Raw genomic sequence first — 72,089 nt, forward strand, 5'->3', positions numbered from 1 at the left:
CTTGTGTGCTCAGAGGTCTCCAAACACATGTTGCCCTTCACACTGAGCTGATACACTGCCCTCTGCTGTCTCATTACCATCATCACTGACCTGCTCTTCACTGCTTCATCACTTACCAGCACCCGACCTGATTAAAATCAACACAGAGCCAGCAAAGTGTATGATTTTGTTGTTGGATGCTCATACTTATTCTCATTTTAAAGAACTCCCCAGACAACAAACTACCCAGGTTTAACTTTAAAATGTTAACAGAGTATTTTAGTAAATGGCAAGATGGTCTGAACATCATATCGATTGTTGTGTTATATAAAACTCTATCTTCTCACCTAAATCTCAAACAAATCTGCCCTTGACACAAAAACTGAAGTTTTTCTAACACAAAACTTTTAATGACTCATTAAGAAATTGAAATTTGGAAAAAAGGAGCTCTTGATTGCTCCAGCTGTTAGTAGTGAAGACCTTAGAATAGGTCTTGTCAGTTTCTGACTGTAACCATGGCAACATGATCACAGTTGATTATAACATGAAACCACATGAAGAACATTAAAGTTGACAATGAAAAACTATTGAGTGCAAGGAAATCTGAATGAACCCAAGGTGAAACCACAATCTTTCTAGTCACTTAACAGGCAGTACCATAGATCACATTTATTTATTCACACCGTCAGACGTTTTAATTTGACATTAACCATGTGTGCACCCCACAACAGACGATGGTTAAAGACCACTTGCCGCACCTTGAAGCCACGAAGAATTTATTGATGACATCCGTGATTATAGGAAGCCCACGAGAGAATGATAGAAGACCCTCATAATGTATCCACACTCTCCATCTTTTCCACATTTTCTATAGAGATGATATGGCTAAAAAAGCAGTGTGTCCTGTCACCTCCCTGACTGCATGCAAACAAACAACAAACCCCACACACTTACAATACTGGTCATAAAATAAAGAGAAAAGTAACATTCAAGTACACAAACATTTTATGGTTTCAGGCATCAATTTCTAATGTTAGTGGGATCCTGCATGGATTCTGACAGAATTGTCTAGGAAAATGTAGGAGAAGGAGAATGACATGACAAAAGCACTGGAAAGACAATTTGTATTTTAAATATTTATTATGCAAAGCACTGAAATGAATCTGAACTATACTGCATATGAAATATATATTAAATGTGTGTGTATAAAATGCTCTGTAAATTTTGACTTTGGAAAAAATTTTGTCTTAGGTTAAATTTCGATGATGTCGAAGGGTTTCTAAGAGTATAGAGTCCTGTATTATGTTAACAGTGGATGAATTTTGGAAAATGTTACACAACCTTCTGAAAGTTTAGTCATCATCCACTATTAACAGTTAACTGCAGTGAGTTAAGCGCCTGTGCAAGAAATCTTATATCATAAGGTTGCTCAATTAAAACTATTGAGATATTTATGGACACAATCAGTAAGATATATTAGATATTAATTAATTCTTATACGCTGAAATTATAAATGCAACCCTTTTGTTTTTTCATGAGCTGAACTCAAAGATCTAAGACTTTTTCTATGTACACAAAAGGCCTATTTCTCTCAAATAGTGTTCACAAATCTGTCTAAATCTGTGTTAGTGAGCACTTCTCCTTTGCCGAGATAATCCATCCATCTCACTGGTGTGGCATATAAAGATGCTGATTAGACAGCATGATTATTGCACAGGTGTGTCTTAGGCTGGCCACAATCAAAGGCCACTCTAAAACGTGCATTTTTACTGTATTCGGGGGTCCAGGGGGGGTCTGAAAACCAGTCAGTATCTTGTGTGACCACCACTTGCCATCGAATGTGAGCATTTGCCCACTCAAGTTGGTTATGACGATGAACTGCAGTCAGGTCAAGACCCCGTTGAAGACAACAAGCATGCAGATGAGCTTCCCTGAGACTGTTTTTGATAGTTTGTGCAGAAATTATTTGGTTATGCAAACAATTGTTGCAGCAGCTGTCCGAGTGGCTGGTCTCAGAAGATCTTGGAGGTGAAAATGTCTGACTCCTAACCCTAAGGTTGTGGGTTCGAGTCTCGACTGAGGTGTCTTTGAGCACCCCCCAACTGCTCCCCGGGTGCTGCAGCATAAATGGCTACCCACTGCTCTCTCTCTGTGTGTGTGTGTGTGTACTTTGGATGGGTTAAATGCACAGAACGGATTCTGAGTATGGGTCACCATACTTAGCCGTATTTCACGTCACTACATAGAAAAAGTATTAGATCTTTGAATTCAGCTCATGAAAAATGGGGGCAAAAACAAGTGTTGCATTTATAATTTTATTCAGTACACATTAATAAAAAATATTTAAATATACGTTTCATATTTCAAATGACATGTAGTTTGCGTCAAAAATTAGAATAACATCAAAATATAGCACAAACAAAACTAGCACGGAAAACAATTCTATTCTGATGCAACACTACCACCTAGTGGCGATCCTTCATCATTTCACTTCATTTATGTACGCCCAGAAGGTAAACACTGTTCAGGGTGCAGGGCAGGAAAATTCACCAGGAACAACATCCACACACTCATTCACACCTTAGCATAACAAATCCATTACTGCATGACAAACACAGTGAGATCTTGGGAAACACTGCACAGAGTGTAATCTAAGCGTAAGGTCCAAGTTTTAAGTTTTTATATAAAATTTATACAAGATATGTATTTTACAAAACAGAATAATTTTATGTACAGTTCTAAGAAAAACAAAGTTAGTTACTTCAAATGCTTACATTTTTTTTTATCTTTATTTATACACCAAAGAATATCCTTCAAGTGCTTACATTATTGACCTTTAAATAACACACCACAGAAACACAACTGCATACTGACACATGAAAACTGAAATCGGCAGACACGCTTTCCTTAATCTCCAGAATATATAGTGGAGTCGTTATTTACTTACAGTACATGTTCGTGTTTGGTCTTCAACTATGCATATGATGTAATGTCTTATGGAAGTCGAACAAGGCAGAGGACATTTAGAGAAAAAGAAGAAGCAGCTTTCTTTTTTCCACATACACATTACAGTGCAGTGAAATTCTTCATCGCATATACCAACTTTGAAGGTTGGAGACATAGAACAGGGTCAGCCATGAATCAGCTTCACTGGAGCAGAGAGGGCCCAACAGTGGCAAATTGACAGTGGGCTCAATGGCCCAACTGTGGCAGCTTGGCAGTGCTTGGGCTTGAACCCCATTCCACCAATCAACAACCCAGAGCCTTAAGAGATGCTGCAGCAGGAACACAAGATCTCATACACGCAAAGCATGCACACCACCACTGTGCCCACCTCCCCACATTGCATAGAAATGGCATATTGCAATTCACAAGTTTGTTAAGATTTACAGTTAATTACTAGTGAGGCATTTAAAATGATTCTTGAAATAAAAAAGTGCATTTTGGTCGCTCGAGTTGGTATACCGGAACTTAGAATAGGCCTTGTCAGTTTCTGTTTGTCCCCATGGCAACATTGCTTTGATCTTTGATGCATGGTTGATTACAACATCATTACAGGAACCCACGTGAAGCACACCGAGGCCATCAACAAAAAATTCTAAAGTTGGAGAACATAAAGTCAAACTTTTCAAGTCACTTAATCAACAGCATTACACGAGATATTGTAGTTAATAATTAATTTTATATGAAACAATGCTTACCAAGGTGTGCAACCCGTGCTAGACGAGGGTCAAAGCCTACTTGTCGGACCTTATCGGTCCGTGCCATGAAGAAGTTAATAACAGCATCCGTGACCACACAATTAGGAAAGCCTTTGAGCACATGATAGGAGCCCCTTCTCATGTGTAAACAGTCTCCATTTTCTCCACCTTTTTCTGTTGAGATGATATGGCAGTAGGTGGCAGTGTATCCTGTCACCTCCCTGACTGCCCCACCTACCTGGGTGCATGCAAACAAACACACAAAATTACACTACAGTGCATGAAATACAGTGAAGGGTCCCATTCAAGCAGACAAACATTTTGTTCTAACCTCTTGCTGTAGATTTACGGCATTTGGCAGACAACCTTACTCAGAGAGACGTACAAAGGTGCTTTGAAATCTCTATCAATAGGAAACAAGTCATGCAGATGCATTTTGACAAATTGCGTTCATATGTAGACCTGCCAGCTGTGAGTTGCAGTAATCCAGTCTTGAAATGACAAAAGACTGAACAAGTACCTGAGCAGCTTGTGTGGATAAAAATGGCTGAATCCTTCTGATGTTGTAGCAAATCCTACATGAGTGTGTAACATGAGCAACATGTTCTATTTAATTCAATTCAAATTTATTTGTATAGCACTTTTAACAATGGATATTGTCTCAAAACAAAAAATATAATATTATATGAAGATTAATATTAGAACTATATTAAAATGTGTTTGGATTTATCCCCAATGAACATGCCTGTGGTGACTAAGGCAACTGTGGCAAGGAAAAACTCTCTTGGATGGAAGAGGAAGAAACCTTGAGAGGAACCAGACTCAAAAGAGAACCTCATCCTCATTTGGGTGACACTGGGGGGTGTGATTATAAATATACAATCCAACAAGTATTTTTGAGGTTGTTGTCCTGAAAGACCACAGAGTTGGTTTTGAATGTCTGAATACTTCATGAAATAGAGTCCAACTAGAGCTGGTACATTACTAGATGCCTCAGAATCCTCACAGGGTTGGCCTCAACTCTCACATTTTCCTCACATGTAAGGAAAAGGACAGTTAATTGTCCATGGTTACCCCAAGGTTGCGAGCAGCGACCAAAGGGGAGACCAGATTGTTGTGTAGGGATATTTTAAGACCCTGACCTGGGGATGAATCACTCGAGATGACCCGCATTTGCTGGGATTGAGTTTTGACTGATGAGCCGTCAACATGATGATATGTCTGCCAGACATGCTGAGATCCGGACAGAAATGCAATTTGAGGAAGGGAAGGATAAGAGTCTAGCCGACAATGACAACAGCAGCAGCTGTATGTAATAATACTTCAAAACTTTGACAAGTTGCATTCAGTCACAAATGCACTTCATTGATGCTTTTTAAAGTCAGAAGCAAAATCTTGCAGCATTACAGGATATAAAGATCTCTGTCAAACAAAGCACTGATACAAGTATGTACTGTACTGCGTGGGTGTGTATGCAGCATGGAAACTTCTTTTTGACATTGGACATGTGTACAGGTGAAGAGAAAAAGATTTTATTTTTACTTTACAAGCACTACAACCAGCAACAAAACCTGCAGCATTTATCAACCATTCTCATCAGTTGGAAAAAAGCAGCACGGTTACAGGGTATAGCACTACACAGATGTGTGACAAACAAGCAGCAGTTGAAAGAAAGAAAAGAAAAGCAAGAAAGAGTGAAAAGCTGAGGTTAAAGGTAAAAACTAATTTGCTTAAGTAGAATGTAAGCAAATTGTAAAGAATGTTTGGTTTCGTGAGATTAAGCTGACTTGGTTTATCAGCTTAGCAAAGAGCAAAGCAAAATTCAATGTGCTCCTCTTACCAGGTCTAAAGTGGTGCTCTCCAAAACATCCACCATTTTTTCCAGCCTTGTTTTGGAGGTGAAGATGAAATCATCGTCCACCCACAGCACATATTTAGTCGTCACCTGAGAGATAGCGAGATTACGTCCAGCAAACCAGCCCTGTGGAAAAGTTTAAAAGGTTAGTTATGAGGCAGATTTCTTGAGCTACAGTAGGTTTTGTTACTCAAAGGTAACTAAGATGCTTAAAGTTTAGCTTTTTTTAGAAACCTGAAGACTAGATTTGAATGTACATCACTACAAACCTTTTCATAGACAGTGGGTTCTGACAAGTCACAGACTTTTACTATTGATTTTGTCTTGATAGTAAGAATTTGTGAGTCTTCAGGGTCCTATCTGACATCATGTGTGTGGGTGGGTGGGTAGGTACTGTAGGTAGATTTTTTTCCTGTAAAACTCTGCAAGGTCTCTTAAGCTGTCCTGAAAGGCGATAAGAAAAGGGTTCTTCTTTCCTTTGCGATTACAATATTAAATGCCCCAAAGAATTAATTGGGGCTATGAATTGGCTATTAAAATCTCCCAGAAATATAAAGGGAGATGGGAGCCAAGTAATAAGATGGTCTGGGTCTAAGCGTGTCAGATTTAGATGGCGAGGAATGCAGATAGACCATTAGAACATGTATGGTGTTTTGTATTGTCAGTCATACTGCTGTAGGTTGCTGCTAATATTGATTTAACTAAGAAACAAGTCATTTCTTATAAGGATGGCTGTACCAATAGACGCTGGCTTGTTATTAGGTCCGAAGTTGTTCAAAATGGTAAAATGACAATTCCAACAGATGATGTGTTTTGCCATTATTTATGGTAGGGAATAGATAGGGACAGATGTCCTAGTTCTGCCTTTAGGAGATGGGCTTCTATTATGCTGCTTACTCTCTTTCATCTCCACATCTTAAGTTTGTCTTTCCTTTGAAGTTTTCTTTTTTGCTTGTGAGAAGCTTGCTTTACTGACTGGGGTTCCATTTTAATTCCTCCTTGCTAGAAGCTTACTATAGTTTGCTGTTTGAGTTTTGGCTTTGTGCATCTACATGATGCCTGTCTGGCAATGTTCTCACAGATCTTTTGAGCAAATTGTACAATGAGACATAGTCCCATGTTCAAATAAAGGAAGCCACAACTAACCACATTTAACAGGAAACTCTTCCTCCACTGTCAACTCACAACAAATGTGTCATATATCAGGTCAGTATTTTGCAGCATATTGTACGTGATGCATTGCATGCACGTGGCAGTGTGTTTGTAGTCTGTGAGAATACAAGCATGGTTATTGACTTTTGACTAAAGTGTGTATGTGTATGTGTGTGTGTTTGACAAATACTTCTATATTTGTCAAGACATATCACGGTGCTTAGAATTTGAGTCTGAATTATGAATGTGCTTTTATTAGGACTTTGTAATGTGACACTATTCAAACACAGTTTTTTCACATCAGTTGTCTGTAATATATTTACTCTGTTTTCTCCCCTCCTGACCACCACCCGCACCTGACCACCACCCGCACCTGACCACCACCTGCACGCTCACACAAACACACAGAGGTTTACATTTGGTTTAAGAGACACTATAAAATTAAAAATATTAGCTAGATATTAAACCCACTGCTAATCCACATTTATTTTCTAAAAATCCTTTAATTTTTTACATTTTTTAATTAGAATCTTATACTATAGAACAGTGAAACTCTTTACCTTTTTGAAAGGCATGGTGTAGTACTCTATATAAGGGCCAGTCACAGGCTTAGGATGCTCGTTGTCATCAGCTATAATGATCGTGACCGTTGGATAGAACTGTCGAATGCTGTCAATCAAATTCTGAAGCTTGTCATAACGCAGAAAAGTTTTTGTAGCAATAGAGACAAGCCTGGATATGTCATATTCTAAAAGAAGAGGAAGAAAGAAAAACTAATGAAGTAAATATATTTTCCAAAATTCCATTTTGAAAAGGTTTTACTGTGTGTGTCATTACATTTTGGGACCTGTGTGAATTACCTCCTTTAGGTCCAGCAGGTCCAGGATCATAGAGTTTAGGAATGAGTTCATGTCGGATATTAATGGTGAAGGATGCTTGGTATCCGTCAGTCCCAAATTGCACTGGTTTATAAAGTAATTAGATTATTGAGACAACCTTTCAAAGCCACAGAAAAGTACATTGTTTCATGTACTAAGATGGCATTAATTAATTGAATACATAATTAAAAAAATAACATTACATGCCTTTAAAAACTAAACATAAATAATTTCAATTAAAAAAACAAAAACAATTCACCAATAAATTAGGAATAATCCAATCTCTTGCTAAATACATTTCTACCATTTCTTGAGAACTGACAGGTGAGACAGTCACCTTGAAAACAGCTTCTTTTTTTTTTTTAAGTTAATTTCAGCTTCATGCCATGTTCACACACTTGAAGTGACAAAGTTGAGCAGACACCATTTATTTTCCATTAACATGAGCAATAACAACTTCTGGTGACCAGATGCGTGTGTCCTAGAAACTTTTAACTTTATGCAAATGTGGAGGAACTTTGTGCATAAAGGACTAAAGAAAGTAGAGGAAACAGGATCCATGGCAATGGAAACACACATATATACGACATATACACACACACTGATGAATTTTAAATACAATCATAAAATCTAAATTCAGAGATTTTAATTTAAATGGCAAGAAAATATATGGAATATCAGCTGTAAAAATCACTGTGTTGTCCCGCCCACTTTTATTACTATGGAAACCAGTAGTAGGAACGCCTACTGGTGACCACATAGTGATAAATCCAGTGCATGTGTGAAGGTAGCATCAGTCAAGCATGGCAGCTTACCTATGTCTGCAGTATTTGGATGAAAAATTGTATTTGTATAATTGATGAACTGCAGTTGTCTATTAAGCGCAGATAAAAGTGGACTGGAGAGAATCATCTGCATTTTTCCATCCCCGCTTACATTGACATCATCCACCAAGGCTGCTACGTCAAACGTGCCCATGCTGGCAGTTAAATTAACCTGCAACAAACAGGGAAGTCAACATTACTGCAGAAAACGTCAATAAATATGACCAACACAAGAAAATGTTTTGCCAGAACACTGATTAAATCTTGTGCATAAAATGTTTTTATCATAATGAGTTCCTGATTTTTAATCTTGTTTAAAGACAACAAGCCCAAATACATATATACCAAACACCAAAATTTACAGTATGTGCACAGAAAGAAAAATAATTAGAAAACTTACTCTATAAAAACTCTGTGACTTCATTTTCAGAGCCAAGCCTTAGAACAAGAAAAACAAAATGAACAAAACAGGCTTCAACACTTCAACAGCTATAAAAAATACAATGAGAAGCTGATCGCACAATTTCACACCACTGATTTACTCTCAACAAGAAATCAAGTATTAACCCCTAAAACACTTTTGCTTGCAGAATGAACAAACATTTTGCAGGGATCTCAAGTTTTGAAGACAGGCAAGCGTGACATCTCCAACCCCCCCAAACCCCCCATCCCCCCCAAACAAACAAAAAAAGAAAAAGAAAAAAAACAATAATGGGGTAGGAGTTGTTTTTGGTAAGGATCACTGACTGTTTGGTTAATTTACATTTATTAACTTGTGTATTTGTGTGTGCGTGTGTGTGTGAGTGAGAAAGAGAGAGAGAGAGAAAGTGAGAGAGAGAGAGAAAGAGAGAGAGAGAGAGAGAGAGAGAGAGAGAGAGAGAGAGAGAGAGAGAGAGAGAGAGATTATGACTGGTGATGTTTATTGTAAGTGTTTGTTGCCTTTTTGGACTCCTTTATCATTTGTAATGTTGCTCCCATGTAAAACAGTTCGGCTCAAGCCCAGACATTTTTAGGGTCATGATTGAGGACAATGTCCCGTACAGAGACAAGCTGTTTCGTGTTGAGGTTTTGTTCAAACCGACCATAGAAAATATCCTCGCTAATGAATGTGATTGGTTGTTCCTTTAAATCTTACCCAGACAGTGCTATTTTCTGATTGGCTATTGTGTAGCCTCTTTTTTTTTGATTGGCTGATAAATGTCAGGCTCGACTAAGAACTGAGATGCGCTTGATTCCTGCCCGGTTCCATAGAGACAGCGGTGCGGACAGATACATTTTGGGTGCTGCGGCTTATTAAATATATGATAAATAGTCAAAAAGTTTTTCTGTGTGAGAAATACGATGTGTGGCAGGAGAGCATGACAAAAGACCAAAAAGTGTGACTATCACTCTCAATGCGTGACACGACAGCCATGTTTTTGTCTTGCCATCAGTTCAGTATATAGTGGCACAGGATAGAGACAGATCTCCATCTGCTCATGTTTTTTGCAATGTAATAGGAATGAAAACGCAATAATTAACAACAGTTTGGTGTAAAGCGACGAGACACAAATTGGAGTTATTCTTAGTTAATCTTACCAGCCAAAAATTTTACATTTTTAAAAATATGCAAAAAATGTAATTTATTTTTAATTTGTCCATGTACAACGTGTCACATTTGGTAACTATTTACAGGACAGATGACAGCTTTAAGACATGGGAAGCATGAGCTAAACTGCAATAATGAAATGTACAGAGTTTATATTATGCTAATATATCATTCACTTCCTTATTGAAAATCTACACTGACGCTCATAGAAGCGCTACTGCTAGATCTGCTATGACCCACGTTACTCTATTATTAATGGGAGGAAATATTAACACACATTTGACAGCAGCTGTTTTACTTGGGTTGCACTGGTTCTCAGGCAGTTAATCAGTTTTTAGGCAGGTTTGTTTTAAAACAACAACAAAAAAGGTTTATTTGACTCTGTCCACCATATTATGATCGGTTTTACTTATTTGTTTCTTATAAAGGGGGGCTGACCAACAAAAACACGAGCTAGTTTTTTCCATTACCGCATGCATCCTAGCAGCACACAGCTTTTGTTTCAAAAATAGATTGTCACCTTAATGAGAAACAGTAGGGTCTGATCGTCTGTTCTGAAAGCTTCACCATATTAATGATATCTTTTCTTCTCTATTTTGTAAAATAGTATTTTGGTTATTCAATTATTCACTTTAGTTTATGTGGACCATCTGCATCATGAGTCTGTGTATTAACAGTAATGATTTAAACTCAGTGCATTAACATAAACCTATGATTGAATTTATGGCCAGTAAACATTTATCAATATTTATCAACACTTGGCTATGAAAAGCAATAAATAATATCATGGTGATCTTTGAATATTATGCAAAATTAAAGAGCATACACATTTAACATAGTCTTAGAGATACGTTTATAGACAATCAACCTTAATGATCTATTCAGAGATACTGTATGTTGTTTTAATAGAGGCTTTTACCAGGAATTAAAGTAGACTTTTTAGGTTGGACATCTACCCCCTGGGTGGGGTATTGAAGAGGGGTGTTTGCCTCAGCAATGATGAGAAGATTTGCTGCTGTGTGTGATCTGTAAGTCCAAAAAGCCAGAAGAGTTCTTGTAAGTGAAATACTGTATAAGAGCACACTTTTCATTGTATGAAAACACATTCATCATCTAACCATCCAGCCATGCATACACACATCCATCCATCCATCCCTCACTCCATCCATCCATGTCACTGCTTTATTCTCATCAGGGTGGTTATTAAGCCTATCCTGGAAACACTGGGCAGAAAGGAGGGACAAAGTAGACCTGTCCTAGATCATGGCTACATGCAAAACCTTTCGTCTGGTAAACAAATGACCGCACAAGGTTTGCGGCACCATCTGCAACAATCTAGTGGTCTCCGAGTACTTCCTCATAGTATAAACCTCACTTGTGGTTCCTCAGTAATTATTCAGGAAGTACCTGGTTTTAGTAAGACATTTTGAAATGTGGTAAAAAAAGATGCAGTATGTAAAGGAGGAAGTAGTTACCAGGAATTTCTGCAACAAATTAATGGCAACTGAGCAAGAAAACAATTCTGTACAACTATGTGCATGTTTTATTCGAGTTGTTTAGAGTTATAGAACAAACTGATCGCCTACAATAAGCCAAGTGAAGACAGGCACATCAGTACAGCAAATTGCAAAGGTTTTTGTGCGGTATTGTGGTACTTAATATGTTGTCTACAAAGATCATATTAAGAAGATGAGGAACCAGTTGAGGAAACATCTGTATGTTATCTAGATTAGATATAAAAATAGAAGACATAGTTTTCATGGTCAGTTTATAAATTGCTTAGTATAAAAAGTATATAATAGTATAAAATAAAATTCATGTTCAATCAATAAATTTGCTTGCTTTTAGAGAGTATTTTAATGGAATTGTAAAAACTAAAAAGTAATAAAAAATGAAATTGAAAGGTTAAGATGCAAAAAAATAGAAATATCTTTCAATTCTTGAAAGCAGCTGCATATAATACAAAAGGTCACCAAGCACAAGCCTTTTCACCCAGTCGATAAAACATTCCTGTGTGCATCCATGAGTCACTTGGTACAGTAAGGGTGGGGAAAAAACATAGCAAACTTTTTTTTAGACCAAACACCTCACCTTAACAAGAAGTTGTTGTACTCATGCCTTCTGCGCTTTTTTATTTCCTCAAGCTCTTTAGCACTAAATGAAGTCTGCAGCTCCTCAGCACCAACCCGAGGGAAAAAAAGATCACCAAAGGGCACATTAAGATGCCATGCGTCTCCTTTGCAAACACATCCATTTCTGCAGTGTAACATGAAATATATTTTTTAAATTAGCTGGTAAGAGACAAAGACAAATTAAGCTTTATCAATAGTTAATTACTTGATTGCACTTTCTGTGCTTTTTTAAAACACAAATCACAAAGATTGCTTTGCAACATCATACTGAATGTCTACAATCCTGCATTGTGTAATCAGATTGGGACAAAGTGCAGATTAAACTAACAAAACTGATTAACTGAGGCACTGATCCAAAACGTTTACTCAGCACCAGGATGAATGAAGGCTTATTAATAAATAATTATATACTGACAGCTTATGTTTCTTTCTTTTTGAGTTACACCACAAAAGTGAAGGCCTTAAGTGCTGTTTATAATGATTGGAATAATTAAATGTGTTAAAGAATGGTGAAAATCAATAGGTCAGATATAGGACATAGAAACAAATAAGTGACTAAGAAGATCTGTGAATCTTCTCACCAAATCTTCTCACCTTTCATGAAACTAGTCAAAGCGAGAAATATCACGCTTAAATGTGTATCAAAGTCTTTCTCACTTGTGAAGTCAGACCAGAGTCTGACTGTAGTTCACAGTGCTGTGTTTTCATTACAATTCAGTTCAATCTTATTTTTCTATATTTAAAGTTTTAAATTAACATTTATATTTATCCCTAATGAGCATGCCAGAGTAGTGAAAAAAAGTATTCCCTGAGATGAAACGAGGAAGAAAATCTTTAGAGGAACTAGGCTCAAAAGGGAAGTCATCCTCATCTGGGTAAAACAAAACAGTGTGACTAAAATTTCCAGTGAAATTTGCTCACTAACAGTAGTTATCTGCCAAAAAGGTTTTTACAATAATAACCATGACTTGACTGCAAATAAAAAGTGGCTTCAAGGTGATCAAGAAATAGGGTCACTGCCTCAGTGATGGTTGTCAGAATGATAATGATAAATAATCCAATCATAGGTTAAAAATTCAAATTTACACATTACATTAATGATCATGATTTATCAGGAGACTGAAATTGAATAAAAGAAAATATTATCTGTTATATAATACCAAATTGTACTGGGTCAGTTGCTATTAGTTTATTTTCTTCTTTTTTTGGTATATAATAAATTCTAATAGGTTTGCAGGTTGGCATATTTTGGTCATTAAATGTAGCTGCAAAAATGCTCTGGCACAAGAAGAGGCCACTTGACAAACCTGTTTTAGAGGGCGTGTGGGAGGGAGGGAGGGAGAGAGAGAGAGACATGCTTTTTAGTGTTCAATGTTGAAGATGAGGAGACGGATCTCACAGCTTTCCTCAAAAGAAAGAAAGAAAGAAAGAAGAAATACAGACAGAGACATGGATGGATGGATGGATGGATAGATAGATAGATAGATAGATAGATAGATAGATAGATAGATAGATAGATAGATAGATAGATAGATAGATAGATGGATAGATAGATGGATAGATAGATAGATGGATAGATAGATGGATAGATAGATAGATAGATAGATAGATAGATAGATAGATAGATAGATAGATAGATAGATAGATAGATAGATTATTTGTCATGCTAGCCATGTGATAGCATTTCAAAAATAGCGTCCAACAAGGCCTCGGTGCAAAATTACATTTAATGCAAAATTTGAGACACACAAAGTGGAATCACTAGCAGCATACCTTCGCTTAGTATAACCACAAAGATAAACAGATAGGCAATATGCATTTAGAAGCGTGTCAACCTTTAGAGTTTTATCTTCACTGCTAACCAAATTCAGAGATACTGTTTGTTTAAAAACAACCCATTATTTTATTACTCATCTCAGATAAGAACGGTGGGAAAATTGTTAGGGGCAGCTAAAATGCTATTATTGCTAATTCCTTGGGTGTCAGTTTACTACCATTTACAGGTAGTGTTTAGGAATCCATATTTAGGAGTATTTAGATAATTAAATATTAAGCATTTGAACCATTTTTTTGTGAAGTCGGAAGATTCATTTTGCTACGTTATTATTCACACGAAATCAACTAAGAACCTAATATCTGTAAACGCTGGAAACACAGATTATATGACAGTATTTAATGTTGTTCACAGGAAGGTAAGATGCACATAGGTATAAGTCATCTACAGTCATTTTTTTTTGTCTCATGTCTGTTTTTTGTCCCCAAAAAACAAATCATGAGATTTTTAATGATTATGTTTCATGCAAGTAAAAGAAATAAATCTTTGATTAAGATGCGTTATTCCTGTGAAGAACAGAATCACACTGTGGGTTAATAGGTAAGTAGAACAATATAAGATTTGCTGTTTTTATGACAATTAGATTCATAGACACAGCATGAATATTTATATTGCATGAAAATTACCAATTGTCTGTACTATATATAAACATTTCTGGTACACGGATAAGCACAAAATCCCTCATCACCATCTACTCTAAGTGTGGCCTCGCACACACTACAGCTGTAAAACACATCAGTTTTTTTTATTATTATTTTAGTCTATCAATCCATCCATCCATCTATCCATCTTACTGTCAAAAAAATCAAGGCATCATAAATATTATTGTTTATGGCTTAGTAAAGTTTGTAAATAGTTTTAAGGATAATATCTCTCGTTGACTGAATTACATTCATTATGTGCTATAATAGAGTCCACACTCTTGCCAGGAAGAATAAAAATGGGCTTGTCACAGTAATGCCATAGGGGAACAAAAAATAGTTCTTCAATGTAACTTTCATTAAATAATTCTCTATAGTATGGCTCTCTTAGTGCCATGAATAACATTTTTATAGTCTGAAGAATCTCTTTTCACTACAAAGAAGATTTTGTGTAATAGAAATGTTCCCTGCATATTAAAAGGTTATTCATAGAACCACACACGATGATAAAGAACCATTTAAAAACCTTTATTTTTAAGTGTACTCACCGTGCTGTAATTTCTTTGAGTTGGTAAGGAACGGCGGTCTCGCCTTTCTTCAACTGTTCATTACGACTAAGAAGCTTTGTTATGGTGGAGTTTAGTCTTCTTTGATCATCCACCACAGTTGGTGCATTTGGGCTCCAGTGATGAATGAGAAAAATAACTAACAGTCCTAATATCACAAAACCCATCAAAACCTTCACCCTCTGCACACGCATGATGACCTGTAGATAACAAATTGTGTATTGCATGGATACAAATAGAATTTTTTGATCATAGATTCAGCAAACATATTCCTTTTACGCTGTCTGCTAAGCATTAGTGTTTGGTTATCCACAACAGTGCTGCAGATCTTCAATGATTTAAGATATTTTAATATATGCAACATAGCTTCAAGCCAGCTTGTTAGATTACAGATGATATATTATAGCCTGTTATTTGTAGGAGGCCACATTTACACATGAATTTGTTTCATATATGTCTCATCAGGTGTTTATGATCCTTGTAGATAAGGAACAGAGACTGTTCATTGTGATTGTAACATTTCAAACATTGCTTCTGGTTTGGTAATTTTTTCCAAACAGGAAACTTTTGGCTCTCTATAAGGAATAAAGATAAAAGTCCAGTTTCTGTTATTCTTCAGAAGAACTGTTCTTCTTCAGAAGAACAGAAGAGGAGACATAAGTGGATAAAAAATTTCCCACAGGGAAAAATACAAAACCCAGTTTTACAACAGTTTTTTCAGGAAAGTATATTGATAATGTGGGTGACTCGGAAACTCACATAGCAAATATGATGCAACATGCACTATAACTGAATGGAATTTCAATGATGTGAAAAGGTTTAAAGGAAAAACATCAAAATAAAATTAAGGAAAGATATATTTAGATTAAAAAACGTATAAAGGAAAACGTATTCGTATCTATATTTACTTGTGTTGTTCATACTGCTCAAATAAAAAAAATCCTCTTTTTTTACGTTAAAAAAGTTTTTTTTTTTTTTTTAAATATGTTTGTTTTTTAACGCAGTAAAGGTAATATTACGTTTGTGCGTAAAAGAAAGGAAACTTCTTGTCATGACGTGGAACAACGCAGGGGAAAAAAACAAACATAAATGTAAAATGTTTGTCACAAAACCTGATAATAGAAGATGGGAAACAGAAACGTGCTGTTACTTGTTACTCTTGTGTTAGTTGGTTAACACAATGAAAGTTCACCTTTACTTTTGCGTCATATGCGAAATTCAGAGCTAAACAAATGGCGCATAAACAACTAATATAAATAAACAGGCTATTACTAACGCAAAAAATAAAAAATTTACCTTCATTTTTACGACCGATAATTCCGACTTTTATTCCCTGGCAAGACCCCCGGCATCAGCCTTTAATCCTGCATTAACATTAGTACCCACGGCTCCTGTCAGGGTTGCCATATCCGCGTTCACACAATTTCATTGAATGCCTGCGTATTTTGTCCACACTTGCCTACACAGAAGTTGCCAAGTCTGCAAGGCAGGTTTCTTTCACTGTCATTTTAATTTAAGAAAATGTTTTCCTTTTTTTTCTGAAAGCGGTTTGGTGGTTTGCATTTTTTTTGCATTAAAGTCGAATACGATGGACAAAAGAAACAGTAAACGTGAGCTGTTCCACTCGCATGTTCTTGGGTTTGATAAATGTAAGTTTTCTTGGCACAGTATTTCTAGCTTAACCCACTGGCTGATGTTAAATTGTTGATAAAATGTTAAGCTTATAACAAAAATATACATTAACAATTAATTGTATGCACACGTTATGTAGTTGGACCTCTTTTGCAAAGCAAAATGAAAGTAGATAAACCTGATTCATAACAAGATAATACGATTAAGGAAACAAGGTTAAGAAAACCGGTAAGACCAATTGCAGGATTTCAGTGTTAATTAAAGGTGGGGCGTACAATGTTTGAGAAATGCTTCAGAAAGCTGAGTCGGGCTGACAAACAAAACAAACGTGTAGCCAATGAGCAGAAAATGGTGTGTCTCTTTCCCACCCTCAGATACCACAACTTCTGATCGGATCTCAGCATGTCTGGTAGTGATGGGAAGTTCGGTTCTTTTCCATGAACCGGTTCTTTTGGGCAGTTCGTTTTAATGAACCAGTTCAATAATCCAGTTCACCAGTTCTTTTATATCCTGACGTATTTATGTCATTCACAATGACGCCAATTCCTTCATCCCGCCGCTGCTGGCAGATATTAATACAATCAATTTAACACATTTGAAAAGTTCTTTGTAATCATAACTTTAGTTGAATACGTTTCTTACATTTAACTTTTGCAACTAAAACACCCAGTACAGGCATTGATGTGCAAACGTGGGTGTTTTACGTGTCTGAAAGATATAAGGTTAATAAACTAATCTTCATCAACTTACAAAAACTTACGAAAAAAGCATAATTTTGAAATGTTTCTTTCGCTCCATCAGTTGTTTCAAAAACTAATGCAACTTAGTTAAACACTCATACGTCGATAAGACATTAAATCATAACCATTTCCATTTGTTGCTGTATCAGTTCAGTTATTCAAGCATGCGCAGTATCAACAGCTCGAGCTCACAGTTCTCTCAGCGCAACATGTCTCAGTTAAGTGTACAGGAGTTAGGAGTATTTAGATGAATAACTTTAGTAACTTGTGGATCAGCGCTGACTAAAGACGCGAACTGTTTAGAACGAATCAGTGAAAAATTTGGTGAAAAAGAACGTTCATGAACCGGCCATCACTAATGTCTGGCAGAAATTTCATCATGGATGACTGCTCATCAGTTAAAGCTCAATCCTGGCAAAACTGAACTGCTGTTCATCCCAGGTGATTCATCCCCAGGTCACGATTTTGCTATATCCTTCCACAACGATCTGATCTCCCCTTCAGCCACAGCCACACACACACACACAGCTCGCAACCTTGGGGTAACCATGGACAATCAACTGTCCTTTTCCTCTCATGTTGCTAATAAGACTCGCTCATGTCGGTTTCTTCTATACAACATTAGAAGGATCTGTCTCCCCGTGACCCCCCCCCTCCATTTCCCCGAAAACAAGTCTGCCTTTTACCGAAAATCAAGTCTGACCTTTTGTTTTTTTCTGTTGCAGTACTTCTGCCATATTATTAAAAGACATGCTGCGTTGTCAAAACTGTTGTTAAAATGTGCTCCAGAGAACTTCCCTGTCACGTATCACACAGAAGACATGTCTCGTGGACCAATCTCCCAATCTCACTTTATACAATTACAATGAGTGAGTTTTTCTCTATGTTTTTCTATGTTTTGTCTGTATATGATTTCCACTGATCATACGCCTATATACGCATACACATACATACACATGAATACGACAACCGTGACATACACAAAAACCTATGTATGAGATATCCACCTATATTAATACCTACATTAATCACATCTCTACATATAAAATGATCAGTGATGATACTCTATCACCTACAATCACCTATGGTATAGGAGTTCTGATTTAGGATATGATTATGACATACGACATTTTATGATCATATTTTAGGATATGAGTTTCTTGATTACAGTAACATCAGGTTCAAAATCAACTGGATTATATATTAGCGGTATTCGACTTACGATTAGGTTTTTTATCTTATTAGTAGAAGTACTGCATTATTACTTAAGCTAAGCTTTTGCATTTTATAATGTTGTTTTGCATATATGTGGAGATCTGTTTATGCTGACTCCTTAAGTTTGCTAGGGCCTGCACATGCATTTTTATTTTTAAACCTTAGTTCCTCTGTTCTCTCCTAAAGGACAGGTTCCCTTTTTTCTTGTTTTTCTCAAATTCTCAGAGTTCTGAGTACTGAGTTTTATAACTTCAATAAACCACCTTATCTCTGTTAACACTTGTCTCAAGGTATCTAACACTATATATATATATATATATATATATATATATACATACATACATACATACATACATACACACACACACACACACACACACACACACACACACATATATATATATATATATATATATATATATATATATATATATATATATATATATATATACACACACACATATACACATATATTATAATCATATAACTCATATAGCTCAACACTATTACAATATCTGGCCTACACCCATATGTCCTACAACATCAATTGTAATAGTTCATATAATAGCACATATCAAGATTTTTTCCAACATCAGTCTCTTGTCATTTCTAGACTGGATTTCTAGTTCTCGCATACCACCCCGCTGCTGCAATCCCTCCACTGGCTTCTGGTAGCTGCACCCATCAGATTCAAAACATTGATGCTGGCCTACAAAGCCAAAAATGGACCAGCTCCCTCTTACCTAAAAGCCCTCATCACTCCTCGCACTGCACCCCGCACCCTCCAATCTACCAGCACTGCTCCATTGGTTCCACCATCTCTCAGGGTAAGTATACTACAAGACTCTTCTCTGTTCTGGCACCAAGGTGGTGGAATGAACTTCCCCTAGAGGATGACAGCTGAGTCACTCGGTATTTTCAAGCAGCGGTTGAAGACCTACTTATTCAGGAAACACTTCAACTAGCTCTTCTTTCCCTATCTTTTGCATTTAAAAAAAAACAACCTTTGACACTTTTTAGTAGTAGTAGTAGTAGTAGTAGTAGTAGTAGTAGTAGTAGTAGTAGTAGTAGTAGCCTTTATTGTCACTGGTCACAGGTACCGTGAAATTAGCCATCAACCTGTCCATACATAAAATACATACAATATGACGGGGGTGGGGTGGGGGGGCAGGACAGGAAGACAGGGAATTGAAAAGAAATACAGCATAACATGAGGGAAGGGAGGAGAAAAAAAACAACCCCCAGACTATGCTCCGATGGGGAGTACAGTGTTGGAACAGGAAAAACACCTCAGCAACATAAGCACATACATGTAAACAGTACGCCATAAACACACGACTTGCAACAGGGGAGGGGAGGGGGGTGGAGGTAATCCAGCACAGACAAGCAGCCATCAGGTCCTGCAGCCTATATCTTCGGCGCTGGTCACAGACCCGCTTGTCAGACTGGCGGTACAAAGCAGCAAAGTCGTGGGATGGGGGTGTGTGTGTGAGTGCATTGTCTTTTAAAAATCATATCGCTCATACTACCAAAACAGCGTTCTTCCACCTTAGAAATATTGCCAAGCTGAGAAACATCCTGTCTGTCTCTGATGCTGAGAAGCTACTTCATGCCTTCATGACCTCTAGACTGGACTATTGTAATGCATTACTAGGTGGTTGTCCTGCATCTTTAATAAATAGGTTACAGTTAGTCCAAAATGCAGCTGCCAGAGTTCTCACTAGGACAAGAAAGTATGACCATATAACCCCAATTTTATCATCTCTACACTGGCTACCTGTTAAGTTTAGAATTGATTACAAACTGCTGCTACTTACGTATAAGGCTCTTAATGGTTTAGCTCCCATGTATCTAACTAGTCTTCTAACACGTTACAATCCTTCACGCTCTCTGAGATCACAAAACTCAGGACTACTGCTAGTTCCCAGAATATCTAAGTCTACTAAAGGTGGTAGTAAAGGTACTAAAGGTAACTCTGGAATAGTCTTCTTGATAGTGTTCGGGGCTCAGACACACTTTCCCAGTTTAAATGTAGATTAAAAACTCATCTCTTTAGTCAGGCGTACACATAATACATCCTATTGTATCATGCACTAGTACATCAGACCTACACATTTTTATGAGCAGCAGATATGTTAATCCCTTTCCACTGCTTCTCTCTTTGTACCCATCCCGAGGCATCCAGACACTGTACCAGTTCCCAACGTCCTCTGTGGGACGAAGCCTTTGGACGTCCACTGAGCCGAGGCCGACTCTAAGAATCCTGAGACATCACCAGTTAGACTCTGTGATACTAAGGAGATCCGAAGTCCATGATCCTTACACCAATACAACATTTAACTGAATGTATATTACAATCACACCCCCAGTGTCACCCATATGAGGATGAGGTCCCCCTTGAGTCCGGTTCCTCTCAAGGTTTCTTCCTTTACCAATTTAAGGGAGTTTTTCCTTGCCACTGCTGCCTGAGTCACCTCAGACTTGCTAATAGGGGAATAAATACATACACATTGTGAACTATATATATCTAATAATAATCTAGAATTTTTATTCTGTTAATTCTTATTTCTTTTATTATTCGTTATTTCCTTTATCATTAATTATGTTTACCTTCTGCTGTATGTTTATGTTCTGTAAAGCTGCTTTGAGACAATGTCTATTGTAAAAAGTGCTATACAAATAAACTTGAATTGAATTGAATTGAATATCTTTATATATGTGCATGCGTGTGTGTGCTTGTGTATGTATAAGTGTGTAGGCCTGGAGAGTCATGCTCCCGGCATCAAATCTTGGTGCCTCAGTCCACAAGATTGTCATAGCGATACACAGCAAGTTGCCATGGAGACAGCCTTGATCAGGTCCCAGACAGAGTCAACAATCAGCAGGTGTCTGTGGAAATGGGGGAAGGAACACAAGAGCATCTCGCTGCAGTGCTCTTCCAAGGGAATTGTTGTTCCAGCAGCGGCCTTGGCTGAGGCTAGTGCTGGTTGAGGGGAGCCGAAAGCAGATAAGATTGGGATTGTTTGGTCTTGGGGCAAGTAGACTCATTCCAATTTACACGACTACTCTCTTAGTCCATTCTGGTCTCCAAATCGATCCATTTTTCTTTCCAAAGCAGTGAGCTTCTCCGTGATGTTAACCATCGGTTAATAGTCCCAGCCTCACTGCTGACCGCTCGCCCACCGCATCAATCATGACGGGCAGCCTTATTAGGTTTTGGACTGCTATCACCGTTTTCTGATTTTCTTGATAAACCAGGGCAATGCCTAATCCAATCAGCAAAACTCCTGTTATCATGGTTCCGAATAGGTAGATATCTTCAATGTCCTCCACGGAAAGAGCCGCCAGACACATGACCCGCATCCTCTCCCACACGTCCATCGTATAGCCAGCTGTGAATGTTCCGGCAGGGCAGTCAGGTTCCCCTGAACCCAAGCTTCTCGTCAAGAAGATGGTGTCAATTGACACATTTCTTTCCATTTGTTGCCTGGGTTACGCATGTATGTGTGGGCGGAGCTATCAATACAGGGGTGGGACCCATTTGGGTTATGGGTGTGATTGTTTTGGTGATTTCAAATGTCAACATTGGCTTTCAAACATCGTACACCCCACCTTTAATACTTTGTATTAAAAAGTTAGATGATTAAAAGTTAGATGTTACAACAATTGACCAGTAGATGTCAAGAGAAGAGTCCTATTATTATCATGCATTGCTATCATTTTACTAAAAGTTTAAATTTTTATTATTATTTGTGTGTGTGTGTGTGTGTGTGTGTGTGTGTGTGTGTGTGTGTGTGTGTGTGTGTGTGTGTGTGTGTGTGTGTTTTCCACAATGTTTGCTTGGCAGTTGACTAGTACTTTGCATGTCACACTCATCAGCACCCCTGTAGGTCTAGTCTTACATCCGGCCCTGCTTTAGTGTTGTTTTATTATAAAATATGTTAAACAAGATGCATTGCTTTTTCAGAGGACAACTGAACAAAAAAAAGGAAAATTCTTCTGCTTTTTGGAGGAAGCAAATCTGTACAGATTTAGATCTCAAGTACTCTTAAATAAATACAGAAGAGTTAACTGTATGGTACAGAACAGGTGTTGTTTTTATTGTTTATTGTTTTATTTTATTTTATTGCTGTTTAGACAGTGTGGTTGTGGTAGATATAATAGAAGCAGATGGATAAATCTTAGTTCATCGTAAACATGAATAATGCTTACAATTGACTTTAATTGCCTTTCTAACTTTTAGAGTGTGTGTGTGTTCTCTACAGGTGGGGTAACCCAACCCAGAATTCAGTTAGTCATTAAAAACTGGCAGGTAACTTACCTGGCAGGGGCAATACCATGATCAAGGAGGTGGTTTGCCCAAAGTGAGGCTCGGCCGTTGCACTCGGGCTGTGCTGACCTTTGCGAATTCCCCAAATGTGGGAATCTCGACTGCATAATTTCTGATAGGGGGGACTGCGTTCGCGCTCTCCCCTGTTTTGTGGGGCAAGTCGTAATCCTAAGGTTGTGGGTTCGAGTCTCGGGCCGGCCATGACAGAGGTGCATTTGAGCAAGGCACCGAACCTCCAAACTGCTCCCCGTGTTCACGGTGTGTGTGTTCACTGCTGTGTGTGCACTTTGGATGGGTCAAATGCAGAGAACGAATTCTGAGTATGGGTCACCGTGCTTAGCCGTATGTCACATCACTCACTTATAAAATTGGAACTGCTTGGTACAGTTGATTATTAATACACCTGACTCTGATCCTACAATATCTCTGAATTTGTGTTTTTGAAGTTTACAAACTGTACAGAGTGTGCAATTCTAAAAATTGTTTTAGGTTTGATAGCCTGGTAGTCACACCAATTATTGATTTGATTTAGATTTTTCGTCTGTTTGCTCAATTGAATTTTGTAAATTGGTATAAACATTTAATGTATATATATATTTTTCAACAATTCTTACTTTTCAGCATTTTTTCACACCTAACTAATAGTACTTTTGCACAGTATTGTACATCTGAAATCATTATGGAAAACATTGTTAAGTAAAAAAAAAACTGGCCAATGTTTTTTAAACAAAACTCCTGAAGCTTGTGGCCCGAAAAGTACAGAGCCCTAGCGTACATTAAGCTGTATTGTTAAACTGAGGAAAATATTAGCTAATTTGACCCCTTCCTCAATTAAACTAATAACTAAACGCTTAATAACATGCAACTTTGGTAGAAGTGAAAGTCACCTTTTAGAATATTACTCAAGTAAAAGTCTTAAAGTATCTGATATTTACTGTACTTAAGTATCAAAAGTAATTTTCTGATATTTAATGTACTTAAGTATTTGAAGTAAAAGTAAAAAGTAAAATTTCAGTGATTTTCGGTAGGCATAAGAGCAGGGGCGGTTCCAGGGTTTCATTTTTAGGGGTTTCAGTGAGAATTTAAAACAAGAAGAGTTTTATATATTATATGACTACATAGTAAGCCAAAAGTTATGGTATTATTAAATGGCAAAAGTGGACACCAAAATGTTATGCATGATGTAATGATGCCAGTCTTGAATCAAATCAGTTCATGTATGTGTGCATTCTCTACAAACAGTGTGTCCAATGAATGCAGTCAGTAATAAAAAATATTCACATGACAAAAACCAAATCAATAAATGTTATTTTTATTTAATCCATTCAATATTAAATAAAAATAACATTTATTGATTTGTTTTTTGTCTTGTGAATATTTTTTTATTAATGAATGCAGTCATTAATAAAAAAAAATATTCACAAGACAAAAACCAAATCAATAAATGTTATTTTTATTTAATATTGAATGGATTGTTTGCATTAATATTTTGTTTGCGCTATCAACTCTGGTAAAAAGAATAGTGACATTTCACTGCTTTTGGTTGCCGTCTTTGCCGATTAGCGTTATTGATAAATTCCTTCAGCTCCGACTGCGCGTGCACGCTGCGCGTACCTGTGCTTCTCCGTAGAGCGTGCGGAGCGTAATACAATCTAAAAGCAGTGATTCGCCAAACCTCCCTTATTGCAGTCGCACACATTTCTTCTTTATTTTGTAGTAACGAGTAACGAAGATGCTTAGTGGAAATATAACGGAGTAAAAGTATACATTTTATCTAGGAAATGTAGTGGAGTAAAAGTGAAAGTTGACAAATTTAAATAGCGAAGTAAAGTACAGATACATGAAATTTCTAAAGTACAGTAACGAAGTATTTTTTACTCCGTTAAATTACAACACTGGTTCTCATGTGTTCGTTGTTATCTGGGCCATATACCTCAAAAAGTGAGCAAAGAGAGCATTTCCTGCCGATTTTAAAGTTATGGCCAAACAAATATGGCCACAATTTGGCCCATATCTGTATAGCCACGCCACATCTAGGCCATATGTGCCAGATACTACCCACATGTGGTCCAAACGTAATTGCTATCAGAATCGAGCATTTCATCCTTCCTTTAGTAAAAAGTAAATAATTTACTGCTATTTTGACCCATTAAAACCGAGCATTCAGATGCGCTGTGGAATAAAGTTCAATACTACCCAGCTTTCTGAACCCAACTAAATACACGGCCATACCTCTTTTGTCCACCAGAGGTCACTGTCACTACAACATTAAACCTTGCCGTAGGGATACAATAATCTCACGAAAAGCTCATTTAAATTTAGTCTATTAAAACGCATTTTTTTTCTCTCACGCTTATTGCCTAAATATTATCTTAGATACGGTTATCACCGTATTCTGAGCCTTGTTTTTCTACCTTTCATATACACTTCAGTAAACTTGACCTCTGACTGGTTTTAGTTTGACTGCTGTCAGGTTGCCACTTGGACTTTGAGTTACTGTGATTTCCACCTCAGACTGTTTTGTGAATACTAAAAAAGTAACTTCACGTGGATTTTCAGTTACTCTTGCTTCTCTGGTAAGTAAAATGCTAAATGTGATAGGAAAAATAAAAAAAACATACTATAAATTCTTTAAAATTGTGTATAAGACCAGTGGAAGTTGCTGGTACAACTTTGTTACTTCCATTAACAAACACATACAAAAAAAATAAAATAAATAAACATAGGATGTTAGGACATGGTACTGCATGTTATAGAGATTAATGATATACATGAATTCAATATAGTATACGGTTCTCATGTGCATTAAACAAGGGCATGACTAAGTGTATGTATGAAAAGTGTAATGTTAATCATTGAGTATGAGGTAAGAGAAAGAAACTCGCTTATCTAATCTTATGTTTGGTCGGATGATGGATGTTCAGAATGTTACTGTAAAAGGTAAAACCCTAAATATAATGTAATCTAAATGTAATTTGATATGTCTTGGTCCTTATAAGTCGTCTGAACAAATTGTTCAAAGTCACCTATTACAATCCATTATAACAAAATTATGTACTTTTCAGACATTTATAAAAGTGAGAATATAGTTTAAGAATAAATATGCCTACACAAGAGACCTGAATATAATTCTTATTATATTAATATTAATAATTATAGGATTTTACCATTATTGAACTTACCATTCAGCTTTTTTGCACAATAAGATAAATGCAGAATCTAGAATCCAGAAGGGTTCTTTTGGTTGTACCTGTAGGGGAAACTTTAAAGATTCAATGTAAAACCCTACAGCAGGGGTGTCAAACCCATTTTCAGGAGGGCCACCTCAGCATAATAGTTGTCCTCAAAGGGCCAGATGTAACTTTGAGTCAGTATAAATGTAGCTAAATGTAACTAAATGTAATTTAAAATAAATGCAACTACTCCTTAAAGTTAAATAATTCTGGATTTTTATTATTCAATTTACAAATATTACATATATATTTGCATAAATGTAAAAAGAAATGTTTGCTTGTTGCTCTATTATAAATCCTTTTAATTTGTCAGCTTATTACTCCATCAATCAATTTGTCAGCTTATTACTCCATCAGTCAACGATCAAACTATCCAAGTGAATAAGGATAAATAACAAGTTATGACATTAACTTTGCTTTAAATGCCAATGTAGATTGTACTCTTTGACAACCGCCACTGCCTCATAACACAAAAGACATACCGGTTTTTCTCCTTGAAGCACAAACATATATTAACCTCCCCATCTTTCTTGAAACAGCCTTCCATCTGCATCAATTTTTCTCTTACTGGACATTTTGGGATCATTGTTTGTATTTCTTAATTCGGAAAATGGCACTGATGTGGAAACACTGCAATCTTGTGGTGGGATACCGTCACTTCACGGGTAACATGATCGGCATGCATTATGGGAAATGTAGTTTATGGTCAATGCACTGAGTTTGAGACATATGCCCTACAGGGTTCACTACGTTTAGGAAGTGAAATCCTCTTAAAAATACAAAGAGCCCATTGTATGATGTAATTTAATGTATAACTGTGTAAAATTATTATTAGTGAAACAGGGTGTTTTTGTGAGGAGCAATCAGTTGTACATGATTTCAGTATTATTTGATGGAAGGGACTGTTTCTCTGTGTCACAACACTAACACCAAAGAAGGAAAACCTTTGGGATGGAAAAATCATGTTAAAAAATGGCCTACTACCAGAAAAGTGAATTCAACCCCATTTTCACCAGATAGTTGAACTTAAAAAAAAAGAAGAAAAAAATCACTTTAGTATTTACTTTAGCACAACTTTGTACAATTTATATACACCCACATAAAGCTAAGTCTTTTAAAATGAGGTATATTTTTTGTGGAATATGGCTAGTGAAGGTGTTATTAGTTAACACTGATAAAAGTGCTATAGAATCAGATAATTTGGGATGTAAATATTTTTATCCTAATGCAAAAAAGATGATGCTATGGTGCTCAAGATAAATAGGGGTTCGAATAGCAGATAAACACAACCGGTCCCTCACCTGTCAGCCAAGAATGGGAGTCTGAGGCTACACTTCAAAATGTTGCCATCAATTTTATTACATTAGAGTATGTAACTTGGCTTAGGAAAAATAGCAGAGCTTAGCAACACTTGAGTAGAGAAAAGTTATTAAAACCAAAAAGAAACACCTCATGAATGCAGCAGTTTACAGCCTTAGAAACAGTGTGACAAAAACATCCAAACTGAGACACAATGCAGAAATCACTCTGACTTAGCATATTGTTTCTTCTCAGGGAGGCAGTGCAGAGGAAAGATAACGTGGTATCTGATAAGGATTGGCTAACAGTTTAATGCAAATATTTGAATACCCTTGAAGTTGTTTCAGACTTTTTTCCCCTTAATTTTTTGTAAGGCAACACCTTGACTTTATCTGCCCTGCACGTGTTCAATATCCTGTAACAGCTTTTAGATCCTCTTAGCTTAACCCTCCAGTTTTTTTCAATTTGCTTTAAGTTATTTGCTGTATCAACAATATATTTCTGTTGTCCGTTTGACGAGTCTCCTGAAACTCTGTCAGTGTGATCTTGTGTAGTTTTATTGAATTGTGTAATATCATACAAGTTATGATTGGAAAAATGGAAACTACAACAAGCTCTAAGCTGCTTTTTGTGCACTTAGAAGCAGTGGCAACATGAGTGGTACTTTATGTAAATCTTGAGGATAAAAAAACTTTATAGCACGCAAAACCAAAACATTCCAGTTACATTTACAACATTTGTCAGACGCTCTTATCCAGAGAGATGTACAAAAGAGCTTTTAGGTCTCTATCGATGAATACATTAACAGATCATCTGGTAAAATTCAAACACTAAACGTAAGTGTTAATACTTAATATCTGGCTATATGAATGTGATATGAGCATTATTTTCTGACAGTCACAAGAGAGTCTCCAGACAACTAGGCAGTATACCAGTGGCAGCTATTTTGAGTACATGTAGTCAAAAGCAAGTACTATCTACCCTTGCTCACTTGTATTAACTGTTATAATAAATCTACATATACACAATGAAAAGTAAAATGATTCTTAATGTGTGCCTCAGATGCTTCAATGTTAAGAGGTTGTTTGGCCTACACAATACTCAACTCATCACCTGATCGCCTTTCCAATTTTTAAACAATGACACGTCTATATTTTTATACTTTTATACGTTCACGTCAATATTTTTATTTTCAGTCATTTTTACCTTAAATAAGATGATTAATTTAGATTTGTATTTGGGACAGATGTGTAAAGTAGGCATACAACACATCCTACACCACAACCACAACAAAATAACTATCGTGTAGCACACCTCTGTGTATCCACCAACCAAAAGCCTTCTAGAATATGTACATCATTTTAAAATGATTGCTTTCTCAGCTGAACGAGGTAGACTAGTGGATGGTGAGATCATCGTTTATGGCGGGTCGCAACCAACTTATTTAGGTGCATACTGCCACCTATTGTACCAGGATATGCAACCTCAGGGCTTCATGTACCTACAAAATTTTTTTTATAACAATAAGGCCATACTTAAAAATATTCTTGTGTGCCGTAACGCGACCGACCCTGTCAATGTTGGACAGACTCATTTTTTTAAATTTTATTTTGCTTTAAGTCCGACCGACTCGCCGGTTGTAAATTTGCGTTAAGACCGACCTGTTTTTTTTTTACTCTCCAAACAACTAATACAAAAGCATTAAAATAATATTAACGGGTTCGGGCACCACAATACATCTAAAAAAAATTCATTAAAACAGCTTGACACCGCTTTAACTTGGCACGAAGTTCTGGAAAAACTGCCCAGCATCAAAATAAGGTTTGCAATGATGCGCCCGAAGGCACGGTTTGACGTAAGTGACGTCACGATATGCTAATTTGTTTAAAGTCATAGGTCGTAATCACCATCACCAAAAATGTACTTTTTTTTTTACATTGAAACTTGAAAAAAAAAATAGACCTACCTATCGACCCTTTTTTTTTTGTTACTGTTACTGCAAACAAAAATATTTTTAAGGATGGCCTAATTTCTATATTCTATGGTATATTCCTGATTCTTTTAGGGAAAAAAAATCTTTATTACATTCCCACATTTTTTAACCAAACCCTTTCAAACTCCATTCTTTTCCCAACTCATAGATCATTCCTTTAAAAATTTCCCGTTCTAAGTTAATTTTTTTACACATCATTATGGCATGTTCCACATTTTCTGGAACATTACATGCATCAAATTTATCTGATGTGCATTTTCCCATTCAAAATATGGTTGATTTTAATCCAGTGTGTCCTAGTCTTAATCTTGATAACATCACTTCTTCTCTTCTACATTTCCCTTTAATTGCCTTGACCTTGATTGCATTTTGTATATTATAATAGTGTCTCCCTTTGTTATCTATATCCCAACTTTTCTGCCATGTTTCCTCTATTGCTGTTTTTATTAATGATTTGGCCTCCCTTTTCCCAAATAGGATTTTCAGAATTTCCTCATTCTTTATTTTTAAGGCATTTTTTTCCAGTCAGATCTGCTATCTCATTGCCCTCTACATCAACATGAGCTGGAACCCAACAAAATTGTACATCAATTCCAAGTCTTTCTATTCTTAGCATTATCGTGAGTATTTCGTTTAATAGGTTATCTCTTGCTGTTTCAGTTGCATCCTTAATTCGTTTGCATATATTTATGTCAAACTCTGGTATATACACTCCTACAGGGCTCTCAAGTTTTGAAGACAGGCAAGAGGGACATTGACATCCCTGCACTCCTACTCCCACATTGTTATTTGAGTCTTTAGACCCATCAGTAAATATTAACAAATACTGATAAATAAATTTTCTTAACATATTCTTGAGTCAATTTTCCACTATTATTAATGTTTCTTTCAGACCATTCTCTCTTTAACTCTAGAAGATTTCAGTCAACATTAGGAACTGGGAATATCCTTTTTAAGCCCTTTCATTACCATTTGTAGTTTCGTCACTTTTATCACTTCGACTCCTTCAACTTTTTGCATAATTTCTTCCATTGACATTGACAAATGTACATCATAAATAACACCTCTACGCTTTGCTGCATTTCCTGGGATATGGACACTGATTTTTTTCCTTATTCAATGTTTCTGCACGTGGGAATTTATCTTTGTTGTTTGTCTTTTGCAAATACAAGTAACCTCCTGTTGCTTAGATACTCAGCATACTTAATTTTTCCCCATTTATTTTTCAATAGCTTTTGTCGGCTTTACGGGGTGAAAATGAACTCCTTCTCTTTTGAATGTTACCATCACTTTCATCACAAACTCAACCTCCTCTCGTCGGTCAACTCCGATACGTTTTCTGCAATGGTGAGATCTTTCAAATTGCTCCACGTCAGAATGCCCGGATGAGACAGCGAAATATGATTGGCCCAGATGACCACTGCTTTGTTACAAGGGATATGCAGTTCTAAAAAATGGACTACAACTAGAACTACAAGCGTATATAAACCTAAACGAAAAGTACATTTGTTTACTATACCAATAAAAGCACTTCAATGAATGAAGTAAACTTTTCGTATGAGATTTTGTCAGTGGTGACGTTATCCACCGCGGTATGTTCTCGATAAACTTCCTTATGTGGGCGGGGCTTCTGTAAACTGACAGCAGCTGTTCATCCAATGAAATCGCTCATCGGCGCAGATCGCAATAAGGCAGCGCGTGTATTAAAGTACACAAAGGAGGCCGCAACCGGAAACCAGCACAGTGTTAACGGAGCTATATCAGTCAAAAGGTCTCTTATATATTTAAAAACAACATTTGTTTGGATTTATCTGCTTTCTGGATTATTTACACGTTTCTGACATGACGACTGAGTGGACAACAATGAGGTAATACGATGGAGTGGAACATCATTTTTAACAACAGGGATGAATAATAATAGTAATGGTGATAATGATGGTGATAATAATGATAATGGTGATGATAATGGATAATATTCAGGCTTTGGATCATCATATTGATCAGGTATCTTTACTTGTGCAGTGTGTCACAGCACATTTGTTTATACATGTTTTTTTTTTTTTTAAATACAGATTGATAAGTATGATTTAAAGATCTGGCTTAATGGAAGCAGATGTCCTTTGCTGGGGATTAAGGTAAATACCGAGATTTCCCAGTCACTTAAGGTAACCAGTTTTAAAATGCTCTTTATCCATTAGGACTGCAGAAAAGTGCTGTATCGGGTCTGACTGCATTTTTAGCACATCACAGTGTACACACTGAAAATAACGGTTTATAAATGGAAGCTTTGGCTAATGGAAAGAAACCTGTTTGATCTAATATGATGTAATACGTAGTTTCTAATGCAACTGGGTGGAGTATTTTCATACTGAGCCACTGGCTCTTTACTTGTTTATTAAGATTACACAAATCTGGTCAAAAGGATGGTAGAAATTTACAGTTACAACATTTAGCGGATGCCCTTATCCAGAGCAACTTCCTTTTTCTTCTTCTTTTTTTTTTTTTTTTTAGCTTTTATACAACTGAGCAATTGAGGGTTAAGGGCTTTGCCCAGGGGCCCAGCAGTGGCAACCTGGTGAACATGGGAATCAAACTCAAAGCCTTCCGATTGGTTGTCCGGCACCTTAACCACTAGGCTACCACATCCCTCGTTGGTAGCATGCATTAACAATCAAACCACTAATTAGATTTCGCTTTAATCTCTTGCAGCACTGCATCCAAGACTAAAGACTGCAGTGTCAGTTAAATAAGGACTATTAAGGAAATAGTAAATCATTGTCCTGCAAAAGAGCTTAATCTAACCATGTGGGTGGGTGTGCACATACACTCATGATCCACTTTATTAGGAACAACCGCACTTTTATGCAGTTATCTAATCAGCCTAACACGTTGCATAAAACCTTCACTTAACCTTCACATCAAACATCAGAAAACAGACTTTAACCATGGCATGGTTGTTTGTGCCAGATGCACTGGTATTTCATTTTGCTGATAAGCATCTTGCGTCACATCAAACCTTAAAGTGGATGGGCAACAACAGCAAAACTCAACATCAGGTTCAACAAGAAGCTAAGAGGATTGTTCCTCTTAATTTCTGACGAACCAGCCAATCTGTAAAAAAAAAAAAAAACTACTGTACCTTCCCTGGTTACAATCACAGAGACCACACCTTTCCTTTGTGTGTGCCATGATGTCTAATATTGACTGGAAAACAGATTGTGCAAAGCATAAATTCTTGGAAACAGTTTGGTTATGCTTTGCATGACTGTATAGTTTGAATCCCATTGAATGTCATCTAGTACATTATCTGTTCATGAATACAGTACTGTGGGTGTAATGGTCATAGGAGAGGAAGCTAAAGAACCTAGGTGAAACCTAAATGAATACAGTGCTCAGAAAGTCAAGTCAAGAAGCTTTTATTGTAATTTGAACCATATATAGCTGTTGCAGTACACCGTGAAATGAGACAACGTTTCTCCATGACCACTGTGCTACATAACACAAAGACAGCGCTAAGGACTTAGTAAGTAGTCCTAGCCACATAAAGTGCATCTGTGGAACCTGGTGCAAACAGAGCAAGACAAAAGATAAAAATACAGGAGTGCAGGACAAAAAATACCAGACAATACACAAAAGACATTACACAAAAGCAGCACCGACCAGTGAAAATACTGTATGCTCAATATTGCATTAGCAGAAATACATTAGTACAGTACATTAGTATTATAGCAGCAGTTACATGAGATATTGTAATGTAATGTGCAAAACAACAATCAACTGAAATTGAACTGCAGAGCTGTAAAACATGGATATGACTTGCTGTGCTATAAAGCCCTTCATCTATGAATAATCTGAATAATGCAAGATACGGTTAAACCGAAAACATAAATATCAATTCCCCAAACAATCAGGTGCATTTCTTTACAGCACATCGAGTGATTGCAGCTGACTGTGAACAGGTTGCCATGAAAGGGGTGAGCTCCAGGTCTGCATTCGCTCTGGGATTTCTGGTGGGCTGCTGCTGTCTTTACTTCTTCCTGAAGGAGGTGTGGTTTGAGCAAAGCTTTAATTTGTGGTTCAGTGCACAGCAGGAGAAGCAGACCAATAACAACGTCAGCTGGATGGTGCATCGTTATGCTCTCTTCAACCTGAATCACCCTCATCATACAGGTGCATCAGTGCTTCCTTAACCCTAACTCTATTGGGCTATTCATGTGACTTTATGTGCAGATGTAGCATGGAAAAGAAACTTGTAGCTTGTAACAACTTTCTGGGAGTTCCAGCAGTTACAAGCAGCTTTTTTAACTTCCTCTTAAGCCCTTTTTGCTGTTTCACTATAGATTAACATCAAGCAGTAATCAAGGTTTAGCTGTTTTTATGCTTTGTATCATTACAGTAAATGTTAGCGTGTTAGCATGTTTTAACTGAATTACTGAGCTATTATTACCATTTTTGTATTATAGAAGAAGACAGTCATGTTGCAGATGAACTTTACAAAAAAGTACGTATTCTGTGCTGGGTCATGACCAGCCCTAGCAACCTGCAGTCAAAGGCTCGGCACGTGAAAGCAACATGGAGTCGTCACTGCAACACGGTGCTTTTTATGAGCTCGAAGGATGATCATGACTTCCCAGCTGTGGGCCTTGAAACGGGAGAAGGACGTGATCAGCTCTACTGGAAGACCATCCGGGCATTCCATTACGCTCTGAAGAACCATGGCGACGATGCGGACTGGTTCCTCAAGGCTGACGATGACACTTTTGTGGTGGTGGACAATCTGCGCTTGATCCTGTCTAATTATTCCTCAGAGGAGCCCATCTACTTCGGGAAGCGCTTCAAACCCTATGTCAAGCAGGGCTACATGAGCGGCGGAGCTGGATACGTGCTCAGCAAGGAGGCGTTGAGGCGATTTGTGAAGGGCTTCAGCACAAAAGTGTGCACTCATACGTCCTCTGTGGAGGACCTGGCTATGGGTCAGTGCTTGGAGAAGATGGGAGTGTTGGCAGGAGACTCGAGGGACAGTATACAGCGTGAGACCTTCCACCCATTCATCCCTGAGCACCACCTCACTCAGGTTTTTTCCAAAACTTTCTGGTACTGGAATTACTGCTACTATCCTATCGTGCTGGTAAGTCCCAGATCATCCGTTTCAGATTTCCATTAATGAACTTATCAGTCGAGCATCAGCTGCTCAGGAAAACTAAATATACTTACAAGTTCAGTCGTTGCTTTATTGTCAAGGGGATAAGCTAAAAAATGGCTTTGCCCTAAACAGTAGTGAAAAATTGCCCCTTCAGTATTTTGTGAAATTTATTTAGCTAAAAATGCTTCATTTTTCAGCTGTTTGTTTTTTTTTTTTTTTTTTTTTTTCAAAAAAAATTGTGATGCTACATTGGAAGCGGGGCAAAGTTATTAGGTACTGATGATGGATTAGAAAAAAATTAAACAGTCTGTTGGATAAGATATTTTAGGAATGTTTTTTTTCTTTTTTTCTTTTTTTTTTTTTAAATTAGCCCATGTTTGTTTTTTTCCCAGCATTTAAAAATTTCACGTGTTTTGCTAAAGCATTACGTACGTTTGTCATTTGCCACCGTCTGGGAAACGGCTTATTCTTCTGGTTAATAAAAAAAGTTACACTAGACTAAAATCATACACTAGACACTGGAGTACATGGTAATTTGCCTGTTGACAAAGCTGCTTCTCAAAAAAAACAAAAAAACACACGTTCTGACCTCTAAAATGCAAGGATTCAACACTGATGTGGCATAAGCCCCATTCACACTGCAGGTAAATCTGATTTTTTTGGGGTCAAGTGACCAGGTCAGACTTCTTCAGGAGTAGTGTGAACACTCAAATCTAGCCCAGATCTGAATTTTTCAAATTAGATTAGACCACTTCCATATGTGGTCCTGAATCAGACCCAAATCGGATTTTTTCCAATTTATGATCGCAGTGTGAACAACCATTTGATGCGGCTTTTACGTCAATCTGCATCGACATTCGTCACAATTATGCGCTGGCGAGTACGCACACAAACGTGACTACGCCTACAAATGGATCAAATAATCAAAAGTTGCCCTCGACATCCGAAAATTTTCAAAACACTGCGTCTCTCTGCTGCTGTTACGACCCCGAGTTACGTCTAGCTAGTTCTCAGAGTCAGCAACTAGTGATGACCAATGTGGATGTGAATGGATGGAAAAGAGTAACTGCTGCAGTGTGATAATTACTATAAGTTGCCGACAACAGTAATGACATATGCGGACACAATGCTTGTGGTGAGGTTTTTCTTTACAAAGTGGTAATTGTATTTACATTAATATATACACACACATACAGTATACAAATGGTTTGTACTTCTACAACAGGCGGGACTGGAAAATCAGCGGCGCCAAAGAAAAGAAACAAACAAAGTCAAAAACCCGCTTACCTAACACTGCTTTATATTAGTCACGCTCATCTACTGTACAAACAAAAGTGAACCCAAAATCCTAACTACGCTGTACTTCCCTCGCTAACTAGAATACCGGGGGAGGCACCGCCCCTTACCTGAGGTCTCTAGACATGGAAGTATACTACATGGTGAACAATGTATGAGCGTGCTCCTTCTTACCTCTTCCAGTCCTGTACGTAGAACAATATTGAACACCAACAACATTAATCGCACCGGCAAAACACACAGCAGACATTCCAACGACTCGCCAACCAACAACCCAACAATGAGTTGACACGACGTTCGCGCGTTTATGGTCGCGGACTTCTACCGGGGCGGTGTCCGTATGCTGCGTCTCCGCCCTGATCCGACCGGTATTGTGTAAACTGCATCGCGTTCATCCGCTGTAACACAAGCAATTAAAACACAACTACAAAATATGTGCCTTGGCACGTAACAGCTGCCATTACACAAACATTTAGAAATCGAAAATGCTTACTTCCTCCATAACCTCGCCAACTTTAGCGCAACGGCGTTTGCGCATGCGGGTCAGTTCAAAACAGCAAACACTTCACACTGGTATCCGATATAGGCCACAATAATTCGAAAGATAATGTGAACAGCCAAACCAAAAATCCAGATCTGATCAAAATATCCGAATTGAGCATTAAGACTTGCAGTGTGAACGTGGCCATAGTCTCAGTGTTGCGGTTACTGATGTTCTATTTTGCCATTCTGTTTCTCAGAAGCTTTTTTGAATTGTTATTCGGATCGTCTAGCCATCCTTCAGTGTAATGTTTGTTCGCAGGGTCCACAGTGCTGCTCTGATGTCGCCGTGTCTTTCCATTACGTGGACGCTGACCTGATGTACCTTCTAGAGTACTATACGTACCACCTCCGTCCTTATGGCTACCGGTACCGCTACAAACCTCCAGATCCTTCTCTCCTTCACACAACAGAGAACACCGACAGACCGGTAAAGGTCACTGTGAAAAGAACACCGCATGTAGCAGAACAACCAAAGGCATCCAACTTGACACGGCAGATCCCTGTCAAGCCTGAAGGACAGGGAAAAACAGAGGGGGACAATGTGCAAAAGACAGTCCAAGAGATCAAGTCCGACAACAGCAGCACGGCAACTTTTCAGGAGAGCCAGAGATCATCGTCAGGCAGCTGAAATTGTAGCGTGCTTTGTAGAGGAAGAGAACATGTACATGGGAATTTACTGTCAATTGAATGTATCGTGCAGCTCCTTAGAAGTTCCTCTGAATTTAAGTAGGTGAAACCAGTATCTTCACAGCACTGTTGACACTGAGGTGTTGATCGGTCAGGTGTCGATTCATTTTCTCTGAAGCGTCAAATCACAGCTTTATATTAACCAACTCATTCCAATACCTTAACGTGTCTACAATTACTGCGAACTCAACAAAACCTTGATACGGTGAAGCTTTCAGTGAAGAGATGTAGAGATGGAAGGAATCTGCAGTGTCAGCACTTTGTCACAGTTTATCACAGGAGAGTTCTTAGAATGGCGAATGCTCAGGGCCGAGCGTTTAACATATTTAAATAAATAAACTGTTTCTCTTACCGTTAACGTAACTATAAACAGATAAAAAGTTATCATGTCCATTAATAACGAAGGTGCTGTGGTGTAAGAGGAATAAGTTTTGGATTTGAATATAATAAAGATTCTAATAGTCCCTTAGCTTTGATTTGAGTTGCTCTCATTTTACACTATCAGTGATGTTTTCCTAAAAATCAAGGCATTATATAATCCAGTTCCACATGCTTAGAATGGTTTCTTTACTTTTTCATTTTAATTTCAGTTTTAATCGATTTCCGTCAGGTAAAATTAGCAACATTACCGTCGGCTTTCTGGACAGAGATCGTTTGACTGGTATTCACAGGAGAGTTCGAGTGTCTCGTTGACCCAGTGGTCATCTTTTTTGTTCCAGGTTTATTTTTTACTACTTCTCATGTTGAGGTTGTACATGTATACACCATACACTGTAATTCTAATTTACAGCAATATTGGAAATATTTCTATAATGTAAGTAGCACTGACCATTCAAAATATTTTCTCCTAAGTTATTGTTCATGAAGTGACATCAATGTACAGGATTTATTGCCTCCCACTGCATTTGAGTTACTGTATCTCTGGAGGATGATGTGGAGTTCTCTTCCTCTTTATTTTTTCGTCTTGTTGCAAAGAAAGTGCTTTACTGTTTAATTAATAAAGCCTGATCTCTAAGCCACGTCAGTGTGATCCTCTGTGGTCCAGTTCTGGCTATTTGTTTCATTCCAGTAATTCTTTTTTTTTTTTTTTGCTCTAGCTACACATTCATTCATTCATTCATTCATTCATTTTCTACTGCTTATCCGAACTACCTCGGGTCACGGGGAGCCTGTGCCTATCTCAGGCGTCATCGGGCATCGAGGCAGGATACACCCTGGACGGAGTGCCAACCCATCACAGGGCACACACACACACACTCTCATTCACTCACACACTACGGACAATTTTCCTGAGATGCCAATCAACCTACCATGCATGTCTTTGGACCGGGGAGGAACGGGGAGAACATGCAAACTCCACACACACAAGGCGGAGGCGGGAATCGAACCTGGACCCTGGAGGTGTGAGGCGAACATGCTAACCACTAAGCCACCATGCCCCCCTAGTTACCCATTTAATCCACAAATAAATTGACTTTCTATGAAACGTATTAAAGTTGCTGAGACCTAGATGTGGCAGAAGAGAAATTAAAATGTCAGTCCGGGTTTATCTTTCAACATTACACCACCTTAAATTAAGTAACTCTTCATGAGTGCCATTCATCTCTATATTGTTAGCATTTATATGGCTCACTTGTATATGAGAGGCTTGCTAAGACACAGCCAGCAAAGTGAACGAATAAATAAATAAATATATGTGGCCTTCAAGGTGAACATTTCATCTATCTCTAATATCATGCAAATCACATTTGCTGTATGGATTTTTGTCGCCATTTTTCCCCAAGGTTTGTTCTATATGTTACATATGGGATGTTAATATGTAGCATATAATGAACACTGTTTTGTTCTTCTGAAGCTACAAGTGCTCCATATTCAAAATACTGATCTATAGACATGTACAGTATTCTCTGTGTAGCTGTAGATCAATAACAAGCTCAATTAAATAATACATTTATTTACAAAAATCATGTTTTTTTTATTACATTAGAAAGTTAATGTGGTAAGTAAATATAGTCAGATAAAGATGTTTTACAGATACAGATTTATATACTGCTACTGCTATATACAAATATATGTAGGTTCTAGTTGCAGTTCAACATAAATCATCCTTTGACAAATGTAATTTAATGAAAATTAATTGCTGTTGTGTAATTATTCAACTCTTTTTTTTGTTTTTTGTTTTTTTGCATGTGTTTAATGAAAAGGAGTTAATCCTGTGAGAATGGCACAGCTGATCCGGAGTTGTTTTGCCTATAACCCACGACGAAACCTGCAAAGAAAATCATTAGGTTTAGATAGTAAAAACGTATGCAGAAGTAATGTGCGGCAATTTTCAAGGCCAAGATACAACACGAACCTCAGTCTGCACTTGTTAAAGAACAGGCCACGTGTCTCTGGGTAGTCTTTCCTCAAAGGACGTTCAGCATCTGTCAGCGTAAATACAACATGTCCGAACTGATCACAAATTCACACTTACAAATGCCTAGAGTTGAATTAACAACCCAGAAACCCAGATGTATTCACATCTGGATGTACAAGTGTTAATTCAGCACTGGGGATGTGGGATATGCACTTGATGTGAAGATGTACACTTTGTTCGCAGATTCCTATAACAGACAGGTATTTGCATTTAAATCTGTTCTCACCATCTCCACTGTTTCGCCGTCCCATGAGCCCCACAAAGATGTCGTGCATTTCCCCTGAAATCAAATCATAAAGCATGAGATGAGAGTGTTTCTGTGGAAGGCAGAAGTATAATAAGTAGAAATCAGGAAAGAGGATGGTCTTACGTTTACGCTGAGACTGGTCATCAGCAGCAGCATCTGAAAACAAATAACACTGTCAGATTTTCTTAATCTTCTTTTAATCACATTAGGAAAGGGACTGGAAATGGTCTTGGCTGGGAAATAGAATTAGGGTTGTTTTTGTTTTGATGTAGTGTTTTCTCTTTCTTTTTCATGCTTCGGTGGTTTAAAGGCATTATTATTATTATTATTATTATTATTATTATTATTATTATTATTATTATTATTATTATTATTATTATTGCCACTTTTGTCTATATTATCTTTCCAAACCAAGCCAATCTGGCAATGCTAGAATCATGACAAAAGCATCTCTTGCAGTCGTCCCATCCCAACAATCATGCAGAATATGAAACAGCTTTCTCACCTGCGCTCCTGCGACCCATGAGACCAACAAAACTGTCGTAGTCTATGTCGTGATACCGCTTGAGCAAATTTCGAGCCGCGAGTCGAAAACTTGGACTCTCCTGCGCGAAGAAAACGAGTGGAGATCATGATGCTACAAAAATATGATGGTCAACAGCACTGACTGAAGCAAAAGGTAAAGTACTTACGTCGGAGGTCGATCTCTGCGTCTCTTGTTCCGCGCAGCTTGACTCAGTGAGCCGAGTCTCAACCAGAAGGATGAGGAACACTAACAGCAAGCCTCGGTACATTTTCACACGCAGTCTTAAGAGAGAAAGCATCAGAAAGTGACATGTGGTTAATAACAACTGAATAAAATAAAACAAAGCATCTCTTACACTGTGTAATGCGGTGTATTACAGCTAAACTTCAGTTTCTGCGTTGCGTAATGCGTGAATATTATCCACATACAATGCGCAAAACCAGCAGATTCCGTCACTCTTAGACACGGTAGATTTCCCTTCAGTGTCTAAGCATGTAAGCATAAGTGCCTCTAACGATTCTTTCAAAATTTCTTGGAGAAATGTTAATTTCGAGAAGTGCCAAATGAAGGCGCAGAGATCACTTGTTTTTTTTATTCTCACGGTTTTATGATTCAATAATATTTTTACAAGGTTACAATTTCATCTGGTACCTGTCCTTTTAAACCCAGGTGAAATCCAGGTTCTTTGGCTTTTCTTCTGTGACCCTAAAATGTTCCAAATACACCCCAACAATAAAGTTTTTCCCTGTCTAAAATTATTCCAAGCTACAACATTTTCCTCAACCTAACAAACCCAAACAGAACAAAGAACCCATTGAACTATCTTTAAAACACTTAATAATTCCAACTGGCAACCCTGTGTTTTCCCGTTATTTTTACCAAGGAAACATAATGCATTGTGTTGCATACATACTAATGGTCTTTCACGTGCACAGATGGATAATCTGGATAAAACTGTATTGTTATTTTTGTTATTATTTATTTCCACCCATGAATTGTTCCATCCCAGTAAAAGACACGTTTTGCGCATTATTTGACACTCATAACCAAATAGGTACATGTGGTTGAATGTTAACACTGAACATTTAATTGTGTATTTTCTAGCTAAGCTTATTTAAACATAAAAATAAATACATCAATAAAAACTCCCACACGAGCGAATGCGTAATAATATGTTCGCCGTGAGGTCATGGAGCGCCTTTTCCTCGTGATAATACAGCCAATCATTGGGGAAAACGCATAGCAGTGTAACAGTAGCAGTAATGCAAACATGGTATGTGTCAAAAAAGATACATAAAACATAAAGAACATAAAAAGGGAATGGTTAGGGTTAGTGTTAGGGAAAAGATTTCGATGTGAACTTGTGCGTAATGGAAAGGTTTCACCATATTGGCGTGGATGATGATTTAGTTTCCATTCAATTAGAGGCAAGTTAGATGATTTTCATAAATAATCTTTTTAAATGATTTGGAACCGATTTCTGATTTGAACTTTTTTATTTCGGAGCTGTAACAAATCTCGCTTTTTGTGCGTTTCATTTCTGGTGCGTTCTGGATCCGATGTATAAAGTGTACCTCAATAAAATACACTAGATCATCGTATCAACACTACATAATAAAAATGCATTTTAGAATTTGTTCCAAGGTGCTGTGTAGACACAGAAGTGCAACTTACCTGATCTGATAAAACGTCACAAGTGATGCGCACGGACGAGTCTCTGCGTTAGAAGAGGAGCTGATGGTTAAAGCTGTGCCTCGATATCCTGTCAGTGAAGAATTCCGCATAGATGATCGCTGCATCAGCAAAGTCTAATCAGTCGTGTCTGGGTAGATGTGATTTGAGGTTATATAGCCTCTGTATCACGCAAATGAAGACCCTGACATCAGAGGGTGCGAGGGCGTTCCATAAAAAGAAAACCCCGCAGCGCGCGCTTTGGTCACTCACTGACGTCATTTCAAGACTTAAGATATCAGAGTGTAATTTTTCTAAACACAACAGTAAATTACTTTACAGTGTATAGAAACACGATTTGTAGTGATCTTTTAGACTTTGGAACAGAACTTTATACCAAAAACTATGTCGGTATCAGTAGAACTGGTCTGACACTAATATACTGATATGATAATAAACCTCTTATAAATCAATACATGTAGTATTTTGGCAAATGTGCTATCATACTATAGCATTATAAATAGTCTTCTATAAATAACCTCTTATCTTCTTTAAGAGTTTTATTTGGACTATAGAAACATCACTACTCTGATCTACAGTGACTGCTTTATCCTCAGTGTCAGTGTTGTGGTGGGCCTTGAGCTTATCTCATTAACACTAGGAATGAGACAGTTTTCCACTCTGGATGGGGCACCAGGGACATTCGTTCACATTTATGTTACAGTTAAAGCAGGAGGTAGGAAACTGGAGAGTTCATGGGCAAAACACATGAAACCACATACCGAAGTACCAGATATCGAAGCAGGTACCTTGGATCTGTGATGCAGCAACGCTAACGCTACCACCCACACTTCTAGATGTTTATAAATAAGAAAGCTTTTTTCTTTGGAATAATTCTTTTTTGTTTATTTCTTTTATTTAACAAAGCTACAAATCAATTAGAAAAATGAACTAATTTAATAGAAAACAACTGACTTCCACCCTCAGATCTCTCAAATTAAGTTGCTAGCCATTAAATGCTAATCAGAGTCAAGATCATATTCCAATGCAGATATATAAAGTGTTATCGCTACTTAAAGAGACTTTAAAGGTTTTTTCGGCTTGCCGCACCAGAGGAATCCAAGGTTTTATATACAGTAAAACCCTATGACAGTGTTTCTCCAGGAGAAAGAAATCCAAGTAGAACCCGTTTTTTATGTCTTAACTATTGACTATTTTTTAATTAATGATCTTGTTCATAGTAAGTCACAGTAAGAATTATTGTCAGGTACAAATCTGACCTCTGATTGTTTGCCTTAAAGAATCAAATGAGGAAATGCATTAAAGCCTTGACAGGACTTTATCAGTGGAAAGTAAATCTGTAGGAAGTAACTACGTCAGAACCTAATACAATCAAGTGACATCTCTGTAGTGTGACTGTTTAAAACCACACAGATCATTCTTTAAGAAGAATCAAAATTTTGGAATATTTGCTTTAAAAATCAAAAGAACAAACAACAAATCATCACCAAACACTATGCTGGCTAAACACGTGACCTGAAGAGCATCAGTGAAATGTTTTATAGTGATCTCTCTGTAAAGTCTTTCTTCAGTAATGTTTATGTGGTGTATTATTTTACAGTACTGTATGTACGCCTGTGCGTGATAGTGCTCAACATACTAAAATGTCATCTCTGTTGACATAATCTGTTTGAACTCTTCGTTTTTGCTAAGTAGGGCTTTATTGGCCTTTTTTCTGCTTGGCCGCCTAATTGACAGAGCCATTGGCGAGAACGTAATCTCACAAGGAAGTAATTACATAGATAGCCTTGGCAGAATTGTCTCACAACCTACATGAGCTTCTTAAAGGGGGGAAGAGGAGGGGGGATCTGACTGGTTAGCAGGGATGCAAAGATGATTAATGGAGACATTAGTGACCACCCACACTGAAGTTTCAGTCCTTAACTCATCATCTTGTTCGTCTTCGTCATCATCTAAAACATTCTGAAGTTTGTGGAATGGAGTATGGATTGTTCCAGTCTCTTTTTGTGATGAAGTCTACGCAACAAGAGCAGTTCAGCTAGAATGAGTCTACACTTGAGTAGAAAGCAGGGTAATAGCTTGGAAAAGACCAGGCATACTTCCTGTGGTGAAAATGACTAGCTCAGTACCACTGCATGTTCAAAGGTCTTTTGTAGGAGTATTCTCACAGTTGAAAAACTTACAGATAAGTGCCCATGGCAGCAATCATAAAGGAGCCCTGGCAGACCTTTCAAATGAAACGAAGACTATGATCTTTTAAAGAATTATTCCTTATTCCATGCAGCTTACAGTAAATATTTATCAGATAATGAAGAAGATAAACTACTCATTTATTCAGTAAGCACAAAATGCTCACAGTTTGTACAATCCGACATAATAAGCTGTGCTTTTTAGGCACCTTTATAAGGGAAGGTTTTGCTCAGCTTCAGAACAGCATGTAAGCACAAATTTGAATCATTTAAAAAGTCAACATTCATATTCTTAGGAACTTGAGCTTTAAACGGCAACAATTCCCTGTATTGTATTCAAACATTTACAGCATTTACAGCAATTACGCCCTTATCCAGAGCTACTTACATTTTGATCTCATTTTATACAACTGAGCAATCGAGGGCCTTCTCAGGGGCCCAGCAGTGGCAGTCTATTGGACATGGGAATTGAACTCACAACCTTCTTAAAACCAAACATACATTTGGTTTGGGGTGATCATGTAATATGAAAAACAAGATACATCTGAATGCATTTAAGAAATTTTCAGTTGCAGAGATTTCTTTTGTACTGTAGTGAAGAAACTACAGCAGACTATAATTACTGTAACTCACATGTCTCTAAAGTATATAAATCCCTGTGCAATGTACTCAAAAAATCCCAGTGTTTCCTTAACTATACAAAGAACCCTTGAAGATTCATTTTTGTCCAGTAGTGAAAGCTTGGTTTGTAATTTATAATAATATCTCAAATATTTCACTGGATATTAGACTATATAATGAACTAGTTGTATTTGTTTTAAAGTCTGTTCCAATGTGAGAGACAGTGTTTACCCTTCTGTCATGGCCTGGCGTCCCATCGAGGATGGAAAGTACTTTTTTTTAACAAAAAATAAAAACAATTTATGCCTGTTTTGTTGTGTCCATGTTTAGCATTGAACGTCTTTATCACGTCCCACTCCACAGTGCTGTTTAATGGTTCGTATGAAAATAGACACTCTGGGATTTAAGAATTTGTCGTTTTTCATTAGTTTTCTATCTTCACCTAGCCTACTTGTAACAATAATTTTTATAGAAAAGCTCCAAAAAAAACCTAAATGTCTTTAAAATAAATGGTGATATCAACCCTATTTCTGCTTTTTGAGACTTTAAAATGGTTCTTCATAAAGCATCTAAAATTCAAAGCTGTTGTCTGTAAGTATTAAAATTCATTTTAAGGTTAACTGTAAGGTTAACTGAACAGAGGTCTCATGTCTCACACTGAAAGCCAACAGTGTATTGATTAATTTGACATCACACTTGCAAAAAAGCATTATTTATCATGCATTGTTTATATTGATCGAAAATGTCTGATTGTTTGATTTTTATTCCAGCAGCAGGATGGAATGCCAATGCACTGGTAAAAAGCATTAAGAAAAGAAAACATTGCTAAAGTAATGAAGATAGATAGATAGATAGATAGATAGATAGATAGATAGATAGATAGATAGATAGATAGATAGATAGATAGATAGATAGATAGATAGATAGATAGATAGATAGATAGATAGATAGATAGATAGATAGATAAATAGATAGATAGATAGATAGATAGATAGATAGATAGATAGATAGATAAATAAATAAATAGGAAGCTATGCTTGACTAGTCCATTTGACCAGTTACCACAATTCTAAGATAAATATTGATATTTTCTTTTCCACCATCAGAAGCGTTCATTTGCCTTAAAAGACTATGTAGTTGTGTTTATTCTAGCTGAGAAAAGATCGCTGCAGCTTAACCTCGGCTCGGAAACGGAACTCATTTAGTACTTTAAAAATTAAAATTATTCTAAATCATGTTTGTAGAAGAAACTTGCATGGCTATAATTTGAAAGCAAGCAGGTCTGCTATGTTTAAAAATATAAAGTTATTTCCAGATGGCTGTTTACTGTGCATGACATAAATTTGCAAATATTTAGCTTGTACAAGGACCTACAAAGCCCTGCAGACTCATGTGCTGCCCTGAGACCATGCAAAGAGTGGTGAGGATACATGTTGAACAAGAAAGGGCAGGCGGCGGGCCAAACGATGTCTTTCCTCAAAGGGTACGGCATTACCAACATGATGTTTTAGTAATGAGCCCGAAGCCATATTTGCGTCTCTTCCTGCACTGCATGGATCACAGTGGGTCGATAGGAGGATAGAGTCAGGGCAACGGGGAGATCAGACAGAAGCGGGGGCAGAAAAAATAATTAATCGCATTCGTCTATAATTAATGACTTTCTCTTTCTCTTAATCAAAGAAACACATCCTGAGGTTATCAATGAGGATGCATGGGAGAAAGCCATAGGCTGTTTATTTAGATCATGCTTGTGTGTAGGAGGTCACCCACTACGACATTAATTATTAACGATTCATGGCATGTGATGGGTGGAGAACACCAACCAATACAATAATTACATATTGTCAAGACATAGTGAAACATTGGTTAACATTATTTACTTCCTGCCTTTTCAGGACTGCTAGATGAGGACTGTGGAGGGTTGGTTTGAGTAAGATGGCCCATATCTATCAAACGTAATTATAACTATGATCATAAGCTGCTGCTTCGCATGTAGACGCCCTAACAACTGACACGCGGTATGCAGATCTCTTTGTAGAAGCCTAATGTTTCCTTAACTATCCACATTGAAATGTTTTTTTTTCTAATAGTGTAAGCTTTGTCTGTAATTTGTAATAGCAATATCTAACATATTATATTGCATTTTAGAGTATAATAAAGAATCTAGTGTCTGGTCAGTATTTTTTAACATCACTGTTTCAGGTATGCATGTTTTAGCATGCAATTGTATTAAATAGACATATTTTATAATAATTTTGTCCTGGTTAAGGGGTTGGTGGATCCAGAAAACAGAGTGCAAGTTAGGAGTTCACACTCCATGGGATCCCAGGCCATCACAGGAGGGAAGCTACTGATTACAGATTTCATGAGGTGTATGTTTGGTGATACAGATGTTCAAAATCAAAAGTTATACCAACCAATTCTGAAATAATTCTTTGTCCAGTGACAGTGAGTAAAACCTTTAGAAGTTTCTCCTTTGTGTTCTTGTTCAGTAGAGAATAAAGTGATTCAGCCTGTCAAAGGATCTGGTTGGCAAGATTGGTTCAAATAGCCAAGAGCTCTTTACACCTTGCTAACATCATTTGTTCATAGACAGTTTGGTCTCTGGTGAGAAAGAGAAAACGTGAATATGATATGACAGTTGATGTGATGGAGGCTGGCAGATCAGACTGATGGTCACAATGCTGGACTCAATAATAGCAGGGTGCTGTTAAGGGACTCACGCTGGGTCTGCATTAAAGAACACTGAGACCATTGATCAGTGAGATGTCAAAGAAGTAAGCTCCTGTTACGACACTGAGTCAAGTCTTAATATTCCAATGGAGTCACCAAGTCCAGATCCATGTCACTGGCAGCTTCTGAGACATTCAAGATCCAGTCCAGATATTTGGCATTTAGACAAAGCCTAGACAACTATGCTTATTTCATGCTTGAAATTTTGTTAATTTATAGTACATAAATCCAGAAAGAAGCAAACTTATCTATAGCTAACAGAATAAAAAACTTTAAGCTTAAAAATATAAGGAAATAGTATAGGAAATAGTAATACTATAGTCATATATACTATACTTTCCTAGAGAAATAAGCAACAAAGGGGTGGTATGATGCAACACAGTAATTTCTTCCACCAATACCACAGGATATGGCAATTATTAATTCTTATTCATTACATTTTCCTATTTTTATCCAATGATAGTAATCCTTGTCATATGGTTATGACCTGTTCAGGAACTACGTATTGTGACATATAACTCATACACACTGTGTGAAGGAAAATCAATGTGTCATTAATGAATTGAAACCCTAGATAAAGAAGATCACACTGAGTTATGAATAAATCACTACACACACAGGGAGCTAACAGGAAGCTGTTGATGCTCTGATGGCTGTGACTAGCTATGAGGACAAGAAGTTCTCAGGATTTTAGGATTTTTAACAGCATTGCGTTGTTGTTTTTTGTCTGAAAACTCCTTTTCAGGTCAAATTAAACATGGGATGGAAATCACTGACATCTTAATAATATAGTGGAGAATGTGTGGAGAACGATGGACAAAACCCAGTCAACAGTAATGTCTGGATCTTAACTGACCTCAGAGCAGCCGAGGAGGACGCTTTACATTTGCCTATAGACTTAATCAGCCATTATGTTTGGCTTTCCTGAGATGCTCCTCTACTACCTCATATTGAAAGGTAAAGAACACAACATACTAACTTACTTATATTTTACTTTAATGTAACAGTCATATGGGAGCACTTTAAATAAATAAAGAGAAGCAAAGAGAAAATTAGGAAATTAGAGCAATTTAATGAAAAATGGAAATATAACCTTACAGAGATTAAACAACTTCAACTGTGTTGTGTATAACAATATCCTTTACATTTTGTTTATTTCAGTTGTAGATTGTATGAAAGTGCCTCAATATCAAGCTGACAAAGTTTGGAAGTCTGACCCTCAGTTTTTGTTACAGTTCAATGATTAGAACGTCTGAAAAATCTCTGATTTAACAAATTAATTGGTCATAATCCTCTTCTTAGTAGGTATGCACATGAATTTCTGTCCTACAGCATCAAACACTCATCTCCGTTTGATAAAGGACACTGCATTGAACTGCTAAAAATTCGAAGCAACCTTGATTGCCGGACTGGAAGAAAGGATACCAGGAAATACGATTTAGATTTGTGAACTCGCAGGTCTGTGAGTTGATTATGTGTGTATAGTGAAAGCATGGCAGAAGCACAAGACTGTGTGTGTTCATCTCCCATTGTGTCGGCAGCCAAAGCGAAAGACCTCAGACTCCTAACACTTTGCATTGGACTTTTGTACAAAAAGCATGCAAAGACTCATTACAGTGTAAAAAAACCTGTGTCTACTGCAGTATTACAAAACACAATTGCTGAAAGGATGACATGACACTTCTGCAGCTTGTCCTTCTCCTCATCACGGATTCACAATGGCTTTTAGGGTTACACGGAGGGGAGAGAACAGTACATGACGTTCAACTCATTCTCAGCTTTTTTAAATTTCTCTTTAGGTTTTATTTAATGCCTAAAAATGGACATCTCATTATGTAGGAAAACTAATGTATTATGCTCAGAGAGACATGGCATGTTAAAAACATGCGTGGCTACAGAACATCATTATAAATAAAAGAATCCAGTAAGATTAATAAAAAATATAACCTAGTAACTGCAAAGTCATTTATCGCTTACAAGACTACAAGAAGGAGCCAAAGAAATATAAGTTATAGTTAAATAGCACATCTTAAGTAAGGTATAAATTGCATACCCTGCTGTTATAGGAAAATGATCAATGATGGAGTGTTGTGATTGCCACTACTGGTCATGATCTGTTTTATTCTTCTTACAGTTTGTGTGTTTTTTTTACATCAATCATTGTGTCCATTTATATTTACAGCATTTGGTAGACTCACTCATCCAAAGCGACTTATATGTTTAACTCATTTTATACACCTGCGCAAGCAGGAGATAAAGGCCTTGCTCAGGGGCCCAGCATTAACAACTTGCTGGACCTGGGACTGGAACTCATCACCTTCCAATTGCTTGTCGTACACGTTTAATCACCAAGCTACAACATCCACCATATAATATACTTTTAATGCTAAGTAAGGCATGTGAAGTTAGATCCTGTTGTCACTTCATTCAAGCTTAAAAGATAAACAACATTTGCAGCTTATCATGATACACAGATACACCAAAGACCTCATTTCAAAAATGTTAAATAGACAGAAAGCTTCACATTGCTATGACTAATAATAATAATAGGCATGTTTTTTAAATCCATAAAAGAAATAATCTAAGTTGTTACTATTGAAACCTATCAGTCGTTAAGCACAAGTGCATTAATATAAATCTTTCATCCCGTTGACAGAACTGCTTTTATAGGGAATGATATCACAGTGCAGATAATGCTTGTGTCTGATTGGTCAAAATCTATGTGTTATTTTTGTGTAACAGACAATCAGTGTGAATGATAGGTTAATATTAATGCGTTTGTTTAAACACGCTGTTGTTTCTATAGTAACCATTCAAACATAGCGACTAAAGACAGACTCCATATAATCTAAAACTAGTAATGAATGAATTTTAAAAACATGTATGTTCTTTGGTAAAGTAAAACCTATAATTGAATTTGTTGTAACATTTTTTTGTTTTTTTGTTGTAACATTTTTTTATCGAACCTTTAATGGAAGCATCCTCAGTAGTACGTGCTTTAAGAAGAAGGGGGTATGGCTGGCAAGGGAATGACTGATGATCACAGCTTTAATGTAGGTGAGAACAGGAATTAACTTGTCTCTCAGACATTAAACAACAAATCAAACTGTGATTTTCCTGGGCTTTAGTCGAATGTTATATTTTACTTAAATTCCAAAATCCAACATTACTATTGAACAAGATATTAAAATTTAACAGTTTGCATTTGCTTTTTTGAATGTATATAAATTTACTACAATAATCTTGAGCTCTGCCCTTATAATTGGTTCCACATCATCAAAATAACATCTTCATGCATTCCCCTTTTTAGCTTAACCTATGAGTTATACAATTTATATTCAAATAAATATATGAATTATAATTCTTTAGAAAAAAATACTAAACATTTACACCTTAGCAAGGGAAAATATCTTGAATTATAGTTACAACAATCCAGTATTTTTAATTATTTCAAGTAATAATGAAAAAAGCATTCTTATAAGGGTTATTAAAAGCCAGAGCAGAGACCATGTCACAGTGTGCATGGACAGGCTTCTGCAGGGCAGCAGGGGATTGATAGCAAGTGAAGTCTGAGGTGTGATATAACGTGTAAGAGAACGTGTCAAACGGGGAGGGGAGCTGACTGAGCGACATGGAGATGCTCTGAGTTGCGTGCTGCTCTCTGCTCTCAGTGGTGACACGACAAGGCCAAAAATAAAGACAGCAAGAAGAAACCCGGACCTCTCTATTGTACGTGAAACTTCAGACAGTCTCCGTGCTAATTGGATTAATTGGTTGTGATGCATCGAGGGACTTCTCAGACACTCTATTTGGCTTGGGATAAATCACAGCAACGAAAGATTCTGGAGCCATGCTACCAGATCTCCCATTATTTAGATGCTTTAATTAAAAGTATATATATAACGGTACTAATTAATTAATTGGACTGCTTATGCACATTAAAGATAGCAAGGGGTTTAAATAATTAAAGGGGTTAAGATGTAAATCAAGACCAGTGAGACCTAAATGTCCTTAATTTCTACAAATAGCTGAACAAACCTGACAAAGAAGACTTAAGGCAGAAAATCTGTTCAGTAAGGAATAAAAAACAAGTTGATTACTTCACTTCAGGAATCAGTGAGGAATAGATCAAGGTGGATCCAGAGCCTGTCATGGGAACACTGAGCATGAGGTAGGAATATACATTGTAAAGAAACCTTACAGAACACTATGCACACACTCATTCACATCCAGACATTTTAAAGTTGACAATTCACCTACGCCATGTTTTTAAATTTGGCATGAAGCACGAGAAAAGCCACACAAACAATAACCCAAGCTCACAATACCTACAATAACTATAGCAAACCTAAAAATAATCTAGCTGTTACACTCACTTTTTTCATGCACACAGTTTTAGACAGAGGAGTTCTTTAGAGAGTTCTTCAGAGATTCTCAGTGGCATGTGGTATTGGATGGATGCCAACTTTGTTCCAGAAACAGCTCAGTTGGGTTCAGGTTATGTAACTTCACAGTAAAGCATGTGAAAGCTTTCACGCTTCCATGTTAGTAGGGAAAAAGGCAACAATGTGACTAGCAGTTTTTCAAACTTTATTTCTTATCAGTTATATAGTCCTCTCTGAAACTATTGGTATAGCATGACCAACTCATTTGTTTGTTCTGTACAACAAATAATGATTGTTTTCAGATCAAAACATGAATATAAGGTGAGAGTTTATGATTTTAGTATTTATTTTCTGGTCTTTACATGGAGATGTATTAAACAGTATAAAACAAAAACTTCAGGCAAGCAAAAGTATAGAAATAGATAAGAAATAAGAAAATAAATGTGAATAACAGTTTGGTTGCATATCCATTGCATGCAAACTGTTTGTTTTTACTTTTGTGATGCTTTTTCAGGCTTGCAACCCAGCTTCATCTTGTTGTTCTTCAGATGGTGAAATACTGCTGAGATCTGGTGATTGACTTGGCCAGTAAAAACCTTTAACTTTTTCCACAGATGAAGTCCTTTGTTGAGATGGCAGTGTGTTTTGGATCATGGCCTTGCTGCATGATGAAGTGACTCCAAACAAATTTAAATAAATTTCTCTTTAAATTTTTCTCAGATAAATTTCTCTTGTAAACTTCTAGAAGCAGCCATGCAAGCCCAAGCCATGACACTACCTCCACCATGTTTCACAGATGTTGACTATGATATCTTCACCCCTACCCTGTGACTGTTGTTTATGAGTTTTATTTCACAGCTCTCACAATGAGTCTGTCACCAGCTGTTGTTGTTTTCCATGGCTGACTTGTTGGGAGTGTGTTGCTCAGTACACCAGTTTTTTTTTTCTTTTTCAGAACATTGCACTCGCTATGCCCACTGTTGATCAAATACCTATAACCTATGACTTTGAAATGCCTTGCTTTTCACCCATAGACAGCCTTCAAATCTTCATGTTAGCAAATCCTTTTTATCAACAATTGAAGTTGTCACAGATGAAACTGGTGGCTAAAACCAAGAGTGGATGTTCAGAGTTATTTATTGTTTAAATGATCAGTCAAACAGGACACAACTAATCAGTCAAACAGGAAACAAATGGGTAACATGGAACACTTTCGAGTCATATGTACAGATATTTGTGCTCGACTAAAAACTTAGTGGTCTGATACAAATTGTGCTATGTTCTATGAAGTATAACAAATCTAAATAAAAATACCAGGGGATAAACCTGAAATTCTAAATTGTCTTCTCATATTCATTGATGTCACCCCAAATGTCTTCAATCTACCTTCAAGCTACAGCAAAAACAAATCGCCTTGCTGTACCAATAGGGTACCAATAGGTTTGAAGGGCCTTGTTCAAATTTGGTATTAACCTAAAATTTCCCAGAATGGCCAGGTGAGTCCATTTACACTAAATATTATATATTAAAATATTAAATTATAAATATTATTATGTGGCTCAAATGTGTGTACATGCAATCGCGTTTCTACATGACTACAAGATCCTCATCAGTCCTGATGTCACACCTGATGTGACTCAAAAATACTAGCCCAATAGCAACAATTATACAAAGTGTATATAGTCACCAAACAGCATTTTATAAAACAAACCATGTTTACATCCTGGCAACACGGGATACTAAACAGTCTTGTTGTCAAGGCTGCATCAGGATGCATTATCGTTCACACTACAAATATTCTGTGGCCATATACATCATATAATACCAGGACTGAGCAGCGCCTTATACTAATTTTAAATCCCTGGCGTGTGTTGTGTGTTAATTCAGAATTAATAGCAACCTCATGTATTAAAGTACCAACATTGTACACACTTCTGTAGTCAATCAAGACAACCTCAAACACCATCACTGGGTTGTTATGTATTCTACTCACTGTGTTCTGCCATTCACACTATGCCATGTGACAGGATTCAATCTGTGAACCTTAGAAAATACACCACTCTGGTTTTGATTTGGCTCTTCAAAAAAGCTATCAGAGACCAATACGGTTCCTCTTCCATTTCCTACTCATTGTCTCGCAGGGTAGAGTTGAAAACAGTGCAGTGATGTTATTGGATGTGCATTTAATCATTTGCTCCTTGTCTTTTAAAGAGGTAATCAGTCTTTACTCTCTATTTTTTTTTTTTGAAGTCCAGAACTGTTGGGCACTGATCAGCCTCCTGAGCTGTTTGTCCTGCAGGTGGGATATTGTTGGTTTAATGGGGAAAAAACAGGGATTGATTTTAATGTTATTGCCAGTAAGCAGTTATTATTTATCATTTTTAAGCTTGTTTTACAGGGTTTGACATTGTGAGTGTTTAACTTGGATTTTAAAAAACGTGAGCAGAATTTGGACAGGTGCAATAGTAATTTTTGACTTGCATCCTACCATACTTTAATATTATAGTAAATTAATCAACAAAAGTTGCTTAAAAGCTTTTTAAAATGACAGGATGCTCTCTGCTCTTTGTGTTTCTAAAATGCTAAGTGCTCAGACCATGTTTCATCAACTGCTCAGATTAAGATGGACAGAATATTTTAGAACCGTTAATTGAAAAATTTGTTCAGTTAAGATTGGATAACCAGGATAATGAGTAAAAGGTGAAAAAGTAATACATTTGTTCTGGTAAATTGTTTTGTGTAAGCAGTGCTTCCTAAAATCAAAAATACTAGAACAAATATAATGTATGACATATAACATATATGCAGTAGTTTGTATTGCATCTATTTCTGTAAAAGTCTCGATTGTCACAATTACTTTACACAAAGACTTTAGTGTTAAGGGCTAAAGTTCAACAAAATTTGAAAAGACTCTTAAACCTAATCATTAATCATGAGTACAATCAGGTGTGTCTGAACAAGAGAAATTCCCAAACTATAGTGGCAAAAAATCTTTAAATAAAACATTTTTAAAAATATAAATTAAAGAAAATATTTTTTCCTAAAGCTTATAAACTGAGTCAGTATATGGCAGAACTTCTTAGATAAACCTCAACTCTCAACAAATGTTCACAACATTCATAGCTATCACTAGCCAGCAAGCTATCATATGCTATTCTGACAGAAATTACGAGTATTACAATTAATTATAAAAATCCTAATTTAACACTACCAGCAATTAACACTAACCAGCTAGCTAACATGAACTATCTTGAAAGAATTTGATGCTTATAAGCAATGATAAATGTTTATAATCTTCATAACTAAAAATCAACAAGCTAGCTAACATGACCTCACAGAATTTGTAAGAGGAATATATATTTATGATAAATGTTACCATGTTCACTTCCAACAATAACAAGACAAGTCCTAATCTGACAGATTTTCTATTAATAATATGTATCATAATCATTGCTAATGCTAGCTGACATCTCACAGAATTTCTGAGAGAATTTCTTTTTTATAATAACCATAAATCATTAATTTTCACTGCTAGTGTTAGTTACAAGGTTAAAATATACTAACAAGAGATTTTAGAATAATCTTTGAACTACAATTGTTAAATTACTCAGGCACATTAGAAGTCATGTCTGAGTCTATACATGATCTTAAAGACTTGTCAAAGGAGTTGAATAACACTTCAATCCCTCTATCCTTTGGTCAATTTTAACTTATTCTACTTTAGGCTACACAAGGACAATGACCGTGAATGTAAGAGTAAATTGATCTTCTCTTGTTCTCAGGAACCAGGCATTGACACAACTGCCAGCAGTGATCATGAGCTCTAAATATACACTTGCCCTGAAGGAGAGAGATGCTAGCGCTAGCCTATGCGCTGCAGTGATCACTGAGTTGCCTTATGTCTCAATGGAAAAGAAGTTAATGAGCAAAGTGAAGACATCAGGTTTAACCAGTGTTTTCTGTCATGCATCACTAGTTTATTTCGAAAATCTGCACTCTTTGAAACATAAACATAAACATAATGCTTTAACAATATCAAAAACACACAAGTTATCAGGCGGACCACTCTGCATCTTGAAAAAAATCATTCTGGGTTGTGTGTGTGTGCGTGGGAGAATATAAAGGTCTCCAGGGATCCTGAAGAGAAGCTGAAATGTGTTTAAGAGGCAGTCTCACCACTTACTGAAGAGGCGTGAATTAAATTTCTTTGTCCAGTGATGTGCACTATCCTTCTTCTGCATTTATTTCCCCTTTAGAAAATGTTCAGCTCACATTTGCACTGCCATTGTAGTATCTGTTTTAATGGAATTAGTAATTAAAACATATATTTATAGCCCAGGGAAAAAAGTTGTTGTGGTGTGGGTCGGTGAAAGGTTTGAAATGGATAAAAGCTTACACTAGGAATTTTTACACCTTGATAGCTTTTTGGGTAATTCATTATTGAATGCTCTGCATATAAAGTTGGAGGCTTGAAAAACTTGCACCAAAGACCCTGGAATTTGTTAAGATTCAGTTACATAATCAATGTAACTATAAAGATCCAGGTAAGCAACTCAAGGCAGCTACTGTACTTACATAAACATTAATCAGAATCAGGTTAATTGGCCAAGTACTGGCTGTTCAAAAAGACCATCAAAAGTAAAGACACAAAGCTATACAGATAAATTAAATAAATACCACAATATACATAATACAATGTATATAATGTATACATAGCAATGTATATAAAGTCTGCTAGTGCATTGGAAATAACAGTAGTGCACAATGATTAATGATTAGTTTACACTGTTTTTTTATAGTCGTGTTTCAAGTTACCATATGTTACCACCACAGAAACTGACGAGACATCGGTTGTACAATATTAAAAAAAGTTAAATACTTTGCTGAAAGCATGTGCAAATGTTCCCTTTTCTGAGCCCAAAACTAAACAATTTACATAAATGTATGTAAAAAAAATAAATAAATAAATAAAAAATCTTCTACAGCAGCCTAGGTGGTTCTTGTTTAGAAAACTAAACTGTGGCCAAGGTTTTCATACATTTAACACAATCTATTACTACAGACATTTTCAAGAACTTGTCTATTCCATTAACACTCCCAGGTTCTGCATCCAGACCTCAGTTTGCCAGTTTAGTTGACACTCTCTACCATAAATCCTAAGTTCTGAAATGACTTCTACAAACTTCAAATAGTCACTACCTTGCAGAAAGAGTTATTGCTCCTGTAGACCATTTACAGGCGAATACAGATTAATTCACAAAATCAGCAGTTGATTGTTCATATAATAAATATGAATTTTTACACACAGACCACAAACAAAAATTAAAAATGCAAAGTTTGGGAAATTATGGTGCTTTGTCATTGATGTATTGCAATGACTGACTTGAATGGCATTACATGAAATGAATCTTTTTTGCATCTTTTTTGATAGAGCTGTAGAGCCGTTTTTCTTATTACTGTCGTCACATTTCTGCATTTTGTGTGTGTCTGCTTGGTCCTGCTGACCTCTCTCTCTGGCAGTGTGTTCCTCAGCATCGATCAGAAATGTTTAAGGGAAATTGCGGCATCTGTGGGATCAAGCCAGGCCAAGCAATAGCAGGAAAAGAGATTGGAGAGGATTTAACTTATGCGTTTACTGATTGCAGCGAAGAGAGCAATCTTTACCTCATTGTGTTTTTTCCTCATCTCTCTCTCTCTTCTTTCTTTGTGTGGATTCATCATGATGCTGAAATTGGACACTACTTCACATATATGATATAGTGCCCATGGCTCTAAGGAGGCTGCCAGAGAAGTGCTATTAATCAATGTTTACTATGAATAAACCTTCCTGGGGACTGGCGTACACCAATAAAATGACCTAAAGCAAAAAAAATTCTACTTATTAGGTTATGATTTTTTTATTTTTACATCTGAAACCTAAGGGTTTAATGTGTCTGTAAGAGAGATGAGGATGTGCGTTTACAGGTGTTGTGGGCAGAGTTTGGATAAATAGTAATGCATGTGATGTATTATCATGTCCAAACACTTCTTCTACAGGGGCATTGGCCACGGGTGTAGAGGTAATATCAAAAGCAATAATCTAGCTCTTCTTTACTTATTACTCTTGACGCTTCTGTCTTTGATTTCTTTTTTCAGGGGAAGACAAAAGAGCCTAAAGTCTATTAAACGCATTATTCATGTATCTCCAACTGCTACAGATCCATTAGACTTAAACAGGTAAGGTTATTGCTTCTATGACATTTTGGAGTTGATCCTTGATGAATTTTGGCAGAGCACCTCCTAAAATTATGTACTAAACTATTTCAATTAGGATGTTCGGCGATGCCAATGGTAATATTAGCTGAAAAGATAAAAGTGGACACTTTAATAATACTCCAGAATAAGAGGAGGATTGCCAATTTTATATTAGTTAAGAATATGCCTTGTCATTACAGAACAATTTTCCAGTTGTTTAAACATAAAGATTAGACCTTGAGGCAGAGCTGGACTAGAAACAACACACAGTATTCAACAATGTCTCATGTGTGCAAATGAATCACTAAAACCAATTATGCGTACTGCTTTGGACAGCGGTTGCTCAAGTGCTTAAGGCTTTGGGTTGTTGATCGGAAGGCTGGGGTTCAAGCCCCAAGTGGCCACTGTTGGGCCCCTGAGCAAGGCCTTTAACACTCTCTGCTTTCAGGGCTGCTGACCCTGTTCTCTGACTCCAACCTCCAAGCTGACAAGGAAATATTTGTCATGTTTATTCTGAAATCTTACCTATTTCATTATATTCTTTGGTTCCAAACCAGCTTAACCAGTAAAAGCAGTCAGTCTGAGTAAAAGTGTCTAAAACCTCACTAGATACAAGTCAACAGTTAAGGCATTGGACTACAGGTTCTACATTACAATTCCAGCATTTGGCAGACACACTTACTGTATTCTGAGAAATCTCATTTTTGTGGAACTGAGCAATGGAGGGTTAAGAGTCTTGCACAGGGACCCAGCAGTGGCAGCTTGGTGGGCTAACACCTTAACCTTTAATCTACCACATTCCGAAGATTTTAAGATTATTCTACACTCTTAACTGTGCAGATGAGGTAAATGTACTGTAAGTCGCTCTGGATAAGGGCATCTGCCAAATTCCATAAATGTGTTACTCTTTGAAGCTGCAGTGTAATTACATGCCATAGTAAAAGTGACAGAAGTCTAACCAAAACATTTAGAACAAATAGCATCTGTCAAAATGTTTGCAATGATCCAAACAGAAACTAGACACTTGGAGATTGGAAAACCGCCATTTGATACTTTTCTACTGTTCTCCTGTCTAATTTTGGTGAGATTGTGCTCCGTGTAACTTCAGACTCCTGTTTTGCATGACAGCATTGACACCCGAAGTAAACTGTAGACCCCTGATGTAGACCGATCAATGTTTGAGATGCTTTCTGAGATGCTTTTCTGTTCACCGTGGTTGTTAAGAGCGGTTATTTGAGATACCCTAGCTTTTCTGTCTTCTCCTCTGTCTGCTGATGTAGATTTGTAGATCACAGATGTTTTTATGTTTAACTTTAGACGCTACAGACAACTTGCAGGAGATCAGAAGTTTCTGAAATACTCAATCCACCTCAACTTGTACAAAATATTGTACTAGTTGTAAAATCTATCACATGACATTGCAATCTGTCTAATTCATTGAGATTTACTTCTCATCCAAGACTTGTAATATAGAATTCACTTTCACATGTTTTTCACAAGTAATTACACATTGCTCAGATCATCAGGAGATAAAAACTGTTATGATGTTTCTTAAGTCCTAACATAAAATGTGTGAAAGACTTATGCTTAGTAATGGACACTTCAAGTATTTAAGGAATAAGGAAAAGACTAAATGTGAAGCTGGATGCAAGCCAAGGTCAGAAAGTAGCTGCTAAAGGAGAAAAATGAACGATGGCCATTAATATTCACTTGTTTGTGTGTGCTAAATTTGAATTCAGAATAAAAGATGTTCACGGTATTGACACAGGCGTGGTTTGAACTTGTGTCAGCAAACAAGCAAGCGAACTGAATAATCTGTGTACACCACACTCACAATGCAAATGAAGAGAAAAGAATAGGAAACGTCATAGAGTTTGACTAAGAAATTAAGTAAGTAAGGCTAACTGTATATTAATAATTGCTTGTTTGCTGGGCTGTAAAATAAATGTTATATATTTAATTAAAGATTTCATTGTTCCTGAGCTGATAGCCAGCTGTCTTTCAGAGCCAGTCAGTTTAGGCAGTGTTAGCAGGAATACTTTCATAGCATTTTAACCTTCAAATAATTGCACTCAGGACAATTCAGATAGCTACAACAATAAACAGCAATGTAATCACAGTAAAATAAAATTAGTCGAATCTCTCCAACTACAGTATCTAGACAGACAGGTGTACGAAAGAGTATCATTAAGCCGTCTGTGCATACATCGTATAACAACCAAATGTACTCGCTATCTGTTTTCCATTTGCTCGCTAACCGAGTTAAATTATGAATTAGTCTCATGGAGATGGACAATTAGTCTCATAGATGATCTCCACAGCTTTACTTCATACAACAATGAACTGAGTGAGATAAGATGACAACTCTAATTCATCATCAAAACCTTACGTAATCCATTCTCTAACATTAATTAACCCATTTTTTTTTAAATAAATGTATGCTTGTGAGTGTATGCAAATAAGTAAAAAGGGTGAATGAAATATGTACAATATAACAGAACGAAACTAATCTAATCTGATGGGTCAGAAAATATTGATTAATAATCTATAAGAGCAACTATATATTTGCACTATGTTATTGTTTCTATAGTAACATCATTCCAACATCATCTAAGGACATTTATGGAAGGAGTCTTTAGTGTCTGCACTTTGTAACAGCACGTTAATAACAGGGACTAACTCGGTTCATGGACTTTTTAACATTTTGTTGTGGGTTTGCAGATGAAAAATAGTCTCTCTGGCTAATTCTGGCACATTTACAGCCATGGTTATTAATTTGTATTGTCCCTGAAACAAATAAACTAAACTAAACTAAATATGGTGTGGTAGAAAATATATAATTTTATTTAAAATAAATATGAAGTAAAACAAAAACTCAGATGATTAAAGATGCTTAAAAAAACAGTAATTAACTAAGGACAATATAATATATAAAACTACTAATACCATAAACAATTCTTCATATTGACCTGATGTCATACTTGTGTACTAGATAAAGTGCAGGGTTTTTTTTCCATAAAAAATTGGGAATTTCTGAACTGCTTATCCTACACAGGGTCACATGGAACAATTTAGAGATGTCAGTCAGCCTACAACACATGTCTTTGGACTAAGTGAGGAAACTGAAGTAGCTGGCGGAAACCCCTGAAGCACAGTGAGAATATGCGAATGTCACATGCTCAGGGCGGAGACGAGAATTTAACCCCGAACTCCGAGGTGTGAGGTGTGAGACCTGAAATACTAAACAAACAAACAAACAAACAAACAAACAAATAAATAAACAAATAAAACAAATCCACACAAAGCAGCACAAAATGTTACTGTAAATGCTGTAATTGTACTTGATAGTTCTTGTTTCTTTTAAAACTTTCATGATCAATTTTTCTGAAAACAAAATTGCATATAGATAAAGAATACACCACTTATTTGCGGGTTTAAATATGCATGACGGATGGATGAAACTAACTTCATTTACTGTTGAGAAGCATGCAGTCATAAAGTGATTTCTTCCACATTTTAATTATATAAGCTGCTTAATGTCATTCAAAAAATGATCTGTTTTAGTTTGTCAACCTCTAGGCAGGAAAAAGAGTTACAGTAATTTCTCGTCCACATATTTAACAGAGGTGTTGGCTTTCCTTCAAGTATTCACAGCTTCAGCAGGAGATGTTGGGTGGAGCCACTGATTAAAACAGATTAATGATTTCTTCATGAAAATATTTAGAACTGTTTATTTATTTATTTTAAAAAAGGACATTTAACATTTAACAGTCCAGCAAGAACTGTTAGCGTCCCACTGTGGTGCCTCTTGTGTGTCAGTGTGTATGAAGAGTTTAGTCTAATTACCAGTGTAAATACTTTGTACTTGAACCCATGTGCTTGAACCCAACTAATATAAAATTGGCCATCTGCATTGTTCAGTCTGAGCGAATGTGAAAGCACATGCATGTAGACACTAAGCTAACCTACAGCCAAAGAAAAAAAAGAATCTTTCTTTTGTGTGTGAGGAAACTTTCTATTTTCCAGATAATTATGATATAAACCATAACACAGTGCACAGATCTGAATATTGCATGTTGTGTTGTTTATCAAGATGCTTCATGAATGTGTTAATTTATTAAGATGGCCTCTTGAGGCACAAATATGGCAAAATAAATGATTAGTTCAATCTTCCCTAGAGTCTTGCACATTTCCTGGACTTGTTGTCTGGTGAATTATACCATTTCCTATTTTCCCTTATGGCTTAACCTTAAATAATTATCATTATTTCCCTCACATACATTCCACATGATCATGTGCAATTCATCTGTGAGTTCATTATGTGAATAATACTTGATACACATATTACAAGCAATGAAATTCAGTGATAAATTGTAAATCCTAGTGAAAGCATGCGACAACAAGGACACGTGAATAATAAACTCCTCTGTTCTACACTATGTGGCCAAACCTTTGCGGACACCTGACCATTACAACAATATTTGCAAAGCCCATCTTTGCTGTCAAATAAGCTCTACTAGATTTTTGGTTCATTCAGCTACAAAAGCATTAATGGGGTCAAGCACTGATCATCTCAGGGTAAGGTCTGTGATTCTGTCACGTTCCAGTTCATTCCAAAGGTCTTCAGTGAGGTTGAGGTCAGGGCTCTGTTCAAGCCACTTGAGTTTTTCCATTCCACTCTTGACAGACCTTGCTTTGTCCACAGGAGCATTGTCATGCATGTTCCAGTGAAGGGAAACTATAAAGCTAAAGCATACAGTACAAAGACATTCTACACAATTGTGTGATTCCATCTTTGTTGCAGCACTTCATTATTGAACAACTTCATTTCGTTGTGATGGTCAGGTGTCTACAACCGTTCTGAAATAAAAGTTCAACCAAATTTATTATGTGTAACAAAAAAAATCACATGTGAAAAATGTGAATAAATAATGTGAAAAAAGAATCAGTGAATGATCTCAATGTGCCGCTGCTGTAATCGTAAAGAATGTCCTGTGCTCATTTCCGGTTTCTTATTCACAACCTTTTCATACTGAACATCCTTTCAACATGTGCTGTTTGCCTTTACTTTTCTACAACTGTCTATTGTAATGATCGATAATCTCTCCATCCTGTGGCACCTAGAGTTCTTTTTGAGTCTGATTCCTCTCAGCGTTTCTTCCTCATGTAAATGTTCTCCACCATTGTCACCTCTGGCTTGCTCAGATGGGATCTAAATCTACATCAAGATGTGTAAAGCTGCCTTGTGACAAGGTCTATGGGTAAAAGCTCTGTATGACTAAAATGTAATTGAAAACTGAATGTGGAAATACTGAAAGCTACAAGACATTTGTGCTACTGCATGAAATCACACGGCTAGAGAGAGTCTGTGCTCTCATGCTGGAGTGATGTCCGTTGGCATTTGGGAGATGATGCACTTTAACCTTATCCACCATTTCCAATCAAAATCTGCTTAGAGCTGCATGGAGTTGCATTAAGAACAGCATCTGGCATAACAACAGCACAATTAGTGGACACATGACCTAAACATCTGATATGCAATACCTTAGTGACGTGATACATACAAATGCAATCGCGTGTATAAGTGACACAGTGAATAATTCAAATATTAATTTAAAAAAATTAACCCAACATGAGCCATGAGGTCATGGGTCCTGGTCCTGGCATTTCTTTTTGTTTGAATGGATACAGAATATCATTTCATTTATTTCGTCTTAAATGAATTATCGTGACATGATTGCATTTGCGATGCAACGCTCATTCCTCATGTACATGTCAGTGTGTGATGGGCATAAAAAACAACCCTAAAAAACAACCCTTCCTTTTTCATTTGCATGCATTTTATAAGCATTTAAGACAGTTTCAGATTCATAAACAGAATATCTACTGGACAATGAGATGATTCAGTGGAAAACGAAGTGGTGTCAAGGTTGAAAATAAGCTTGTATCTAGTTCCTCTAATAGTCTGAATACTGGTTCAGCCTTAAAATGTCTGGTGAATGTTTACATGCATTTTGGCAGCTAATGGAGTCCATTTTGTAAGGGCAAAGCCTGAACCTATCAATCTCAGCCACTTTTCCACTTCATGAGATGTTGTATTACTAATGCGGACCCCCCCCCCCCCCACACACACACACACACACACACACACATACACATACATGCTATCTCTATCCTCGTCTTGTCTCTTTCCCTCAGATGAGACCAGGAAAGCCATGAATATGTGAGCCTCAGCATGCTGCTATTTTCATTCCATTTTGTCTGTCCAACTCTTTCTCTTGTCAGAAGACATGCTCATAACATCAAGGCAAGTACAACCCATGATACACATCTGATATACACTTTGTTTGACAAAGCATTGTATTGTATGTCCTTGTACAGTGGTGCAATATAATCTCTGGCACAGGAACATCTGTTCATCTGCTCAGTTAATTATCCAATCTGCCAATCATGTCGATAAATGTTAATAGGAACATGAATAAATAAATAAGCAATGAAATAAAAACAGGAAATCTACATTAACTGAAATCTTTTACTCTGGCCTGGTAGATGATGACGGAGGCATTTTAACACTCGTAGCTACAAAAAGACTGTCAATAGCAGTTCGATTTGTGGAGCTGGAATTAAATCTGCATGTGGGATTTTCTTTTTCCTGTTTCACTTTCAGGTGTAACCAGATTTTAAAATGTTACTACTGGTTGAGATACATGGAAAAGAGAAAAACTGACTTTATCATGTGAAGGCTTCTCTATGGCTTGTGGCATATGTACTGTATTGCGGGTATGTATGTACTTCCTGGGGCTTTCTGCATTTTGTAGTATAACAGCATGAAACTTAAATGCACTGGGAATCTATACACAGTAGTACAAACAGGAACATCTGTTCATCTGCTCAGTTAATTATCTAATCTGCCAATCATGCTGATAAATGTTAATAGGAACATGAATAAATAAATAAGCACATCAAACATCAGAATGAAGGGAAAATATGATTTATAATTTTTAGTGACCATAAACATCTAACGGTCTCCTGTAATTTTTTATTTAATTTCTATAACAGATTTTAGAGTTTACTCAGAACGGCACAGAAAAAACCTCCAGTGAGCAGATGTTTTGTAGATGGAAACGCCTTGCTGGTGAGCGACGTGAGATGAGAATGGCGAGACTGAAATGAAATCTGGGAAATGTGGGATTTTTTTTTTCCTTTGTCCATTTTCAGGTGTAACCAGATTTTAAAATGCTCCTACTGTACTCTTGGTTGAGATACATGGAAAAGATAAAAATGTACTTGATCATGTGAAGGCTTCTCTATGGCTTGTGGCATATGTATTCACACTTTCTAGGGCTTTCTGCATTTTGTAGTATAACAGCATGAAACTTAAATGCACTGGGAATCTATACACAATAGTGCAAAATATTGAAATAGAGCTCACGTTATATACAAACAAAAACATAAAAGTTGTGATCTCCATCAAAAGCCACATAATTAGCTGGAATGGATGTAGTGTCACATGGGATCTATAGGAAATGAAGACCAGTGAGCTACAAACCAAAGTACTAGACAAAGTTCTTTGGAAAATATCAGTCAGGGTTATGTTGTGAAAAAGTATGAAAGGTTTTACAGACGGGACCAAGAGTAAGAGGTAGTTCTGAAGAAAGCACTGAATGATAAAATGTAAATAAAATGTAATTCATTTAAATGCTGATGCATCGTTTATGTGGTATCAACATGCTGTTGGTTTGTACATGACAGAATCTGTAATTAATATCTGTAAAGAATTATTTTTTAATTCAATTCAATTTTATTTTATTTGTATAGCGCTTTTAACAATGGACATTGTCGCAATGCTGGTACAATCTCTGGATGGGTAGAAGAAGAGAAGTACGTGGAGAGGAATTAGCATAGCTTCTGTTCATAATATTAGCAAGCACTAGATGATAATGTGCGTGTACTAGAGCAAAAAATTATGGGATGTATTATGTGTGTAATATTTATCATCAAGTGACCAGGTTAAACAGGTTAGAGAAAACTGTTTTCATAGTTTGGAGATCGTTCAGTTCTCTGTAGTATATCTTAGTTTTTATACAGCGTTATGTGAAATCCGCAAGGTAGAAACACATCAATGCAGAACACACAGCTCTGAGCTGGCTTTAGAAATGTAGCCCACTGTCAGGAAGCATTAGTCATTTATACTGTCTTTTACACTGAAAAGCACTGAAAGCCATGACTTTACCTTGAACTACCTTCTAAGAAGAGTGAAGATAAAAATCAGAGAACAGCATTGCCATGGGTCAGCATTCTGGCCTCTAAGAGAGAATAAAGCTATTTAACAAAGTATACGTACACAAAATCGTCTCTTAGCAAGTTCCCCAGAGAAATATCTTACAGACATTTAGAAAATCTAGCCATGCATGAAGTAAAGCTTATTGGATTCTTACAGCTCTTGTGATAGGGTTATCAAGGATACTTGATTCACTGCTGCATGTTGGGAAAACTGAACATAGTTTGTGTTATTTATTTATTTTATTTTTTTTACTCATGCATCTGTCACATCCTATTAAAATTCTAAAAATATTAATGTGATATTAATGTAATTTTAACCTTCTCACTGAATCACTACAGCTCTGAACACAAGTTCATTTCAGCCTGATAATAAGAAAGGAATAAATCCGTTAAAATAAGTGTTGTTAATGCTGTAAATAAATAAATAGAAGAATGATCAATTCAGCCAGATAGACTTCATGTTAAAACTAGAACAAATTTTCTGGTTATGTAATTGCAATTTTTGACCATATATTACACAGTAGTAGAAGGGATTGATTAATAATCACACTGTCCAATCTAACCAGAAGATGATGAGTTCTGTTTTGCATCTGCTTCCTCATTTCTTCTTTGGGAATTTTTTTTTCTCAACACCGTCACCTGTGGCTTGCTCAATTGTGTCTTGAATTCATAGTTTTCTGCAACTCTGCTTTGTGATAATGTCCATTGTTAAAAGTACTATACAAATAACAGATAGAATTGACTATCTTGTTGGTTTGCAGATAATCTTCCCCTTACCTGTCAAATTTTGAGATGTTCCTAAATCTAGCAGTTACACTTATGTGTGTTAAAAGCCTAGTGATGAGACTGATACACATACCACATCTCCGATTCATTACGAAAGATCCGTTACCTAAAAAAATTCACTTAGTAGTGCTCCTACAGTGATCCTGTCTACTAATGGACCGAGAAAATGAAGGGCTGATAAATTTTGTCCATAGCAACAAATGAACTACATTAGCTATATACATATAAACTGCTTCTACATGGTTGTTGTACGTGATCTAATAAGATAATACATTTTGTATGGGCCTGTGTATTTTTGTGCTTGTAACTTGTAAATGCACGTCAGATACATTAGATCCTTGATACTGCGACCATCAATATCAAACAAAATGCTCTTAAAGCCATTAGTAATGATAGTGGGGTGTATCACACTCCTGAAGTGTGTCAAAGTGCTGGTACAAAGCACTGGTACCAAATCCCACTCTCATCAACATATCCCACAATTACTCTTACGGGATGGAACCAAGCATGGTATCATACGGCGCTATACAGCTCTACACTTCTTCAGATGTATCATGGCTTGTCTGCACATCAAGGTAGAAATCTTCACATTATGAAGAAAATATTACTGTGCAAATAAAAGCTTTGAAGAAATCGATAATGCCCAAAAGACCTTATTCAGCTCTTGGTCTTCATATGAAGTGGAAAATACAATAAAACTGCAATGTGGTGAGAGTCAAATCGTTTCTAATTTCCTTTCATATAGAATAAACCGAGAGACTATCTTCTGCTATCTTCTTAGTAAATCTTTCATTCTCAAACAACCTCTTCATTTTTTTGGAATTGAAACTTTTATGAGAGTTTGAGAAAGGGTTCAGAAACACATGGATCACCAAATTCTCTATGTTGCTGTAGTAATATATTCGTTTTGTAAGATCCTGTTTTATATAGTTGTATAAAATACAGAGGTATAAGCTGCCACAAGATGCATGTGTCTAATGTGCACTCGGTATATAGTTTAAATAAATGAGACTGTGACTGCGTTGAGTGTCTGGTGTAATACCGCCATCTTGCGGTCAGTAACGTTAATGCCGTTTAAATAAATTGTGCTTGCCGCCCCCTAGCGTTAAAAAAATGCAAGTCTACTGCAACAAATTTGATGGACGTCCATATGTGTATTGTTTTAACTGTACTAGGTTACCATTTAACACGTGTTTCCGTCATGCCCACGTAAAACACTGCTGCAGATTTTGCGCTTGATTTTAATGAAAGATCTTGAAGCAATTTGCAATATGCAACATACCTTAATTATATCTTAATTAATTTAACCAGTTTCCTGTACGCATGCGCAGTGCAAAATGGCACCACAGTTTTAAACTTTTATTCTGGAAAATACGAATAAATATACAAATAAAATGTTTACTCGTATTTTCCAAAATAAAAGTTTAAAACTGTGGTGCCATTTTTTTTAGGAACCAGACTAAAAAAAATAAAAAATAAAATAAAATACAAATCAAACACACTATTCTGGGTGACACTAGAATATTAGAAACCACACACTTCTAAAATTGATTTCAGAATTTAATATGAGGAAATTGTGAATAAAAGTTGATGATTACAGCATTTAAGTCTGCAACAGTCTATTTAAATGAGATTATCCACTTAAGTAAGGGAAAGTAGTTTTAAACAATATCTAATATAATATTCAAAATGTCCACAATCATAATTGTAGACCTTATCAGTCAAAGAACTTAGAATAAATTAAAGCAGACTCATTTGAATTAGGTTTAATAGTCTTTATTGATTTATAGACATTTTTTTCCCTGTGGTAACTCCAGGTTTCTTTTAATATCAATAATATTTTCCATAAAGTTCTGTTTTATTTAAATTACATCTATAGTATTTTACTCACATAGGCTATGCATTTATTGATTGATCTCCTTATTGCAATAAACAAGAGTAGCCGGTATGGGTTGTATATTGCTACGGTTCACCATACATACTCTTTTTGTCCCTCTGACAAATTCAAAAATAACTTTATTGGCAAGACAAGGTTTGACCAAAAGCTTCTCAGGGTTTCCATTTTCTCTGCTCCTGTAGAGGCTTAGGGTGGAATAAGGCTACGGCTAAAACACACTTCATCACTAACATTACACCTGCCCTGAAATATTGGATGAATCTAACAAAGGACTCCCAAACATTTATGTACACTGACAATGCTCCTTCTGGGGATGACTACAGGATGAACGTATTCTTTATAGAGTTCACAGATGGATCTAAGTGTATCCGTATCATGCTTATGGACTATGCTGGGAAGTGAATCGCTGTTACTCCTTGGAGTTTGCAGCCTGACATGGCATCGCTGAAGCTTCTGTGTGATTGGTGTTTACTGCAGATCAGTGAACACAGCACTACAATCAGCTGCACTCTGATACAAGTCGTTTAGTCCTGCTTGATGGAATCTGTCTGATATTCACACAAATGTTAGAAGATATACAATGACAAGAACTATAGCACCCTTGCTACTGCCCCACTATTAATGATAAAAATAAAATCTCTAACATCTCCTAATAGAGATCACTTTAACCAAAGCACAATGGTGGATGCTAACACAGGTTAGCATTTCTGTAATGGCATTATCATGATAATGATACTGTACTTACGAAACCTGCTGACCACACACAAAAACGCAACAATGAAATCTTGAAACTTAGCTACATATGCTATGCAAACAGTATGGCAGACTATATATCAATTTCACTCAGATTTCCTGTATTTTGTGCCCCATCAAAGATTCATAAGGCCCTTTTTTTATGTGAAGGGCGAGTGAGAGTCCATCACAGCCCTTCCTGCTGCACTGAGAAGGAAAACATCGCCATGGACGAACAAATATTCCTATCAGTAGGCACACACAATTCAATTTACAGAATTCTGTACATTTGGTTAATGTTCATCTAGAGCAAGTCACATAATTTGATTGCTTATTGCATTGAAAATATCCAAAAACTAAGACATTTAGCGCATCACTTGTCATGGAAGGGCTTTAGGTGTGTCCATCAGTACCTTATGGAAAATCCCTTCAACTGGTCTTGTTTTCTAAATTAATATTTATCCCCACTGGATTTCATCCCATGGTTCTCGACTCAAAAAAATATTTTTGGATGTATTTTCCCCCACCAGTCTTCACATCACTAATTATGTAATCAATAAAACAGTGTTTTATGAAAATGGAAAAAAAAAAAAACAATAACCACAACTACAAAACAATAACATAAAATCAACCATAGTAAAAGAATAGAAATTATATGCATTGCATGGCTTTAGATTCAAGATAGGAAGTTCAGACCAAATAACTGGAGAACAGTCAGGTCTCCTTGCAATGTCACTGTGATTCTTCCTGTTAAGTTATTATTCATTCCATTTTTTCATTTCCCTGTTCCTCTCCTTAAAGCGTTGTCCTTTCCTCCACTCCTCACAGATACAGGTGACAGAGTTCAGGATTGATTTTTAGCTGGGATGCAGGAGGAAATGATAACGAAAGATCAGGGTTCATATTGCTGGCCTTTCTGTTGAGGTTGCATAACTTGGGTACATGAGAGTGAGTGAGTGAGAGAGAAAGAGAAAAAGAAAGAAAGAAAGAAAGAGAGAGAGAGAGAGAGAGAGAGAGAGAGAGAGAGAGAGAGAGAGAGAGAGAGAGAGAGAGAGGTAGAGAGGTGGGATGGAGACAGGAGTCTGTGCGAGTCCAAACCTTTGCTTATATTGCAGGGGTGTGCAAACTTTTTTTTTTTGGTTGTAGGATAGGGAAAATTATAACCAGCTACAGGCCACATATGCAGTAGTACAATTATTAGACCAATATTTAATTCCATCTTCATTTAGTTGATCTTATATGGTGAGTTATATGCATTTTTATTCGCTCATTATATTCCTTCTCAGGAGCTGAATTCTAAATGAAATACGCACAATTTCCTTTGAGCTCAGTCCAGCAATGGCTTGTGACTGTCGAGTCAGGTGGGCATGAAAACATTAATCACAATATAACCTATTAACTTGATAGGCTATCACACTTGACTTACACCGTTTGCTATTAGTTGTGTTCAGTTTCCTGTATGCTAGATGAGTTATAGCTAATATTATTACTCCCGATTGCCAGGTTTCAGCATCAACATAATAGACTTAAACCTAACCTAAAATATTCAGTATTAGAAACAGGAGGAACATTTTGCATATTTTTTTTCACATTTTATGCCTGTGAAACAAGGTCCCATGGATGTACGGTCCACTGTAGCCTCATTACCTGCTTTGTCTGCTGTTCTTCCCCTGAGATCCGTGCCCAATTCTGGCCCTTATTAGCACTTCTTGAAGTTCACACAGATTTTTGACACACTACATGCAGTAGCAAGTGCTGAAATGAACATGTTGCCCCATGATTGTGCAACATTAAGGAAATATGTGGGTTATATCTATTAAATATCAATAACAAATCTGTTATTGATTGAGCAACACTCAATATTAGTCACAGTCACTATTTTAGTGGAATTTAAAAGGGAGCATTAATGTTTGTTATATAGCTGAATATATTTTTATAAATGTCAGGCTCTGCCCCACCTGCCTCTATGGACAAGCCACCACAGATTCGGTACTCATTTTGCCAGCATACATGTATCTACATTCCTTTTCTTTTTTGACAGTAATTTGTGGTGTCTTTTGTGACACATTGGTAATACAGACCTG

The 72,089-nt window shown here is 36.7% G+C and overlaps 4 protein-coding genes, 1 long non-coding RNA gene and 1 other non-coding gene across 15 annotated transcripts in view; 3 read left to right on the plus strand and 3 right to left on the minus strand.

The window, feature by feature from the left end:
* Nucleotides 1-2,280: 2,280 nt before the first annotated feature.
* b4galnt1a (beta-1,4-N-acetyl-galactosaminyl transferase 1a) lies at nt 2,281-19,542 on the minus strand. Of its 5 annotated transcripts, none has more exons than XM_047807134.1 (11): nt 19,481-19,542; nt 15,133-15,350; nt 12,069-12,233; nt 10,897-11,003; nt 8,790-8,827; nt 8,381-8,561; nt 7,548-7,649; nt 7,248-7,435; nt 5,521-5,661; nt 3,681-3,951; nt 2,281-3,577 (listed from the first exon to the last, which is right to left on the minus strand). In XM_047807134.1, the coding sequence occupies exons 2-11, from the start codon at nt 15,342-15,344 to the stop codon at nt 3,372-3,374; spliced, it is 1,611 nt and encodes a 536-aa protein (XP_047663090.1). In that variant the 5' UTR covers nt 15,345-15,350; nt 19,481-19,542; the 3' UTR covers nt 2,281-3,371. The 5 variants fall into 5 exon arrangements, with proteins under 5 accessions (XP_047663090.1, XP_047663089.1, XP_027026365.1 ...); XM_047807133.1 differs by lacking the exon at nt 19,481-19,542 and adding an exon at nt 16,447-17,119; XM_027170564.2 differs by lacking the exon at nt 19,481-19,542 and adding an exon at nt 16,447-16,765 and having other exon boundaries at nt 3,681-3,918.
* Nucleotides 16,669-19,372, plus strand: LOC125140047. Its single transcript, XR_007139269.1, has 3 exons — nt 16,669-16,799; nt 18,248-18,391; nt 19,351-19,372. It is a non-coding gene; the product is annotated as an uncharacterized LOC125140047 (long non-coding RNA).
* Nucleotides 19,543-23,050: 3,508 nt separating the features above from the next.
* Nucleotides 23,051-23,213, plus strand: LOC113658377. The gene has a single exon (XR_003444378.1). It is a non-coding gene; the product is annotated as a U1 spliceosomal RNA (small nuclear RNA).
* A 2,316-nt stretch (nt 23,214-25,529) lies between these two features.
* c1galt1la (core 1 synthase, glycoprotein-N-acetylgalactosamine 3-beta-galactosyltransferase 1, like a) lies at nt 25,530-38,280 on the plus strand. Of its 4 annotated transcripts, none has more exons than XM_027170558.2 (5): nt 25,552-25,643; nt 31,665-31,727; nt 33,520-33,762; nt 34,056-34,720; nt 36,834-38,280. In XM_027170558.2, exons 3-5 carry the CDS (start codon nt 33,558-33,560, stop codon nt 37,200-37,202), a joined length of 1,239 nt encoding a protein of 412 aa, XP_027026359.2. In that variant the 5' UTR covers nt 25,552-25,643; nt 31,665-31,727; nt 33,520-33,557; the 3' UTR covers nt 37,203-38,280. The 4 variants fall into 4 exon arrangements, with proteins under 4 accessions (XP_047663234.1, XP_027026359.2, XP_047663233.1 ...); XM_047807277.1 differs by lacking the exon at nt 25,552-25,643 and adding an exon at nt 31,154-31,460 and having other exon boundaries at nt 31,665-31,757; XM_027170557.2 differs by lacking the exon at nt 25,552-25,643 and adding an exon at nt 31,156-31,460.
* A 1,005-nt stretch (nt 38,281-39,285) lies between these two features.
* Nucleotides 39,286-42,313, minus strand: tac3a (tachykinin precursor 3a). Its single transcript, XM_027170658.2, has 7 exons — nt 42,128-42,313; nt 40,620-40,734; nt 40,433-40,532; nt 40,051-40,083; nt 39,907-39,960; nt 39,618-39,687; nt 39,286-39,530 (listed from the first exon to the last, which is right to left on the minus strand). The coding sequence occupies exons 1-7, from the start codon at nt 42,250-42,252 to the stop codon at nt 39,512-39,514; spliced, it is 516 nt and encodes a 171-aa protein (XP_027026459.1). The 5' UTR covers nt 42,253-42,313; the 3' UTR covers nt 39,286-39,511.
* Nucleotides 42,314-69,123: 26,810 nt separating this feature from the next.
* Nucleotides 69,124-72,089, minus strand: part of znf385a (zinc finger protein 385A) — a 63,372-nt gene continuing 60,406 nt past the window's right edge. For all 3 annotated transcript variants that reach the window (XM_027170736.2, XM_027170738.2, XM_027170737.2), the window contains one exon: nt 69,124-72,089. This exon is cut by the window's right edge and continues 1,580 nt beyond it. The gene's annotated coding sequence lies outside the window, so the exon portion shown is untranslated.

The sequence above is a fragment of the Tachysurus fulvidraco genome, chromosome 23 (assembly GCF_022655615.1).
Source record: "Tachysurus fulvidraco isolate hzauxx_2018 chromosome 23, HZAU_PFXX_2.0, whole genome shotgun sequence".
Classification (NCBI taxonomy): domain Eukaryota; kingdom Metazoa; phylum Chordata; class Actinopteri; order Siluriformes; family Bagridae; genus Tachysurus; species Tachysurus fulvidraco.

Bases quoted from the DNA above. Each gene is read 5' to 3' on its own strand.
- b4galnt1a (XM_047807133.1), bottom strand. The intron at 8,562-8,789 runs GTAAGTTTTCTA...TGTTTGTTGCAG, and splicing joins AGTCACAGAGTTTTTATAGA to GTTAATTTAACTGCCAGCAT. The intron at 3,952-5,520 runs GTAAGAGGAGCA...CATGCACTGTAG, and splicing joins AGAGCACCACTTTAGACCTG to TGTAATTTTGTGTGTTTGTT.
- c1galt1la (XM_047807278.1), top strand. From the start codon at position 33,558: ATGAAAGGGGTGAGCTCCAGGTCTGCATTCGCTCTGGGATTTCTGGTG. The intron at 33,763-34,055 runs GTGCATCAGTGC...TTTGTATTATAG, and splicing joins GAATCACCCTCATCATACAG to AAGAAGACAGTCATGTTGCA. The intron at 34,721-36,833 runs GTAAGTCCCAGA...GTTTGTTCGCAG, and splicing joins GCTACTATCCTATCGTGCTG to GGTCCACAGTGCTGCTCTGA.
- tac3a (XM_027170658.2), bottom strand. From the start codon at position 42,252: ATGCAGCGATCATCTATGCGGAATTCTTCACTGACAGGATATCGAGGC. The intron at 40,735-42,127 runs GTAAGTTGCACT...TTCTCTCTTAAG, and splicing joins GTGACGTTTTATCAGATCAG to ACTGCGTGTGAAAATGTACC. The intron at 39,688-39,906 runs GTGAGAACAGAT...TTACGCTGACAG, and splicing joins ACGGCGAAACAGTGGAGATG to ATGCTGAACGTCCTTTGAGG.